Raw genomic sequence first — 72,089 nt, forward strand, 5'->3', positions numbered from 1 at the left:
TTATATTACAGAGAGAGAAAAAAATTTACCATGTTATTCTTATGGAGAATATTGTAAAATGTTGTAGTTGGCTTTTTAATGGATATATTTTTTATCAAACAGGTTTTGCAGTTTTGCTGCAGCGGGGGTATTTTATGTATATACATTTCTGGAAAATAGTGGCAGACACTCATATTTTGTGAAGCGCAGTAACATGAGTTATAAATACGATTAATTATTCAGAAAATTATTGATTACAAAAATTCAAAAGTTTACCAAACTGAGACTTACACCAACCGATACTGTCGTTTTTGGAAAATAAACTAGATATTTATTTAACTAAAATGGTTACTGACGTTTCGACACATAAAAATACTTAAATTTTCAGGCACAGTTTAGTAGAAACTACTCTATCAGCAATGTTGTTGTGGTATTCATGTGTGTGGTCTAGCAACCATAGCATCAAACATCAAAACATTGTAATACACAGATTTTGTTTGCTCAACTGGTTGGCTGGACCACCATTATTTTGTTCATGGAAATATGTTTTATCCTTCTTCATCACTTTGATATCCTGAGATTGTTTTACAATGATGTGAAAATGCCAAGGCTCTTCCGATGAAAGGCTCTTTGAAACTCTTGATATTTCCAGGTTCTCCACTTTGCTTCAATTTTTAAACTAAAGCCTTTCAAGCCTTATCGTTTTGTCATAGCTGTAAAATATTTTGAAAGAATATTTTCAGAACAATACTTTAGAAGAAAACATAAAATGAAGAAGAAGCCATAGTACTTCTGTCAAAAGTGTCTGATCAAAAGCAACATTTCTCAAACCATTTTGCGCAAATTTACCTAGTATAAAATACTGTAAAAGGTAGTTTAATAATAACTTAACTGCGAATATAAAAGTTAGTAACCATACAATTTCATAATGGCTTGTACAGTGTAAGTGTCTGGATATTAAACAAACATTCAATTAATCACCATCCCTATACACCATGACCACTAACACACCGGAATCTACTACGATACATTCGCATATATTCCATAAATACCAAACACAGTTTTAGACACTATAAAGAGAGGTATACATTATACATGTTTTTAATCTTATTTGGTGGTTTAACAAGGAATGATTTTTAAAAGTGCAATTTAACTATAACGTATAATGGTAAGAACTTAGTAAATAATAATTAAAACTAAAAAAAACATTTGTTAAATTAGTCTGTTTGCAGATTCAGAGATAGAGACTTCAGTGTTTTTAGTTAAAACTGCAATTGTAAAATAGCGTATCTAACGTTTTTAACTACGCACTTTGAAAACAAATCTTATGAAATCGAAAATTTGAAATAGAATTACAGGGAATGATTTTAAATAGAACAACATCTTCCTTTAACTCAGTGAATAATTTTAAACCCCTGTCGAAATTCGGATTGAATTTCTGTGACATTTTGTAACAATTACAAGTCAAGACCCTATTGAAATAGATTTACTCTCAGACAAAACAATTATTATAATGAATTGTTGAAAGAGGATTTTTGCTTATGTAGGATATGTAGGTGGGATGAAAACATGTAAATAAAGTATCTAAAATAGTATATTTACTCTGTAAAAAAGAACTGAACTTATGTAATCGTGTTTGAACAATGCATATTTTAGAAATATTGTTAATTAACAATAATTATATAGTATTTATTTTTAATTCGGTTGGATAAAAACATAAATAAACGGTATGCTAATACTGGATGGTCTAAATATCAAGTAATGACTTCTAAATCACGTCAATTAAAAACTGTGAAAGCTTTTATGTATTAAAGAGGAGCTCAAGTAATACTATGGAAAGTATTAATTTTGAAAGTTGTGGTATTAGAGAAGCCTATAAATTATCACCACACCCCTTCCTACATTGTTCCAACCACATACCTTCGAGTTTTATGACCAGTAAAAACTAATCTCGTTCCAGGTATTAATTTTGAAGGTGCCAGTAATATTTCTCCAGCTTGAATAGAAACTATGCAAACATGAAGGGTACTCATAAATTTGTTCGTAGGAAGATTATCGTGGTAGACAAACTTTCGAAATATTGATTTGTTTATGTATTTGTAAACAGTGAAACTTACCTTTCATGACTTTAACCACAGACAAAAGGGAAACAAACTTTTATTTCCTTAGTCAATGCTTTAACGTATTTGAATTTGGGTTCATCAGCACTCGAAAATAAATTGTGAGATAAATTACAAAAGTTTTGTACTTAAAAGAAATGCATTGATCCCTATGATATTTTTAATTTGCACTGATCGGTTGTTGAAATAATATTTAGAAACTATTCTCATGATCGTTATTAACTAATAGCTTAAGCTGTTATATTAAATGAGAAGCAGCCATATACAAATTTCACCTTAAGTTTTTTGTTTATTTAGAGTTGAAGATTTGTTTTGAGGTAATGTGGTTTATACTTTATAAAAATATAATTAGGACTTAAAAAAATTGCCTTTAGTAAAGCGTGGATACCCCATCGTGGAAAGCCTCAGTGGTAGAATTTAAAGACCCAGCCCGAAGTAATGTGCTATGGTCAGTTCCAGGCTGTTGCCCTTAGAAGTTAGAGGGTAATTTTAATCAGTTATTGGTAGTGCTTCAGTGAGTACCACACTCCGACCGCAATAAGCTAAATAAAAATCTATTTCTGTAGTTTTAATAAAATAAGTACTTGCCAATTACCACATAGAAATGGTTGTATGAAATGAGGACAAATATAAAATGAAAACTTAACACTATATTTCATTATTTTTCTGCAAAGTTTCTAAATGTTTTACGAACACGTTAGTTGAATATAATTTGACACAACGCCAGTATAAGAGTCACATAGTGTATTGCACGTTCCGCCCTAGTGTCACGTGACATAAAATGTTGAATTAGAGATCACGTGACTTGAAACATGAAACTCGTGTGAACAAACCTATTGTGTAGAATTAGAGTTTCCACCTCGGATTATCACAGCAATGAAATTATATTATTTAATATGTTCTATGGCTTTGTTATACATTATTATATAGTTGTTTTTAATCCTATCGTCATTGTAGGGTAAATAAATGTAACAAATGCATGGTTTTAAATGATTTATGTTTTCAAAAGTAAAAAATCTAATACAAACTTATATAGCAACTCCAGGCAGATCCTTGTTAATGCCTTATTTAAAAGCACGTACCTTTTTTATGGCTACGCAAAATAATATTGTGACATTCTATGTTATGTGAATGTGTTTTGTTACTGAAAAATGTAATTTCCTCCGAATTAAATATGTTTTTGATTGCAAAACCTTGATGCTGGGAAACCATTAAAACTCAACAAAAACCAAATTATGGATGTTTTGTATTAATTTATGGAAAATAACAGAAATTTGCATTGAAATAGAGTCATACTTATTACATACTTTAAAAAAATAATTTAACTACGAAGCCTGATTCCTTTATTACACATGAGAATTAATGATACAAAAGCTAACATGCGCAATTTATTACTTTACACATGTACAAGCCCATACAAACCAAATCACGAAAAAATATAAAAATGTAGAATCAAGAATGCTTGTAAAGTTATACTGTTATAAAAGGGCGACAATGTTCAACACAAAACAAGGCTCTAGGTATTTAAACGCTCTATTAAGAGTCAAGTACGAGTAACAAAAGCAAGCTTCAGCTGCTTTGAGGACCCTTCAACACCTGTAGGCACTCAACTGACTACCTGGTTGACTTTGGAAGCTGAAAACTGTATCGTGTTAATGTACTTGACATTTTGTATAGACCACTAAAACTCTTTTGAACTACAAACCAAGCTTATGCAATTATTGTGACGAAATATACACACTTAAATATTAAGAATAATCTTAAAATATTTATAAATAAAAATAACACATTTTAAAGAGCAATGGACTTATCACAACAACGAATGCCACAGTTCAAAATAAATAGGATCCTATTATGTTAGGCCATAACATTGTATTTCTGAGATAATCTTAGTAATGGGTGCACATGCACAATATACCAAAGTGATCAATATGTGGTTTGTCCGAGTGTGAAGTCCCAAATATGTTGGAGTTGGGACCTTAAGTGAATCTCGACCAAACATCCTTGGAAATTATTAATAGATTAAAACAAATATTTAGTTGGGCTATGCCATTATATTATGAGTTTAAATGTTTCAATTAAAATTCAAGGAGTTCGTTGACGTCAAGGACTACAATGTTCCGCGCATCGTTTGAAACACATTTATCATTCATTCTTTCATTGTGCTCTTTTTGTTGCAAACACAAAACACAGTTTACCACGAATTGATTGTTTAGTTGTTGTCTCTTGGGTTATGTTAACATTAAACTTTATTTCATAGAAACGTTATATATATAATATCTTCAAGAAGAACTGGTAATATTCAAATGAATACAATTTAAAAATAAAAACATCACCAATATTTCACAAGTTTTTAATTTTATGAGGCCTTTCGCCAGCAGACAGTTTTGGTGAAATAGCTGGCGAAAGGCCTCATTAAATTAAAATTCATGAAATATTGGTAAAGTTTTAATTTTAACTTTCATATATACTAGTTTAATATCACACACTATTCTTTCTTACTTATATGTGAAAAGTTATGAAGTTTTTGTAGTTTGTGACCCAGTAATTCAATTAAAAATAAATACACATTCTAGGAAGCATATACAGGGTTGTCCCGAAACTCTCTGGAATACTTTTGTATATTTCTTCCACAGGTCAATTTATTACTAATATTAAAATCCTCCTCGTATTACTACTTATTTGTATTGAATAAATAATCATTTGCGATCCTATAACAGTGATTATTATAAAAATTAATGATGATTGACGCACACACAGAACTCGGAATGAATTACATCTCTATTGATATTGCTAACGTTTTATTGAAAGCAAGAAATAATGGACTAAGTATGGACTGAATTGATTAAATGTAAACCTAATTATATTATTTGCTGGGTGATTTCTATTTCAAAACTACATAAAATTTAAAATACGACAAATATACTATACAAATGATGTGGGAAAAAGTTTTGATGTTTGTATAAAATATTACATTTCAAATATCATTTGGGATTTTGTATGCTCCACCTTCACATCCTAGAACACTGGGCTCTAACCAGGACCATTTTTATAGATTTTTTCAGCGAGTCCTGAAGGTTGTGACATTATCATACATTTAACATTTTTTGGCGAATGAAAATTGTAATCAAAATCTTTATAAATAAACTTCAGCATTGAATAAATATTTATATGTTTATTAACGAACCAACCTAGCCAATCAAGGGATTTCTTCCTGCCAAATAAGTGGAATCACTGTATTTTTACAAACAAAGAACAGTTTCACCTTTCCCAAGATAACAGCCCAGGGCAAGTGTCCAAAAAAGGTTGTAGGGTCACAGCATTATTTGTATAACATGGACCAAACATGTTGTAGGTCATGAAAAGTGTCGTTAGGAGAAACAGACCGGGTCATAAAACATTTTATATGTCATACGGATACTAAAAAGTGAACGCTGTAATGTATGAATTGAAATTAGTTCATAATTTGTACGGCTTGAGATAAATAATGTGATTGCAGATCTTAAAATTGGAAGAAGAATCTCATCAACCTAGTTTTCCATTTTCCAAAATCTTCGAGTATAATAAGTATACTTAAAATATTCTTTCAACTTTTTAGGCGCATAAATCTGTGTCTATGGACGATCGTCAATTGAAAACATCTCGAAAGCAATCACTGAGAGTGCCCCTGCCTATTATATTACTTTAGGGATTATACTCTCTTGAGTTTGCAGGAGAAAAACTTCCATAATGAATCATCCTACAGACCAAATATCTTCATATCGAAGAGTTGTCAACATGGAGGTCAACTTTTTCAACACACACACAACAGGTGTAAATGTATTGCAACGTTATTTTACTTACAACCGGTTTTTTTTAGTCTCCGTTTCAGTTCAGTTCTTGGAATTGAAAAGTTTCATATAACAGCATTGTTTAATTTCATAACAGCATAGTTTTACTCATAAAAACATGGGTAACGGACCAATGAGGTTCAAGCATTGACAGAGAAGAAGTGAAATTGTAATTATTTGAACTTTAACTAATCAGCTGTTAAGGCAAATTTAATCGTTGAGTGGAGCATTTAGTGATTGGTTCAATGTTTCGTTGCACCACTGTCACTGGCAATTAGAGGTTATAAACGAAAATATAACCTCTCTTAGATGTTATAAGTAGTGATTTTTAGTAACTAAAGCACTGACGTAGGTAAAGTAGTGTACGCAACTCGCGGAAATAGTGTTAACGATACAAGTAGTACGAAAATGTAAGGTACAAGCCTTGGCAAGTGCCTTAAAAACTTCTACGAGTGTTATTTACAGTATTTACGCGAGTTGCGTACACTACTATTACTAAACTGGTAACGTTACTACTATTATTAATGGTAACGTAAAATATACAAATATTTACATCCAATGGTCATCTATTTAATGTTAGGTCACATTTCTCTGTAATAAGGGACTTTCGACCGTAATATTTACCTCTATGTCATCATTTCTGCTTAAGAGCACACGGAAATTGCTTGCAACGCCTCATGTCACCAAAATATATTCTCTGAAAATTAACATTACAACATGAATTTATGTTTGAACATATATTTACTGGTTTTATATTACTGTTTTATTACTAAAGAAAAATCTGGATTCTTTGTTTTCAATCAATGTTAATGTATTAGGTTCCATACTAAATTAAAATTAATTTGAGTACGATCGCATCGTTGATAATATAAGGCAATATTAATTAAACATGTATTTTTCTTACGCCATTAATGTTTTGGTTAAATAACATTTTTTCAATAAGTATGATTAAATAATTATAAAAAATAAAAATAAAGTGATAACAAGCATTCTGATTTGGATGAGTTATTAACAAACTTGTAAAGTAAAAATAACTAGCAGTACCACTTGCACTAAACAAAATTTGTAAATACTTGTTAATTGTGAGACTTTAATATGCTTACTTCAGAAATCTAATAAAAAAATTCTCTCTGGACTAAATAATGATTATGAACTGGGATTAAAAGCTGCTAATTCTGCGTCGATTTTCACTGTATGAGTTTAATACATCAATGATTGATGTACTTTTGTAAATATTAGGTACTTTCACTTTCTTGTATTAAATTATACTCATGAATGGCTTTATGTTTTTTACTAATATAAGAATAAGATTTCTCCATAAAGTAAGTAAATAAAAAAAAAACACAAAAAGGACAACCAACATTACTGAGTCACTTTCAGACTGAAACATAAAAAAATAAAAAATAAACAACAGATAATTTATAATATTATATAAAAAATTATATCAAACTATACAGTTTACATTTATAGTCAAAACAAACATTTCGCTAAACTAATAAAGACAAATTTAAACAAAGAAAAACTAACTATCAACATGCATACCAGTTATAAAGTGTACAATCGAAAAAAGCTTTCCAAAATAATATTTCCAAACAAGAGTTGAAATCTTCAAATCATAAACGAATCCAATTGATGACAAATCTTGGATTACCTAAAATATAGGTATACGAATAAAAAAGTGTACACAAGAAAACATGATGATAGAATAGAATCTATTACGACTCGGCTTGATTTGATCACATTACTTATTTTCAATTTGACTTACTGATTCAATTGAGCACGACTACTCTATCTTAATATTTTTCTCGTGATAAAATTATCTTTAGTTTGTTGGTATTTCCATAATTGAAATTGCCACAAATCCTAAAACACTGTTTTAAAAGGTCCAAAATAAAAACTAAAGTATTTGGAATTAAATTTCTCAAAATCATCCACAAAAGATTTTGCAAATAATTTATATACTTTTTTTTCAAAATTTGCAAGTTTTGTACAGTAATTCAGAATTTTTGTTTGGTGGATCTTCATTAAAAAAGTTAGATCAATATTTTTCACAGATGACATTTAATGTAAATTAGGTATATTTAACAACTATGTGTTGTAAATAAATATTAGGGTGGGTACATGTTATATACAGTAAAATATCATACCACTAGTTTTATATTAATCGTATGCTTTTCATGTTTGTCAATTATGTAAAAGTTTAAACCATGTGTAAATGTGATGATTATAAAGCAAATCTCAAATGGTTTTAAAAACTACGTACACACCTTGAACTAGAAGACACATGATATTTTTAACATAGTGTGATTATAAGAGACGACATATTAATTATTTAACATTTGCCAGGTGACCAAATATTTAATACAATTGTATATTTCCATATATATAACATAACTGTAAGTCGCACTGAAAAATTTGAGATGAATGGTACTAAAATATCTTGTATTTATTCCTAAGATTATTTGTATTTTGCATGGGTTGTTTATGTCACATCAGATAAATTTGTTTTGTTTAGGAGCTATAACTCTCCTAATCTAAGCTGACGGAAGTCATAAACTGGAAAGATGAAGGGAAACAGACAGTGAGATAAACAAAATCAGCTGATGGAAGGATTTCATATGGTTTGTTTTCTGCATGGTGTCAAAAAAATGAAGTTTAAATGTTTATATTTCTTTGATGTAAAGTACATTTTTACGTGTTACTATCGTTATACATTATTTAATTGATGCATTTAAAGGTTAAAATATAGTTTAACCGTGTGTTCTTATAACAATAATCAAATCAATCACTATTTTATACTTGTATACACAACAAATTTAGTTTAGTTAACTACATATAGCAAGTATTTCTGTCTGGTTAATAGTCCATTAATCAGTATGCTGCGTGAACAAAAATATAAATGTAATTTAAAAACAAAACCAGTATCAATTAATGTTTTAGGACGTTTCTTGACAGTATGACAACTAACATTGTATGGTAAGAATGTTTGATAGTTTCTATATGAAAACTATGAAAAAGTCGCAATTTTGTTTAAATTTCAGATCAAACAAGCAGAAATGTCATATTTTATTTCATGAGTACATACAGTTGTTATTAAAAATTTAAAACTATTATAATCGGCTAGCTATGATAACTGGAGGGGTTAATTTATCTTGTTTATCAGTGACGTATTTGAAACGGAAAATATTTTACCTGATTTGAATATTGTAAAGCCATGTGACTTTAGGTAAAGCTAATATTCCGAGTCTTGTTCAATGGGAAAAGGGTTAACAAATAACAAGAAAATATACACTAACATGGTGTGGTAAAAAAAATAATAAAGAAAAAGTAATTAAGTTATAAATAAATAATTTGTTGTGTGTTTCTAGCCTAGTGTTTAGCGTCTCGGTTTCTGGTGCGGAGAAAATGGGTTCAACTTCCAGCACTTCCACAAAATTTTAATGTGTTTAAACCGCTATACCCTATATGCGTTTGAATATACTTGATTATAAAAATGTAACGAGAGTTGTCACAAAAAAGGTACTAAACATGGAACCCGTGGAGACTGCGCACATACACGTCGTATAAAATGAACTGAATGAACGGGAATCACCATTTGAATTTTATGAAAGTAAAACTCGTGCATTCGAGAACAGATTCATACATATTTATGCATATTGCCGAATACGTGGTTAAATTTTGAATAGACCACCTTGCCTGGCCTATAGTCTATTGAAATTGGATCTTTCAGTTGGAAGTCTGAGGCGAAAGTTTAATTAATTTCACTGTCTTTGTCAATTCATACTTATCATCTTAGTTATTTACACAGTGGGTATCGTAAATAGTGGAACTATTACTTATATAACTAATTACGCTTTTACACGTGTAAAAAAACCTAATGATATTTTGTTTACAGTAAATAATATTGTTATTTGGGCTAAGCATATAAATCCCTACATGATAAAAAATATTCAAATATAATTAATACAGCTAATAATGGAACAAATCTTCCTTTTTATCTTAAAAGAGTTATTTTTTTGTTTTTACTTTTAGTTATTTCATAAATAATTTTGCGGAACTATGGTAAGTTTTGGTGAGTTTGTTATTTAGTTGTATAACTTACACATCTCAATCAATTGTAACTTAGCAATGCTACGCTTCAGTAAATCGACAGCATAATTGACAGGTTTAAATTATATCGTTAACTCAATATGATGTAAACGTTTGATACCTGTCTCGTACACTATGTGGTTTTTATTGTTATTTTCAATCTTAACAGAACGATGGAAAGTTGTAATGTGTATTAAGTTCTTTTATATAATCAAACAGAAAATTTTAATATGAAAATCATCATTACATGTGAAAGTATTGATGTTTAAGTTAAAAGATTTTAAATTGTAATTTAATGAATGCTATTTGGTTATATTTGGTCATCCTTTAATCAATTTGTAAACCTTATCAAATAGGCTAGTACATAATTTTATTAGGTCACCTAGATTGAAAATCTTAACTATATATTTTATGAAACCAATTTGGCACTACACTTTTCTTCATCTCCCACACCTTATTTCTCGTAAGAGCGCAAAGTGTACTTGAACTTTCCAATCTAAAATTGGATAAATATTTTGAAAATATATAATAGCCTACATCTTAGAATAAATATTTAAAGCAGTTGAGTCAAATGAGAAACATCTCTTATCAAGAATCAAATATATATTAATAGTTCTTGTTTTTATCTAACATCAGTATCATAATGGATTATCTGTAGAACCGTGCTATTTTCTTCATACAAGTTGGCCCAACATATTTATGTCAGGTGAATGCATTGTAGCTCTTAGTCTTCTAGCAAGATATTATTTTGCGAGTCACTCACGTCAAAAGAAGTGTCAAATGTCAACAAAAAGTTAATTACAGTAGGTTTGATTGTATTTTATTTCTTTAGGTGTTGAAATCAACCTCAGATGACCTCATGAAGTAATATAGATTCAACAGTTTAGTAAAACTAAGATTCTTGAGCATAAACAATGTTATCCAATAGGTTATAAACGAGACAAAGGTTTTAGTGAAGACATTGGAATGGCATTTTTAAATACAAAAGAACTCTGTCTTTTTGTCAATAAACAAGATTATTGAATTTTCATCAAGGATAATAATTTTCTTTGAGATCCAAGTAAGGTAATTTTTAAAACTATGGCTATAATTTATTTTAAGTAACTCATTATGGATAATCTTTTAAAGACTACATAGAATAAAAATAATGTGGAATAGAGATACATCTAAAAACATCTTAAAATGTATCTCATGTGTTCAGCATACAAATCAGGTATTCTAGAGCTGAACAGTTTCCACAATAAATCTCAAGAACTGAATTGATTCTTCTTAACTTTTCTCTTTACTTGAAACACTACTACAGAGCATATAATAATAGCCTCACTGTATACAATTATAGTTGGGCTGTAAAAAAAGTACAAAAAACTGACAAGGGCGAATCACAGAAAATTAATTATTCTCTTTTTATATACGAGAAAACTCCAAGATCAGTTTTAATCACCAGACTCGTTAAAAGTTGAATAACAGTTAGACATTACTTTACAAGTTCTCATTGGTTCATTGATTTTAAAAGGGACAAAGGAAATGTTAAATGAATTACATGAATACAAATAAAAACGGTTTAACAAGAAATTCATAACCAAACACTGTAGTCTATACTTATAAGAAGTTTATCACCGCTCTTTTATTAACTATAATACTTCCTATTGTTTACTACATTATGTGCATCCTAAACAACCAGTAAACAATAGGCATGCCAAATTATAATGATACTCGTGACGGTATAGTATTCAGTTTAGATTTAAACGTAAGACTACTCGATAAAAAATATTTAAAAAGGGTTAAGCAAAATTTTTATCAAGATAGACTCGATTAGTTAAATTGAGTTTTGAATAGCCAGTGACATCTAAATATTTCAAACAGTTTCCTTCTAGTTTTTTATGTGGATGGTTGTGTACATTCACAAAGACTTTTCCTTGACATATCATACCTTTGCAAAACTCTTTGTAGTTTAAATACTCATTTTCATTCATATGGAATGGATACGTTTGCATGCAAGAGGGGTCCTATTATAATTAGTCTTAAGCAAATTAAGCCTATGACATTTTAAAGATGTTATAATAGTATTGTATTGATATACCAAGCCGTTGCATTAACTCAGCTGATGGCTCAGGTATTGTATAAAAAATTTCATGACTGTATTTAAAATTTAGCTGTTATCGTCTACAGGATGAATAGATTAAAGCAGATGATCACAAACCAACTACTTAATTTTATACTTAATTTAATACACCAATCACTTATTTTTTATTAATTCAAACACATTACACCCTTACGAACTTCGTAGGCTATTGCCTACGATAACATTATTGTGACATGGAATTGATTGGTTGTTTTTTTTTTTTTTTTTTTTTTTTTAGTTTAATGTTTTGTCATCTTTGCCTTAAGTTCTCCTAATGTGTTTGAATTTTACATACAGCTATTCAGAAATTTAAAACAATACTAATGTAAGATTTACAAAGGACAAAATATTGAATAAAACACACTGTTAAAAGTAATATGAGGCAATAAAGATAATTGTACACAAATGTTTTATGTGGCTCAAATGATGGAAATTTGAGATAAAAGGTTCAAACAAAAGTAGACATTGTTAAAAAGAGAGAAAGTTTTAAGTAGTGTTTCGCAGTGAATTAAGTTGAGTGAAAAAAAACCGTTTGACTTAAAACAAGAAAACCGCAGGCTATCAAACAAGTTGGCGTCTATGAGTTAACTTTTTTATTTACTTGAGAACTCAAATTCAAGTTGGTTCTTTCCTCTGGACCATCAATCAACTTTCTTTTGTTATATTTATTCTAAAACGTGATATTTATTTTTAATGTATTAAGACAAAATTATTATGTTGGACTTAATATTGGTCAGTGCTACAGTTAAAAGTGTTATATTAAATTGTTGAAACGTTTTGATAAAATTAACAAAATGTTACTCTTCCATCGAGTTCCAAAAAACACAAAAAAAATAATTTTATAGCATCAAAGAATGAACCTGATCAAAAAGTGAATACAACCAATGTAGAATTTGTACGGGTTATAGCTAATCGAAAACCTTTTCCTACAGTTAAGTATTAAATTATTTTAAATTGATTCCTAATGTAATAAATTAAATCTCTTTAAAATGTTAAGCTATTAACAAAAAGAAGGAAATCATTGACTACTATAGCTGAATTACTAAATTCCATTTCCATGTAGTTTCTTGATTGATACTGGCAAAATAAAAATTTAAACTAAAATCAGTCTTAAGGTCATCTATACGGCGTGATGTAACTGTATCTTTTAGGACGAGTGTGTAAATAAAACATGATTTCCAATAAAAGCGATATAATAAATGTTTATATATATAAAATACAGGCATTTTATAATTTATCTTAAAATATGACTTACGATCTTAGAATACGTTATTATAACTCAAAAAACTGTTTAGTACTAAGTTTAGTATTATTAATTATTGTTTAATATTAAGATTATCTGTGAGCAACTGGTACAGCTCCAGACGTCGATAGACAACGTATACGCGCGTGAAGGGTCACGCCCTGACGGCGTGGCGTCGACCCTTCAACGACCTCATCATAAGGGACACTTTAAAATCATATCTCTTCACTCCTGTTAAATGACTATTGTGTATCAATCTATCCTTTTTCATTTTAAATTTTGAGTTAATAATTTCTCTCGATGACCTTTTGGGCAACTGTCTAGTTTCTATACCTAAAAGACGTCTCCTACCGTCTACATCTTAATAACCACCTTGATTATCTCGGACCTGCTTGGGAAATCCCTGGTCAACTGACGGTGGACTAAAACTTCTGTATTATAGGTAGCTTCTAAAACCTCCTTGTTTTATTTTTTTGTATACCTAATTTTAAAAATAATACCTGAACCGCTTACACCTAACACAAATTCTGTAAATTAAGTACATATTTGAGTTTTGATGCTAAAGTTTATGAGCCTACGCCAATAATACGTGAACAAACTGTAAGTTTCTTTTTAGAACGATCTAAGTATCACGTATTTTCAAAGATATTTAAATTGCAATAGTCAATAATTTATAAATAGCTTACTAGTGCAGGAGTTTGCTAAGATGATTAAGTATTAACAATCCTGTACTGACAAGGATGAGGTCACCTAGTGATGAGTCATATGTATCAGTCAACGGAGCCAACATTCATTACCTAATATAATATTTTCTATATTTATCAAAAATTATTTTCGTATACTATAAAGATATATTTAAACATCAAACTACCAAAATTAGAATTACAAAGGAATGTTTTAAATGCAGTACAATATATTCCTGTCAATAATCGGTTTTGACCCTTTATCTTAAAAATGAACAATAAAGAAGGCAGCCAAGTCCAAAAGCAAAAAGCTTTTCCTAAGACAAGAACGTAGCATTAACTAATCCTTCTCGTGTCCGGTTCCATAGGCTAAGCGTATACAAATAGTTTAATTAAAATTACTAGATTCCTCACCAGCTACAAAATCAATTGACTAAGGCATGTAGGTCAAGAGCCACGTTTCAATGACATGGTACAATTTGCATTTCAAAGAGGCAACGTGTTTTACTGGATATGCTTTGACATCTGTTTTTGTATCTCTGTAATAGAATAAGCTTTTAATATCATTCCTATGCTTTGTGAAAACTGCGATGCATTTTTATCACGTAATTTTAAATAATTGGTTCTTGAACTAATTCATTGAAACTTTGCATATTTTTTTAGGGTTTCATAACCCCAGAGGGGAATTAATCTATTTTGTCGTATATTTTCAGAAATTTAATACGTTTAGAATTTATTGTTAAAACAAAAAGACATCCTGTCCTTGACGAAATGTACTCTTCCGATTTTCAGTTGGTGACTAGGTGTACAATGCAGTTATCTGCTTGCAATATTGAGCGGAGCCAGCATATTAATTCAATGTCAATGATATATTCGGTTCGCATAAATGTAATGCCTATTTACAGATTCTAAAGTCAATGGTACGTCCGGTTCACGTAGACGGATTGTTTACTTGTAGTATCCAAACTCAATGGTGCATGTAAATGAATAATCTACTTGCAGTATCCTAAATAAATTGTCCATTTATTTCGTTCATTTAAATAAAATGCCGAATTGCAGTATCCGAAGTCAATGGTTGGCTTAGGCCTACTTCTGCTTCACTTATATGGGATGTCTATGTGCAGTATTCAAAGTACGTCAAATGATACGTCGGGTTCATGTCAAAGAATTGTCTAATTGCAGTATCGAAACTATGAGCAAAGATTACATGCATGAGTATTATATTTGGTTCACCTTAATGGAATTCCTATTTGTAGACTGCAAATAGGAATTGCAGTGCATATTCAAAGTCTACATTAATGGCACGTCTTGCTCACATAAAATACTGAAAAAGTTATTTACAGAATCCAAACGCAATATGGTGCATTTGCCTAATTCTGGCAACCCTTATGGTTATTCATTTTGTAGTAAATTATGCTCAATGCTATTAATCAAAAGCAGGAGTGTATGATAAGAGAAGTTAAAGTCAATGATATAAGAGCTTTGCTACGCTCTGCTCAATAATTTCTATATCCTGCAAATGAATCATGGTAAACCTATGCGATACCTGCATTATTAAAAGGCAATAACGATTATTATTTGAGATCGCAAGTTCGAATTTCCTCTTCGGCCTTAAAATTTTGCTTTTGATTTTGTTATAATATGATTTTCTCTTAACTTCACTGATCAGTTTTTTTTAGACATTTATAACTTAATTTTGTGATAAGAATGCATTTTTTATAAATACATTAACTTTTTGTGGTAGTCATTTCCTAACAGCGAATAATTGAGATAGGCTAATCGATTTTTAAAATTATCAATTCGTTTTTAAGTATAGACATATAACTTAGGTCTAGTTTTATTTTAGCAGTTAAAAGTAAAAAATATATTGTCAACCACTTTCAAATTTTCCCTTTGGTGCAGTAAAATTTATCAATACGACTATAATGTAGACTAAAAAGAATAAGTGAAAACTTTAGGAATTGGTTTACTGGTACGTTCCATTACTTTTATAATAACATCAAAATAAGCAGTTTGCTTATCTTGAAACCTTATTTTTCCTAGTAGCTGGAACCTATATATTTTTCCAACTTAACTTGTTAAAAAGAACATAACGATTATACAATTAAATATAAACGTCATGATTTTAATCACTCAATATAGAACTGATTGTTAATAAATTCGTATTACATGCAATTAACTAATATACTCTTTAGTATTCATCACATATTTTTCTTTTGTACTGTATTTATAATGTGGTAGATGTGTTGACTAACATATGTCGAGGCTCTTGTTTACTTTTTAGTGTTGACTCGCAAATAATGTCATGGCAACCAATTAACCCATAAGGCCCATGTTAAATTTCTAAAAGTTTGCATTCATGTAGGGAAAATTCCTATGATCCGATTTGTACCATTTCAGATTTATACCTTCCCATGGTTGGGTACTATGACTGTGTTAAATTTCGTGAAGATCGCTTCAGCCGTTCAGGAGGAGTATTTGTAAAACAAAAGCAGGAGTGTAGTATAAGAGCTTCGCTCGCTTCGCTCGCTCCGCCCAATGAAATTATTTGATTTGCACTATTACTTTACACTATCAACTCATAGTTTATAAACTGAAAGATGAACTTAGTATCACATTATTAATACAATTAGCATAATTATAACAATTTGTGTTGATTTTAGTAATTGTAAAAATAGACAACTAAGTTTGAATAATTTAATGTCGTTCACGTCAGAGTAAATACTACAATGCCAATTTCGGTGTTAGGCTGTTTTGTTGGGTTGATTTCCACCTTTGTATCTATCGCTGTTTAGGAAGTATTTTATAAATTTAAAAAATTTTTGATCGATTACAAACACAAAGTCAAATTTAAAACTTAGATTGTTAATAGTACTTTCAAATACGTTATATAATTCAGTTACAAAACTAATTAAATACGATGAAACAAAAGTAAACAACATGAAAATAAATATAAACAAGGATAAAAGATAATAAGATAATAACCATGTTCGCGTTTTGGCCAGTTACGGAAATATAACCAATTTGATAATGTTTTAATTTCATCATTTTATTATTTTTCATAAGAGACCAGCTTAAAAGCCTAGCTCAGGACGTCTGTTGTACAATTTAACGAAGTGCTTTAGGCCGTTATGTTTGCTTCGTTTGTTACGAGGACATTTGCGGTAGTTTTCACACTGTGTGGATTTACTATCATCTTATCAACGAAAAGGTGTGTTTTATACAGTTTACTAGTAAGTAACAAGATACCATGACCGAGTTTCAGGTATATAAAATATTTTGTTAAATGTTGAAAGATCAGTTTTAAAACATTACTGATAAATATACTTTGTTAAAACCTATACTACATGAAATTAAGCCACCATATTTGATAGTTTAAAGTGAGTATTAATGTAATGGTAATGTATGTAGTAAACCAAGGAGTAAAAAAGTACAAAACCTATTAAAAATATGTAACGCTGTGAGGCTGGCATTTAGAATACGAAAAAAATATTGGAGGACCAACCACAAGCACATTAATACAACACAACAAAACATCAAGATAAACATTAAATATGGAAATGATTTTTCCCTTTCACCCTGCGTTTTAATATTGCCCATCCCTTATTAATCAATTTTTATTGATAACTTGATTGGCTGAAAAAAAGAAAGATTGCTTGCTATGTAAATTTTGTTTACAAGAAGTATGCACCATAGCTATAAGTAAACACGTGAAACCCAATTGAACAGTTTATTCATGACTTTGTGAAAGTATGTTTAACTATTTTTGAATCTGTAAATTGTGTTTTCACCACACTATGATGTTTTAAGCAGATTTACATACGTTAATTGGTGGCTGAAAGTTGTGTTTTGCTGGCCGTGCCAGCTGATCGTCATTTTGGGCACCGAGCAAGTTTTTACATTCCTAGGGCCACAAAATCAACTGTTCGCTTATTTACTTAAAACAATAATCTATAAGATAAAAACAAAATGTATAAAAGTTATTTGGCTCAGGATACCTTAATGAATCAAATGAACAATACACACGTAAGACAGTAGAATATGTCACATATTTGTTGTGAGACAAATGTTGATCTTGTTGATCTTCAGTCATGTTGTTAGTCAAGTATCTGAACATCACAGCTTTACTTCAACAGCACTCGACACTCAAGAACTTGCCTCTCAAGGGTAACGTCATTCCTAGATATCGATTCAAAAACCATCGCCATATAGTTTTATCCCATCTACAAATCAATCTTTTAATTCTTTAACAGAACCTTTGTTCCATATAGTTATCAAATAACTGCACCAACAGCAAAAAACAATGATGCAGCAACATTAACAAGTAAAATCAAAAACATCTTAGCAAGGAAGCTAAGTAGATAAATAAAATCAAAGCAACAGTAACAATTAATAATCATAATCTATTTATATACTTAAAAAAATTCCTTTTTTTAGCGATTCTGCTTAACCGGTTTCTATTGTTTTAGGCACCATTTAAAGGTCATGATCTAGCGCAGGGACGAATATTATAGAAAAAGTAATCCCGTTGGGGTACTTCGTCACCCTAGTATTTGGGTTCTTTCTAGAGGGCGACAAAGGTCCAGTGCTGTTTAATAGCTTTACCCTTGTTGAGGATTCTAATCATAAGTACAAAGCTTGCCTTCTGTTGAATTAATAACCACATTTAGCTTGTAAACAACAGAAAAAACTGTTTATGTAAATGGTCTATATGCTTCTTTAATTCCTTATTGTAATCAGACTGAGTTTGTAGTTTCAATTAATCCAATAATTGTCCAAACAAAAAATACATGGATTAAATATGACGATATTCTTTAAAATGTTCTATTTCAACTACGAAGTAATATTTTAAAATTATTGGATATTCAATTTTGCATCAACACTTATTTAGAAACTTTTTAATGCACATTTTGTTTAAGAACCTCTAGTTGGTGGTTAATTTTTCATAAACATTTAAAACGTAATTACACTAATTGATAGATGTACCACATCAAAAAACCATATCAATCTGTAACAGTTAACAGAGGAAAAAAAAAACAAAACGTCAAATCGTTTCAGACCATAACATAAGTATCATAAATTTCTGAATAAATTAACATAAACTAAATAAAAATTTTTGAGCCTTTAGATAGAAACGAACGTAGTAAAAGAATAACCAAACTATGTGCCAAACAAAACGAAAGTAATAATAGTAATGGTAATATAAAATGTGCGTTATGATTTTGAAAATGTTTACATTTTATTGAAAATTTCATAAGTCTAATGGTATAATAAATACTATGGCAATTGACTGCTAAATCTACAACTGCAGAAAAAAGTCTACCAAAAAAGAGTGACGAAAACTTATAGAATAACTAGAATCATTAAGGAGAACATTTATTCAAAACAGCTCACAAGGCTGAAAATTTTAATTAACCTACTTCTTTGATGATTCAATTAATTACGTCTGTTATATATATGGCTACGCAAAGACGAAGTTTACTTATTCAAATTCATTTATTTATGTTTTAAAGATGATTTGGAATAATGAAATTACAATAAACAAGTTTTGAATACCTTAGTAAATGAAAACAAAGAATTAAACACATTTTTAAGCAATAACAGTAGCTTGTTTCTGAACCTAATGTAACGATTTTGTATTCTATTAAGGATTTAAATAATATTTATTCACAGTTTTAAACCCGTACATTCCGGATGTGTAATGTTCGGTGACAAAGCACCACTACCTGAAAGATAAGCAAAGAAATTAAAGGATGGAAATATAATTATCAAGAAAATTATTTTTCACAAACATTAGGTATTTGTATATTTTGTTCAAGTATTTAGGGCAAATAAAAGTCTCTTATTATGGCTATAAATAAACAATCTTAAAAGCGATCCAAGTTAAATAATAAAAAAATAAAGCTCAATATAAGAAATACCTCAATCTTGGTCCGACAGAGAAACTGAGGGAATAAGAAATCCTTTGATGGTCTCTGTGGAATTGAGTTTACTTTCCATTTTGTATTCAAATTATTAAGTGTAAAGTGAAAATACTCTCATGTGTTCATGGGACTCCTTTTACTAACAAAATATAGTGACAAATTCAACCTATTTGATATTTAATAGAGATTATCGTAATTTTTTGGTGTAACAGATTGTTATTTTATACTGATTGTGAAATGTAATTAATTATTGTAGGATTATATGTCAACAAGGCTTCTGTAAACTATTTATTATTAAGTTACGGTAGTGTTTAAAGCATGTGATTTTATTTTATTTACTGTACTTCATTACGTAAATTTAAGTGGATTCCTTCAAGTGGAGTCATGCAACCAAAGTTTTGTCACCAACCGTGGTAAATATAATAAATTTCTTTAGACTTTATAGCATTTATGAAAGTTGCAATTTGTTCGCAATTAGAGAAACATTGTGTATAAGATAGACTAACAAAGTGTATACGTTTTATCATACAGTATATTGTGCTGATGATTACAAACAACACAATATACTTATACCTATATAGTATTGCCTATATAGTATATTGCCTCGTAATTCTCTAAAATACTGTAAAGTTTTTTTTAGGAAAGATAAAAATCATATCGTTGCAAAACAAACATATATAGAAGAGGTAGCATAACGAAAGCATCCATGAATGAGAATTTATGTTAAGAAATATAATTAAAACATGTCTATCTGGAACATTTTGTATCATAGAGTTTTTGAACGGCGCTATGTTGTAGTTATTGAAAAACATCACCTTCATTTTAATTTACCTAGGTCTATTCACTGATACTCTATTTTATTTTATCTTATAAACAATTTTATAAAGATTGGAAACCTACCAAAAATATCTTCACAGTGTTTATTCTACTCACGTGATGGACTGAATTGTGGCCATATAACACAGTTACCTTGGTCTATATACGTCCATTTATATCCATTCAAGTGACAAGTGGCGGCCTGCTCAATGTACTAAAGGATAAATTAAGTTAAGCTTAAAGTTTGATAAATTTTACTTAATCAAATTTGTAGTAAATACATTAAATCCTTTAAAGTTATTTGTATCGTATAGTTTTTCTAGTTTTAGACAGCAAATACATTACCGGATTTTATATTAATTATTTAAATAACCAACCTATCCTTGTGGTACAAGTGTTAATAAAATAAATAAAATTAAATACAATTGTAAGACATGTTAAACTTAGTAAAAATGGGAATAGAAAATTACAATGTTTTAGAGCACAAAATTATTTTATACCTCTTTTCAAAGTAATTTTACATTGTTCGTTACACTATACATATTCAAATTCACTTTCAAGTTTTAATCATGCGTCTAATCTATTCTTTTAAACTAATAATTTTGCTTGAAAAACGTTTTACTGTAGTTTTTACATTAAATGCGTACACTGTATTAAGATATAAATATTTTATATCAATTCAAAAGTACTGTAGCTTATGAGAAAACGATAAAGATCCTGCAAAGTTGCTGCAACCCGAGGTGTTTTCCTATTTTTATTTTATGAAATCATTTTATTTTATTAATTAATTAATTTATTTATTTTATCTCTTTTATTTTTATATCTTATTTGTTTATTTTATATTTTATTTATTTATTTATAAAGAGCCCGATGAATATAAATCCTGAAAGGAAAGCTGAACTCAATATCAGAAACATTTCAGACTTGGTCCATGAAAGAAAAGAGTAAACCTTTGATGATCGTCTGTTTGATTCAATATTCTTCCCAATTTATATAACATTATATAAGTCCAAATGAAGTTAGAGAAAAATGAATTAGTTTTTTTTCAACCTCTTACTAATAGGTGTTATAGTTGTACACTTTTATTAAAACGCTCAATGTTTGTAATTCCTTTAAATACATAGGCTTTGCTAAGACAGTTTCAATATAAATGTCAATCAACTTGAATTTTCTTTATAATCAACTACGACTTTAACAATTTATAATTTGAAACAAAGAAAATAATTATGAGGGTACTAATAATATTATTTAAATCTGGTTTTTGTATAGGTTTAATCAAATTGGGTCCTACACCTTCGAATCACGCACCTTTCACAAGTAATTAACGATCACTTACTCAGTCCTTCATTGGGTAATACGCCAAGCAACGTCGGTTCGAAACCAGTTGTTTGCGATATCTTTAAATTATGTTCCAATGATTATAGTACTGATTTGAAGTTTGACTTTGATTACCACGCAGACCCCGGTCAAAGGTTTTTCGGGGCTGAAAAAATTATTTTTGTTGTAATTACGTAATAAATTAGTACTAAAAGATTATACGTATATTGTTTTTATTTCCGTAATATCAGAAACGACAAATCATCATCTTAAAATAAATTGTGTTGGCAAAGTTTACCTAGTAAAATCTATAGTTAATATGCTATTGTTATTTTTCAAAAAACACACAGGGACATTATGAACACAAAACACACTTAATATAGAAGCAACTATGCAGCGAAAACCATCTATTTGCAAAATATGATTCATATTAAAAATTACGGATTTATGCACTTAGTTTCGTATGTTGGGAAGCATTTTTCCTTATTATAATTATTATGGTAACAGATAAATTTATATATATTTCCAAGAACCTCTGAATATTATTAGTCTGTTAATACATTCTACTATAATTACAATACATGGACCCTGGGATGACTTATGTGTCTGGATGTACAACAAACATGCGATATATCACCGTGGCTATTCACAAAGGAACCATCGACTATGATACATTCACATGTCCACAATGTAAACTAGAAACTCTTTGATGAAATATGAATTATACCATTTTTATTCTTTTACTTTACTATTTAGTAGTTTCTCTAGGAACGATTTTGTCAGTGTAGTGAAAATTTCATCACATAATAGTAAGAAGTTTTTGGGTGGCAATTGCAACATAATAACCTCATTACTTTTTACATCAGTATGAAGATAGAAAAATAGCTGATTGGAAAACTCCTGGCAAATTGAATTGGAACTAAGAAAGAGATTTTCAATATGGCCTAGTAAATTGACCTTTCTTTCCCTAAACAAATAAAACATACCTGACCAGATTTAAAAACCAATCTTCACTGTAAACAATATTCCTTGATAATGAAATTCTGGGTACCTTGGTTTTACACCGACCACACCGAATATAACCTAACCTAAGAGTTAACACAGGTTAACCTATGTTTTTATATAAGGCTAGGTTAGGTTAGGAAGGTTGTGTTATTTAAACTAATTAAAATCTTTTTTGAAGTCGATTAATCGGTGTGGTCGGTATAATACCAAATCATCACACTCGGTTGAAATCTAACTGGAAGAATAATTTTAAATCCAAACTAGAAGAATGTTGTAAATCAACATTTTTCAATAGTATCTTTAGCCTCTTTGATTTATAAAATGAATTTAAACAGCTGCATTCGTGCTTTAAACAATTATCAACCGATCTATAGTCATGAATCAAATTAGATGGTAACATTAGTAAATTGTATACAACTATTATAGTTGTATAAATGTATATATTTAGACTATAATAGTCTAAATAGAACGTCCATGAAATACATCTTTATATGACAAACAAATATTTGAAGGCAATACACTGAAGCTAAAATAATTCCATTTAATTTTAAAAGTTACGGTATTAGAGAAACCTATAAATTATCACCCTTCTCACATTGTTCCAACCACATACCTTCAAGTTTTATGACCAGCGAAAAAGTAATCTCGTTCCAGGTATTAATTTTGAAGATGCCAGTAATATCTCTTAGGCATTAATAGCAACTGTTCAAACATGAAAAGCAGTTATAATTTTTTTTGTGTAAAGAACACTATGTAAATAATTTCCACTAGTAGTTTTTACAGAAATAATTGCTAGATCAGCCCAGAGCCAAACCAATAATTTTATTTAGATTATTACTTTAATTAAAATAAATTGGTCATATTACTACTTTTGCCGTAATTCTCTCAAGTTCAAAGGCATTTCACACTGTTAAAAACAAATTATAACTACACAAAAATACTGGTGTTCTTGTATGTGCTTTAGTAACAGGGTATAAATAATTGATTAATTAAAGATTATTGGGCTCAGTAAAAAAGAGCTAAAGTAGTTACATTAATTAATATAAATAGCTAAGCGTTTAGTCATGCGCATCTGAAATTTGTAATACAATGGCAGAATTTCTACTTAAAAATTGTTGATTTTTTATTAAATATTTCTGAGATAAATATTCTGCAAATATTTTCCACAAAACAATTTTTCGATAGGAAATTTTTAGGCTGAAAATATTATTTATGAAATAAACTATTGAAAAATGTTTTAATTGTTGAAAAGTCATTGTAAAGATTGAAACCTTATTGTATAACTAATCTTACATATTAAATTAAGAAAATGCATATTTCATAGTCCGTTTTTACCGTTTCTAAATACAAAACATCAAATTACTATAATTATTTGCCTATTTACTCTACTGGAGGTGCAAATGGGATCCTAAATCGAGATAAGGATCTAAGAACACTACGTCGATAATTGTGGGCGGAGAGGAAGCATAGGAAGTTCAATTACTTATTGGGTAATTCTTCAAGTCATAGGTCAATCCAAGAATTTACATACACATGAATATAAGGAATGTCAATGCCCGGTCTTTATCTAATGACCTGACATAGTAGGACAAGCTTTGGTGGCCCACCTACTGGTGACTATGGAATACCATTACACAACTTTAGAATATCTTTCATTCATATCAAGACCGGCGTTGTCTTCACGTCGTAGAACACAGTCATAGCGATGTTTCAAGGAGAGCACACCTGGAACTGTATCCAGTCAATAAGATGAAGACCTTGCCAGGAGTAATATACTGAGTAGCTCTAGACTATTGCCCAAGGAGAAAGGTGTGTTTGGTGTGTAGAGCTTTGGAGAGTCCCACACTTCTTAGGTAGAAGGATTTGCACCTCACACATAATAAAAATAGAATAAATGCTATCACTAAACTACACATACTTTCTAATGGTGACTTAAATAGAACATATAACTAGTTTAATTAAAGAAATTTAAACAATAATACTGGGTATCTAACTAAAAACAAGAATCGAAAAGATTACTCGAAATGATAAATAAAAAAATAGAACTGATAAAAGGAATAGTCTTATATACTGTATTTTATTATTCTTGATTTTTTATTAGAAGTCTAGGTTGTATTTCGTCTAGAATAGTTAATCTGTGAGACGGTCTATTCAAAAAGCAAGTACTTATATATAGAAGGTGTAAGTAAAATAAAATATATACCTTTGCCTTCTTACCAATGCAAAATAATTCTATTGAATTAAAAAGATTCATGTGGAAGTTAAATGTAGGCAATCATATTACACTATCTATTGACATGTTCTTTAATGTTTTACGAACACATTAGTTGAATATAATTTGACACAACGCCAGTATAAGAGTCACATAGTGTATTGCACGTTCCGCCCTAGTGTCACGTGACACAAAATGATGAATTAGAGATCACGTGACTTGAAACATGATGAAACATGAACTCGTGTGAACAAACCTATTGTGTAGAATTAGAGTTTCCACCTCGGATTATCACAGCAATGAAACTATAGTGATAAGTTCTCTGATTCAAATGTTGAAACTGTGTTTTCTCGGCATAGGTATTTTTCTCATTTGTTATTTTCTGAAGGTCATATTTTTGTTAATGATTGTATGTAAGAATCATGTACAAAAGCATACACAGATACGTAATGGTGTATATGTTAAATTCAAATGGAAAAAAAAATAAAACAGCCAAATACTTTGGTAAAACTAAACCCTTACAAAAAGGTGACGATTTTTTTAAAGGCTCTAGGCATTAAACTATTCTATTCAACCCATAAGGCCTATGTAAAATTTCTAAGAGTAAAAATTAACAAAATTTGAATATTTTTGTTACAAATATGAAGCTCATTATACCACCAAGCGAATAAGAAAATTTCTAAAAGCAATATAATAAAGCAGGGTGGTAGTGCAAATTTCCAGCTCAATAGGCAAAATGGTTGATAGGCCTACATTATCAATAAGAAACAAACGTTGTTTCAGGAGATTACATCATAATGCATTACGCTTTTATATGATTAAATGAAAGTTCAAAGGGATTTGTTGACATCAAGGAATGCATTGTTTGGCATTGTTAAAAATACATTAATCATACATTATTATTTTGTGCTCCATTTGTTATTTAACATAGAAAAATGTGTTAAAAACCATTGCTAACTGATAATGTATTTACCTATTGTGTTTCGGGTAAATATTAAAAGATGGAGTTTACATATTAAAGATATAACCTTATCCTATTCACTCACGTTAAAGCCTGGAGCCGTTTATGCATTTGTTTTTCTTTTACTAAGTTGGTTTCGTGTTCTCCAATCCCTTTGAGAAAGGAACATAAGAAACAGACTGTGAATTTACCTCAGACTCAGAGTATTTATAGCCTAGGTAAAAAGAAATAGTAGCTACAATTTCTCTGCAAAATATCTACATACATCTATTTCAACGAAATTTAATCTCAACGTTACGTCGGAATAAATTTTAATACAAATTCTATAAAAAAAATTATTCAGGTATCGGAGCATTGTTACATTATTTTTCCTAGAGTTTATAAATTCTATTTTCAGAGAAATCATCACCACCGTTATATGGGATTGAGAGTAACTAAAGCTACAGCGGCTTAAGAAAATTACTCTCTGGAGCTTAAATAATAAAATGACACTTTAAGGGTGCGTAACTCTAAATTTAAATTGTTAAATAAGTTTACACATGCAGTTAAGGGATTTAAATAGTAGTCCACATGCAAATTACGTTTTACTAACCAACCAAATTTACAATATCTTGTTGTTAAAATGAAGTGTATCAAAGAGTAATCCAACAGAACTTATACGCTTATTAAAGTCTATATAATAGACTTATCACGTAAACTTAAGAGTTTATAAATTGCGGATGGCTGCAAACCTTTAGACTTACAATGAAAGGATTTTTCCAGCTACTTAATTTTGCAACACTTTCCAGTTATATTCATTTTTCCCCAATATACTGAATAGTAATATATTCAAAAGTTTGCAAAAATGTACGGTGGCATCGGGTGTTCCGCATACTTCACCTCTTACATTGCCTTCTATTTCTTACAATAAAAGGTCTCGGGCTAGAAAATTGTAATCTAAATCTAAAGCAAAATCTTAATGATTCGCTTATAAAATACCTCTTTGATCTATCAGTTATAAAATTACATCATTTGCTGAAACTATAGTTTACATTGGTCCACAACAGGAAATTGGCTCGAAAATAGCTAGTCATTCATTTTACACTACCCAAGGGACCCGTTTACCTTAAGGACCTTTTGATACAGGTGCGAACAAATTCGTCCCACGATAACACTTTAGTGCACCCTTTCAAGCACTAAAAACCATCAAGAATCTTTCATGGTTAGTTACAGAATGATTATTTATAAAATGACATTTCAATTGTTTGTTATAAACCGATGTCTGCATGTTATGATAACATTAAAGACTTTTTTCCATAAATACAGTACAATAACATTACCCGGTGACCGTGAATACGGATGATTGATGATTGAATGGCTCTTTTTTAGATTGACACGAATACTATTGTTAGCTACAACTTATTTATATTTTGATAAAAAAAAACGCTATATAAAATTTGTTTATCGTCCTTTACAAATTACAGTATAATTATTTCAATTCTGAAAACTTAAGGTATTAAACCTTTGTATAGTGAACACAGTACTGATATTAGCAACATAAATATTTAAAACGTCACAACAACTCGAACTGACAGTTAACTGTTCTCGTAGTTACAGTTACATCTCTATTGAAATTGCTAAGCTTTATTGCAAGCAGAGTTTATAGCCACGTATGGACTGTAACGATAAAGTGTAACCCAATTTATGTTGTTTGAAGAGTTGTATACATTTCCAACACTACAGACAAGTTAAAATGAGTTAAGTTAAACTAAAATACTATACAAGTACTGTGGGACAACGTTTTGGCATTAGTGAGAAATAGCTGACTGTAATAGTTTAATTTATTTAGATGTTAAACTAACAATATTAATACGACGCAACTAGTTATTTTTATGGGTGTATACACATTAGATATACATGTTCAGATGTTTGTAACATCCCGGGTCAAAAAAATGGTAGTTCAATACCACTCGGTGACTCGGTATCCATGGGAAAAAAACAATTTGTTATCTAGAATACTCAGGAGATGGACTATTTCTTGTGTTCTATGATAATAGATTGTAGGCATATATTGTTTTAGAAGCTGTAGTGTGTTTTTTGAATCACTAAGAATGCAAATGTTCTCACTCTCTAAACATATGCAGTGGGCAGCTGCTGCATTTATGGCAAGAAGCGTTTCGGTGCTTGAGCATGCATTTGGTGGAACAAAAAAGAGGGGTTGGAGTGTTCTGCGAAATAGCCGGCTCCAGATTTTGGTTCCGTGGGGTCTAAAGACCCATCAGTGTAGAGCTTGTAACTGTTGTTGTAGTTTGTGTTTGATTATTTCTAAGGCCGCAGCTCTTTGTATATCTGCAGGGTCTTTTTTTGACGTGGATCCTGGAAGGTCTAGTTCAATTTTCGAGGGTTGAAAGCAACAAGGTGGGATTCTGTTGATTGTTGGGTATGGCATTGGATGAATGTTTGGTGTATTTTGTTTTAAAGACAAAATATGACTTGTGATAAGTCTCTTGCGGGCTTTGTCTTAGAGCTGGATTTGATGAGGGGTCTGCAGAAATACTGAGGGACTGTGTGCTTTTTGTATGCGTATGTCATACACCTCTGTTGAATGTCATACAAACAGTACCTCAATAGTGCAAATAATACCCTAAGGAGAATAATGTAATCAAGTAAAATATAAAGAACCATTCAAATATAATAATAAAACTATGTGACTCAATGCTCTTTAATTGTATTGTTTTAAATCACTTTTTTTCTTCACATTTTTCCAAAGTAAACCTAAAATTTAAACCTGGATACGATTGATGTTCACAGACTATTGCTTTGTTGAGTTATATATAATGATTTTAATGTATTTTAATTCAAGTTTGTGTACTGAAACTGTGCACACGAAAAACTGTACCCATACATGTATATAATACACATTTCAAGTATATGATTATAACACCCTAACTGATACACCACAAACGGTTACCTTACCCATTTAATCATCATTTCATTCTTTGGTTTCTTCACATATACATTTTCATTTAATTACGATTTTGTTCATGTAAAACAAACGTTTATGTTGCTAAACAGCAGCCAATGATGTGAGCGATTGCCTATGAATAATTCATGAACCCTGATTCCCCAATGTCTGCCTGATTGAATGTGGATCCCTTAATGAAGTCAATACAACTTTGCTTGGATAAACCTGAGAAATTGGTTGATAAGGATTACCATTAAACGAAGCTGAAATAATATTTGATTCAATAACAATAATTTTCAAAAAATTAGTGAGAATATATTAATTGATAAATCTATCGTGATTGGTATACATTTAATCATCTTTTAATCTACTACGTATTTTTAATTTAAACACGAAATATTTAAAGTTGTGTAGATAGGGTGGTTTTTATATTGCGTAAATTAATCTGATATAGAGTATTTACATACATTTATTTTAATTTTAACTTTCTTTTACGGACAATCTTCAACTGAAATCATTTGGAGGTCAATTACCAAGATTTATTGCATTACTTTTGGGATTACTACATTTTAAAAGTCTCCATAAGGAACAAAATACTAGATTATTAAAATATATTCTGCATCCTTTTATGGATAAACTGTCTATTTGATATTACCATTGACTATATATACCTATATATATATATAGTCAATGATATTACGTTAATCGTTTATCTACAGTTAAACATTTAAAGGTAATTCAACAAATAACTACTTGCAGCGAAGGTACTTTTAGTGTTCTGTGTCACATTTTTCTGTAACGAAGGACTTTTAATATCATATTTGTCTTCATACTAATATCCATGGGTAGGTGCACACGGATATTACTTTCAACCCCTAATGTCCCCTAAATATTGTCCTTGTGATGTGCATAACATGCCTACCAAAAATATTATTATACTATTATTTTCTAAATAATGTTAATTCTTAATTTGAAATAACTGGAAATGTATACAAGTAAACAATTAATTAAAAGTTAAAGAAAAACTATACGATTCCATCATTGCTAATTGTGGCGATACAGTAATGTATTGATGATATTGTATTTTGAACCTGTAAAACTGTAATTGCATCTACACATTTTGTCTTATGTATTTGTCTATAGGTTAAATATATATTTTTGGGTTCACATAAAACTGACTTGTAATTGAGTGGAAGCTAATTGACCAGCCAAATGGTTCAAGAAATTGAATAACTCTCGTGTTAATAGACAACATCTTTTTTGGATGTAGTTAGGTTTGTTTCCTACAAAGTTACACTAAAAATATACACCATTGATGCACTCTTACAGATACCCCGTCCTAAATGATTAGCTAAAGGCAGTTTATAAGGTATGGTTTTTTAATTTATTTAGGGGGAATATTTTCTTACCATACGTTTCTTGAAGGTCAATGAGCTTAAAAACTATAACTGAGTAAACTCAGTAATAGCACGAGGAGTCTTCTTGCAAATATCGAAGTATTAATTCAGTATGGACAGATCTAAAGGTTTCTGGCATTTTTTAAATTTAAATCTAACACTATAACTTTTTACCGTCGTAAATCTTTAAACAAAGTTCGGTTGATAAGTGGGCAGGAACAGAAACTAAGTCCGTTTATCACAGCATAATCTGATGGTAAACACGATTTACATGAAAAGCCGATTCGGAGGTGGATTTTACATCCACAGAGTTTCATTATTGACCTTTGTATTTGGTCATGCATATATGTTTCTTTTAGTTTGTATAAATAAATAAAGGCTTTGGTTGGAATTGTGCCACTTATAGTTAAATGGTTCCAAATTCACAATTCTTCATGACTAAATGATCAATTCATTATAAACCTTTTTATTTTGTAAATATCTTGTTTATTATAAGTTTTGGATCGCAGTACTCATAGAAGAGTAATTATACTTCTCTGTGCAGTACTTTTAAATTTAATCAGAAAATAATCGTAAGTAACACAAGCTATCTTTATTGATGTGGAATATACGGTAGAATGTTAAACTACACACAATAATATTTAAATAAATATGAGCGTTAGTTTTTACATTTTTACCATACATTTAATAAGTGTTGCTGAAAGATTTTGTTTCAACCTTCAAGAAGACATCAAATAGAACATTATCAACGAACTTGTAAAAAGTGGGTGTTGACACCAATTTCTAAATATTTTAATACTGTTTTATTAAGACTTACGCTATTATTTGAATGGACGTAAAACCGTTTAAGTTTAAGATTCTGCTGCACATAAAATCACTATTGAATACCTAGATGTATTTAATACATTACCTATATACACCATTATGATATTATGTTTATATGCTCTTTCCATCTTTCTTTTTATTTTGGTTCACACATTGCTAAGTAATACATTTCTTCTTTTTCAAAAAATCTTCAGCGGGATTGTAATTTGTAGTTTAAACAATCCTAAGATTAACAAGTAATTTAATCTATGTTAGATTATGGTGCCAAGGAAAGAGGTTGGTTTATATAGATGCTTTATCAAGTTAGTTTTCACTTTTAGTAGTAGGAGTTTATTTTACTATTATGAGGTTCAGATAAACGTCACAAGCTGTTAGTTTTCCTTCTTGAACTCCCTGTAGAGACGTTTCTCTGAAGTACAGGACACCCCCCAGTCGCCTACACCGTAGGGTCTGTGAGCCAGAGTACGCAGATGGTAGAGTCCTTCTATCTTCCTGAAACAAGAGATCGTATTTCACATAAATAACATTGTAGACTAAGAATGTAGTGCTTGAACATACACTAGTATACACATTAGTATGAATGGACTGTTACATCCACTATCACCACGAATGGTGAACACAGACCATACTATTCTGAGGTATAGTGAAACTTGGTTTTCCCTTTAGATTATTACAAAACATTTTACATAGATATGTTTATATTGGAGATAAGCTGGAAAAATCCATAGTATCTCACAAACCTTAAGCATACACACACACACACACACACACACACACACACACACTCTTCCTAATTAAGAAATGTGCTGAATCAACTTTGCACGCCTCTAATTTGACAAGTAAGTATTGGTATCAAAATCAATACATGAAATGATTTTCTAGTAAGAAAGATTATGTAAGAGTGAATTTAATAATAGCACATGTCTGATTTAACTTTTAAGGATGAAAACCTTTACCTAATAAACCCGCAATACACTTACAGGTCCTGGACCAACGGGTATCTTATAACTGTCTTGTCATTCCCATCGCACAAACAGTCCTTCATGCTGTTCCATGCTGAACATTTAAGTCCGACGAATTTTGATGGGTACAAAATGACGTACCAGAACCTCTGGACTACTTTCAAGTGGCTACAAACGTGGGCTAAAACAAAAGATCATAGTGAAGATATTGTAGGTAAATGTACATGTAACGTTTTTTATTTATCATAACTTATTCATATTGAACTGTACTGATCTATGTGATATGCTTAATGTGGGGACGAATAAAAAATTATTAAACTAGATGGGTTTTCAAATAAAGAAAATTTATTTCTCGATCCCTGGCTGATATGGGGCCGTATAAAATAAGTTATTGATATTCCTGGAAATGAAATAAGAATGAATGTGTCGTGCAGATGCTCAAGTAGTCACAACGTATGACATCCTTCTTTGAGACATCAGCTCAAATCTCGCTGATCACCAATAGCCTAGATATTATTTTTAACACTATTATTTTGTGGCGTGGTTCTTTATAACGTTCCATTTTCCTTCCAAGAAAACATAAAATTAGAATGAATGTGTCGTGCAGATGCTCTAGTAGTCACAACGTATGACATCCTTCTTTGAGACATCAGCTCAAATCTCGCTGATCACCAATAGCCTAGATATTATTTTTAACACAATTATTTTGTGGCGTGGTTATTTATAACGTTCCATTTTCCTTCTAAGAAAACATAAAATTAGAATGAATGTGTCGTGCAGATGCTCTAGTAGTCACAACGTATGACATCCTTCTTTGAGACATCAGCTCAAATCTCGCTGATCACCAATAGCCTAGATATTATTTTTAACACTATTATTTTGTGGCGTGGTTCTTTATAACGTTCCATTTTCCTTCCAAGAAAACATAATATTAGAATGAATGTGTCGTGCAGATGCTCTAGTAGTCACAACGTATGACATCCTTCTTTGAGACATCAGCTCAAATCTAGCTGATCACCAATAACCTATATATTATTTTTAACACAATTATTTTGTGGCGTGGTTATTTATAACGTTCCATTTTCCTTCTAAGAAAACATAAAATTAGAATGAATGTGTCGTGCAGATGCTCTAGTAGTCACAACGTATGACATCCTTCTTTGAGACATCAGCTCAAATCTAGCTGATCACCAATAACCTAGATATTATTTTTAACACTATTATTTTGTGGCGTGGTTATTTATAACGTTCCATTTTCCTTCTAAGAAAACATAAAATTAGAATGAATGTGTCTCGTGCAGATGCTCTAGTAGTCACAACGTATCCTTCTTTGAGACATCAGCTCAAATCTAGCTGATCACCAATAACCTAGATATTATTTTTAACACTATTATTTTGTGGCGTGGTTATTTATAAGGTTCCATTTTCCTTCCAAGAAAACATAAAATTAGAATGAATGTGTCGTGCAGATGCTCTAGTAGTCACAACGTATGACATCCTTCTTTGAGACGTCAGCTCAAATCTAGCTGATCACCAATAACCTATATATTATTTTTAACACTATTATTTTGTGGCGTGGTTCTTTATAACGTTCCATTTTCCTTCCAAGAAAACATAAAATTAGAATGAATGTGTCGTGCAGATGCTCTAGTAGTCATAGCGTGCGACATCCTTCTTTGAGACATCAGCTCAAATCTCGCTGATCACCAATAACCTAGATATTATTTTTTACACAATTATTTTGTGGCGTGGTTCTTTAAAACGTTCCATCATTTTCCTTCCAAGAAAATATAGAATTGGGCCTCCACCCAAGAAGGAATCAAATGTATCACAAATTTGCCTAAATTATCCTGATTTGGAACGGTAAACCGATCACACTTAGCACTTATTTACTGCAGAATAATAAATAATTCTTAAATTGAACAAAACATTACAATACTTAATTGTAATTTTCTACTGTACATCCTTGATTAATCATAAACAAGTAACTAATAAAAAAAAAATCTTTAACACGTATTTATCTATATCTATACTTAAAAATATTATGTACACAGCTGATATTCCTAACGTTCTTTGATACCGTTTTCCAATACACCTGGAGAGCGGCATTCTGGTTGTATTATTCCATTGTTGAAGACAAAGTCAGCTGTTCCAAGTCTCCGTCTTGTCCCCGCCTTTTGAGAATTCGTATGGAAGATATGGACCAAGTGAGCATCATTCTGCGATACGTGGATCATATCTTTGTCAGACTCCGAGTAGAATGGATCAAGGGCTGCCAAGGTCAAAAATATTACTCATCAAGTAAATCAATTGAAATATATGCAAGTAAGCCGAGTTTATTATTTTAAAATAGTACAGTTTTTCCATACATCAAATAACTACTTGCGAGCCACTTTTTATGATATCCCTAAAAGAAGATTGCAAAAAGTACAATTGAAGATAGCAGAAAACAAGTATTTAAATACAGTATAGTTCATAACTAATCTTTCAAATAAATATGGATTATTATGGTGTATTCAAAGTCGATTTGATCATAATTACAGACATTCTATAAAACAAATGATTTTAAAGAGGTTTGTGGCTTTGTTTAAACTTACATTCTGCCATTTACATTGGTCTCCGACCCCTACATGGAACGCAATAACCAGAGCTTAGGGTGAGTTGGTATAGAGCCAGAGTTAACTGTACTGATCAAAGTTGCAGGTCCCAGGATTCGAACCCAAAACATCACTGCCATGAGTCAACAATATGTGAATTACCCATAGAGCAACTGATTCGCTTACTGATCTACATACTACAGGTATTACACTTAAAACTAAATGATCAAAGAGTACAGTGTAATTGAGTTTTATAATTAGAATAAATAGAATTATGTAAAAAGTCCTCAGAATTTCTATGTTTTTCTCCCATGAGAATAGTAGAAATAAAACCTCACAAATGATCTGAGAAACTGTTTGGAAAATATTTTTTTATAAGAACTTCAATCGATAATAAAAACAAAAAAGGGAATAGATATTGATTACATTTAAAGTACAAAAGGACTTACAAACAACAGAATTGATTTTCTTGCTGTATTTGTTGTTGAGGTGCCGAGCCATGTATCCTACCAGTTGACCGGAGTAACTCCAGCCTAGTAGATTTATCTGTTCTGGTCTGATGTATCCTTTATCCACACCGTCTACTAGAAACCTTGCCACTGCCTTTCCCATTGGCTAGGGTGAAAAAAGGTTGTCATTATAATACAGTATATCAATATAGTTTTTTATATCCCACCTTCACATCCTAGGACGCTAGGTTCTAGCCCGGGATACATTACTATAGTTTTACACATTATTAACAAATTACTTTTACACATTGCTAGTAATACAGGGTTGCGCCATTATTACATAGATAAGCGGAATTATCCCTTGGTAATTGGCAGTATTTGAACCCGGGAGCTCGGGCTCCGAAGCCACGCTCTCCCACTAGACTTCGCTCTCTAATACCAATATAGTAAGAAATATTCACTTACGAATTTGCAAGGTTTTCAAACGACATCTCTTTGCATCAATAAATTACACTTCCTGTCCAGTTATAAAGTCTTTCTTATAAATAATTCAAAAACTTTGTAGACCTACCTCGAAATGTGCCCGCTTGCCAATAGAGCTCAAGAATACAGAAAACATCATGTGAGGATTGTTCCAGGGCATGTCGGTAGCGAAGATGTTGTACTTCTTGTGTAGGTTCCGCATAGCCAGGGCTGGAAAATTAAAGTAAACAACAGTAAAACTTGTTCACTAGCCTTAATAAGTTTAGTAAACCCGTATGGATAAACCTTAGATTCACGTGAGTACGTAATATACAACTGAAAATACAATTCAATGAAACATTAAACACCCAAATCCTCGTGATGTGATCTTAATATGTTAATATGTTAGTATGTTTATAGATTTACTCTCGTACAGTTTAAACATATATCAATTGCATTGGTCAGTAACAACTGAAGGCCTTGAAAACACACAAATACCTGCAGTAATTTGTCTTCTCACCGGTAACTGTAGTCTTGACAAAATTCGTGTCAGCTGAGGAGAAGATTGGGTGAACTATGACGATTGACTCCTGATCTTTCTTGAAGTGATCACTTTTGAACAGCGATTCTGCATCGGTGACTTTGGCACTCTCGTATGTCCATGAGGACTTGAACAAAGCATTGAATGCTGTGTCGACGTCCCAGCGATATTCATCCATGGCATCTTCGGTGGCTGCCGAGGGACCAAGAGGCTTCCAGTCCCTCCTATCAAAATAAATTAATTCGGACTCATTTGTACAAAATAACAGTTTATACCTGCATTCTAAGCATACTATTCACTCTTAAACACTTAATGGTAAATTGACGAGAACTTATAATACTTACTTCAATAGTCTAATAGAAATATTCTTTACTAGTTTTTGTTCCTTGTATAATCTTTCTGAACTAAATAATGAAGTACTGGGGCTGACTACTGCCAAACCTGTGAATACAATACATTTAGGGTTAATACTACAATATAATTGAACTCACAAACTATTAACTATACAATATTTGAGTAGTTTTTTATAAAGCTTACCGTCAAGTGATTTTCCTATGGAATACACAAAAAAGTAAATTCAATCATTGAGCGACTTAATTGAAATACAAACTTCGATTGATAATTGAATTAATATTTACATTCATATCATATCATGATTGTCATTTAATCCTTATATTACTCAATATAACGGTTAGTCAAGTTTGTTCATCAGCTCCTTAAATAAATAAAAATTTTACTAGTGATAGGTTTTTTTATTGTAACTTATTCAAAAGCATTTAGAATACATTTTCAAAATTATATGTGTATTTTGCATTAATTTCTTTTTAAATTATTACCGATTTTTAAGTACATCCCTTCTTTTTAGTAAGCTAAAATAAAACGAGTGTTTTTCCTAGGTAAGTTGAAATGTATACCTACAGCAGAGCAAAAGCGTCGAGAGCGTAGTCCGCATCACTGAACATACGGTAATGTGGTAATAGCTTTAATTATCATCGATTTGCAATTGAAAATGACACCGGCAGACACGAAATGGCTTCTGTGTAGTATTTCTACATCATTGGTGTAGAAATATTTTGTAGAAATTTACTAAGCTTTTTTTAAAACAAATATTTTAAATATTTAGGCGTTATCGGTTCTTAAGCTAATATTAGCTGCCTGTATTCAATGTCTTATAAAAATTATTAGTTTTAATAGTTTGTAGGGTACCAAAAGAATACAACAGATAGCAAAAGTAGTTTAACCTAGAAATAATTTAATGTAAATTTTTTGGTAGCAAGTAAATTGCATATTCATACACATAGATCAATACGTTACTTATTTTAAACCAATCAAAAGAAATATACGTGTTGTTGCAACTTGATGTTGTAATCATGCCATTTTTCAGCAAAATTAGAAAAGGGTCGTTACACTCAGACTATTGTTCCTCACGTTATATAGCCACATTAAAATTTTATCTTAGAAATTCTAGTTATAGGTAAGCTTTAAGCAGAACAAGGTATTTTTTGGCCTTAAAAACTATTGTGTCCCATTTGCATTATTTAAACAAGCTGAAAAATAAATACGTCACAGATTTTAAATCCATAGAAAATTAAGTTTTTATTAGTAAATGATTGTTTCAAACCCCATCTTAATACATATCCTATAATTTTTAATTAATTAATTACTGTAACAAGCTAGCATACTTTGTGCTCAACCATATTTTTTTAAGTATTTATTCAGCTGAGTAAGTCATATCCAAAAAAGATAAAATAAGAATGTATTTTCTCACACACAACAATTAATGCTACTAAAAAAAACTGTCGTATACAATGGCATTTGTTGGGATAACCGATCATTTTATCAAGTTTTCTACTCTATCGGGACCATACTTATTCCGAGCCACTACACCCATATTATAAACTAAAAAAAATATGTCTAGTACTTTAACCAAAGTTTATGGTAGTTATCTTACTGGTTATCTTGCAGCTATCTTACTGAGTTCCTTAATCCCCAAGCCTTTAATTTTGAAAATCTTTCCTAAAAATAATATATTTTTATCAAATAGCAAAAACATGTTTCAGTGAGCTGCTTGTGCGTATCCTGAGGTAAAAGAGGTTAATTAAAGGATACAAGCCTTTTTAATTATAAGCCAAGTAGAGGAGTAGCCAACTCCCTTTGCCAACTAATTTGAACCTTATTTTCCCTCTCCCTAGCTTGTGGGTACCGTAACTTAAATCATACAAAGAAAAGTGAAAAATTAGTGGTAATAAAGGATTTTATAAAGACAATTTCTACCTTAATAATCGAATTCCAATAAAGACTATAACGTCCTCCAAAATTAATTAAAATAATACTTTTTAACAGAGTCTAGGATAATATAGACAGCTTATAAGCCTGTTTTCCCTAACGCTGATTCTATAAAGGTCAGAAACAAAATAGCTACCTCTATTTTAAAATTGCCATGATTTCTTTTAGCATTTTTCGTATTTTACTCTAATTTTAACCTCAGTTGTAGTGATTTTAATTTTAAAATGAATATTGTTGTTTATCTGTTTATTCTTTTATAGAGCGAAATAGATCGATGACAAACAGTTAGATAATTGATTTTCGGATCTATTGATGGCATTCGCCTGATCAAATCACCTTGGATAAACGATTTTTTGGCGTAGAACCGCCCAGTACATCCTTCTACCAAGATTCTGAAACAAAGCACTTTTGTTAAATCATTCATGTTAAAGAAACAATCCATTTTACGATGGTATTGTAGTTATTAAACAAGTAAGAATTTGTTAAACCAAAATAGCTGTTGTATTAATTACATTTTATATGTAACTGATATAACTATTTACGTGTTAACATAATAATTTAGATGGATTTATTATAAACATTTCAAGAAATAGACAGAACGGTTTAAGATTTAATTGACTATTGTTTTTAAGCTTAACTTCATTATTATATTATTTTGAAAACTGGACATTATTATGATAAACTTTTCCTATTAGACACAGTAAAAAAAAAAAAAAAAAACTTAAATGTATGATATGATTAACTTAGATTAATAACATAGTCTATATAAATGATTTTGAATGATTTTACATGATCCTTTTAACACTTTTATGACTATTTCATTTTTTACTTTTGATGGAAGATTATTTTTTTTTATTCGTCAAATATTTTGTAATAGTCCCTCTTGCACCAATCATTATGCCAATTACTGATATAGAATTTAGATTATATTTGTTTCTTAAATAAGTTTCTATATAAAAGTAAGTTAAAAATTAAAATAATAATACATTTTTTTCTATATCAAAATAAATTAATATTTCTTGATTACTTCAAGCAAGACCCAACACAAAGTTAATGGAAACATAAATATTCAAAATGTGTAGGCGTTCCATTTTATATTTCCCGAGACGCAACTAAATGAGCAAGGTAGGCGTTGATTAATGAATTTAAAGTTTTAATCTAAAGGCTTAAGACGAGGGCTATAATTGATTTGAAGATTTTCCACGCAAATAAAAAGAATTAAAAGTCTTAAAGCCCAACACGAAAAACAAATAAATTACACTAACTGAATTGTTTTAACGCACGTCCTTCAATATAACGTTATTACATCATTTATAATTAATAAAAATGTATATAAGGAGCAAATATTACATTAGTTTAAAATTACGTAACCGTAAAAAATTGATGATAATATTGGTTAGTCATGTTGATATTTCGTTAATAATATTGTGATAAATGGTTTGTGGAAAATAATTAAATGTTTAATAATATTATAAGTGTAATTCAAGTTTTTATGTCAGATTTCATTTATTATTCATTCATTATTTTTATACAGTTATAGTTTTATACAAACATTAAAAGCTATTATATCTTACGATTTTTAGACTTACTTAAACTTTAAACTTCATTCAATGCTGACATTGTACAGCAGAATTTGTTTGTTGTTTGATCAACAGATGACGTATATGACATAGAAGTTTCATTAAAGGATCTAAAAAAAAGCGATTGAAGATTAGAGGATTCGTGGGAATTTAAGCTAAATTCTCGTATAGTGAATGAACTAATATGAATCTAGAGGTTAAAATACATTTAATTCGTCAATGCGATCAAATGTCACCGATGAGCTGCGACCGGTTTCAGCCCAGCTGTGGGGCCATCTTCAGGCGATGAAGGAACATAAATATAATTCCGAAGAGGTCGTTCATCGCCACAGCTAGGCTGAAACCGGTCGCCGCTCATCGGTGACATTTGATCACATTGACGGATCAAATGTATTTTAACCTCTAGATTAATTTAAATTTGTGATCAGGAGGCAAAAACAACAGAAATGAAGAACTAATATTGTACATTATTACCATTATTTGACATAATGTTTAGTAAGGTTTTATTGAAAGATCTCATATTGCATTCAGTTGCAAAACTTACAGTTAGTGTATTACAAAACTTATAATATGATAGGAAATGTCATTAATGCATTGAACTGTTTGATGAACAGCTATCTACAAGTAGAGTAGTTTGGTAGAAATTTATTCTTTTTATATTTTAAGGCAAAGTAATTTGTTACTCTATATTATAAATGCAAATGGCGCAAAAATAACTTGTGTTTATTTTAAGATTGTTTATATGTCGTACTCTTTGTGATCAATCTTACGTAAAATAAGATGAATTTTTTTTTTTTGCTCAGGAGCTATAACTCTCCTAATCCAAGCTGACAGAAGTCATAAACTGTACAGATAGAGGAAGACTGAAACTGAGATAAACAACATCAGCTGATTGAAGGATTTCGGATATTTTCTTATCTACTATACAACGTTGCAATAATATACTAAGCAAACAAAGCCCATGTTTGCCTATATGTATAGGTACATATGTAACATGTACTGTATATGTATACATATGTATAATATGTATACATAAAATACCTTTTTGCTGTACCTAGCTAATATCTCTTAGTGTAAAATAAATTTGTAAAGAGCCATATCTATTTTGGTTTATAAAATATAAGGTAAAAGTTCAAGTGAACGGTAGGTTGCTATGATTATCAACATACATACTATTAATAACATGATTAATTAATATGAAAGGATTTTACTCTCATAAAATAAGATGAACAGTTGTGGACTAAATTAAAATTTGTCTACTGTATTAGAATGCTATTAATTCCTACAATATAGCTTACAACAACAGTTTATATCAGAAAGAGGAGAAACTAGAAGTCTTTCTCTCAATACCCCAAAAGTGACGACCAATGATCAATATAAAAACTTAATTAATAAGAGTCATAGTTTAATAAACAAATGCATAAAGTTGTTTACAATGACTTGTTCTGATAAAGTAGTATGTTTTTTTTGTTTTTTTTTTATACTTGCCCAAATTATTACATTTCAATACAAAAAATATTTGCATAAAAAGGAAAAGTAAATAGGCCTGCACTTAAAAATCATAATAAACACTTTTTTGAAATAAGTTGTCATTTTCCAACATACAGGTACGTTAATATTTTGAAACCAAATTAAGATATCACGTGGTCTTGACGGGTGTCAAAAGTTTGGGTTGTTGAGTAAATTATATATCATTTAAACCTGTCAATCAATTTACGGAAGCGTTGTGAGGCTACAATTGATAGTAGTGAAAATAATATTAAAGAAAATACTTTGTTAATAAATAACTAATGTTTGAATAAATTAAATAATACATTCTAGTTCTATGAATACGGTTATAACTCTACATATAATACAAATGGTGTAGTATAATAATATTCTATTTATTTTCTAAAGATGCGAAGTAATCGTATCCCTCTCACTGACAACCTCATCACAAAATAATATTATCTAACACACAAAGGAGGGAGATTACAGATTAATCAGCCCGCAAGGCAGAGTATGAACATTCTCAAAGGTCTGATTTAGTCACTACACAATAGTGTGGGTCGGATGTAATTTAGAGTCAGTTAAAAAAAATTAAAAAAAACATGATCGGTTAGCCTGTGTAAATGATTTGTATTTAACCACAATTTATACCAAAACACTGTTTAAAGTTGATATTTAACATTACATTTTGCATTTTAGAGTTTACATTCACATTAAAAAGAAGCTTAAATGATACACTAGTTTACGATTTATATCAATACATTACATTTACTTGAAATGTAAATAAATGTCACCATGAACCATGTAAGTTATTCTTCTTATAACATAAAATGTCTAACCATAAACTAGAATACAGTTAACTCCTTGGAGCATAAAATAATTTAAAGGTCTATCTTGCAGTTATGAGTTGGTAATTAGTTGTCAGAGATAGCGCAGAAATTCCCGAACTGTTGAAGGAGTAATTTGTTTAAACAATTACGGAACAACTGACTTCCATTGTCGACACTATGTTTGAAGTCTTGAAGCTAATCTGCTTACAAAACTTACTCATTAGTTTTAAACTCTTTTAGAATGATTGATTACACAATTTAGACACAAAGTCTCTACTTTACTCTCACATTTATTTATTTTTATTATTTTTATTATATTTGTTTTCTAATTATTACTCTAATTTGAACTCTAAGAGCATTTTTGAAGAACTCGGGATCTTAATATTATTCAAAAGATATGCAACGTCAGAGATTTGTTGTGATTGAAACTCGTCTACGTTACTAAAAAATATCCGTTTCATATTTTTTATGTTTTGTTAAGCCCTTGAAAAATATCTTATTTAATTTAGTTGTTTAAATTCTGTTTATAGTGCCAACGCACTTAACTCTGCGATTTAAATATGTGTATACATGTATACATCTAACAATGTTTGTTATGAATTATTTCCACATTAGTCAAGCTATTTTAGAAACTTGAGTATGCAAGTACTTGTTTGAATTTTTAACATATCCCATTATAGTTTATTCTTTATTGGTATGCCAGATTAAGCGACATCCTTCTTGAAACTATGGTATATGTTTAAATTACGTCCAAAATTATTTTCTTCTTTAAAAGACATAACAAATCGTATTACATTCATAAACTTTTTTTTATATTAATGTGAAAGAGCTATACATACATTCAATACAAAATATATAGTAACTCACATAACCATGAATATAAGTACAACATAGCTCTGCCATTAGTCCCACAGATGTTTCCTAACCTACTTACTTATAATATGGTGCTACCATTGGAGTGTCATAAATACTACAATCGCTGCCAAATATCTATTCACATTTATGACATATATCTCATTTTTGTTGCAATAAGTATATTCAAGGAAAAACGTGTTCAAGATAACAAAAACTATTTACAGCCTTCTCTGGATTGAGGATTTTGAGTTTAATTAAACTTTTAATTAAAGAAAGTCGAAACAAAGCTCAGATTCACTTTCTAAGGTGATACCCAGTGAGACGAAATGTTGAAGATGCTTTAATGTACCAGATGCTGCTAATATTAACTAATTAGAAATAAGATAAACTGTTGAAAAAAGTACGGTATTTATTTTAGGTTAGAGATATTTTCTCACAGTTGTGCTTTAGGTGATGTATTTACCGTTAAATCTTCCTCTCTTTCTCTTTCAACATGACCATCGTCATTCTTGGCGATTGAACGAACATCTCACTCAACAAAGTCTCACATATTGGTTCATGATAAACGTTAAAACCCTGTATTTGGATCTAAATAAACCATAATCTTTTCCTCTCAAAACTAGAACGATATTTGAGGATTTATGGCACTTTTTTTAGGTAATATTTCGCTACGCTCTGAGATTATTCCGTAAAAATTCGACGTGGAATGAGGTGTTGGTTTGACAAAGATTATTTCAAACTTACTTGGTATGAATTACAAATGAAATCAACAATGTGGGCAAACATTAAATCAGTTTAAATACGATGGAATGTGTAAATAAATAGTAGCTTAGATTACATTTAGCTAAATGAAACATAAAATATATTATGGTATATGGCGAGAAAGTAAAAAGTACGATGTTTATGAACTGTTTACAAGCTACATTATTACAACATCAAAGATTTACAGTGCAACATAGATAAAAAAGAAAACCTACTTCATGGAATAATTTGTTTCATGTTTCTACCTTATAACAGCGAATTCTCAAAAGTCACGTTTATAAGTTTCTCAAATGTAATTTCACAGCAAACTCGGTGTTAACCATAAAGAAACAAACTCTATACTTTCAAATTTATTTTGAACATTTCAAACTGTACCAACAATAGTGTGTGGTACAGCTATGATTATTGTAATTTTAAAATCTTTTACATCCCTAATTCCACTCCTAAGCCAATGGAATTTTATGTTTTTTCTCATAAACACAATTAAAAGATTTTCTAAAAACATCAATGAGGCCTACGTAGTTACTACAAACTTAAGTGACTATGCTAGAAACACATCTAAATATAAATTCAAATTATTTTTATACTATGGACCACAAAATATGATTAAGTTATGCTTTAGCGTATGTAATTCTAGTTTGAACCCTCCAGAGCAAACTTAGCCAATTTGACTCACAAATCATGTTTCTACTGGTAATGCAGTTAGTCACTTACTGCAAGGGTGAAACATATGGAAATTAGTCAAACTTAGACTTGTTCTCTTGACTCAAGATACATGTGAGATGTATCTCAAGATGCATATCAACATTGCGTGTTGATATGCTATCTGTATAAGGCAAACATATCATATAATCTTGTAAATAATTATTTGTAATAGCTCCGTCTAATAACTATTTAATGGATATAAAACTATAAATAGAACACATTTCCATTTTAAAAGTGTTTTTCTCGATGTGATATAGATATTACGTTCAAGCAGTAAATTTTCAGATTAAGTTTGGTGTTACCTTACCTCCGTCAAAATAGTCTACGACTTAAGCTTGTAATAAGCTTGTTTGTTTTAGTTGTGGAGACAGCATTTTCAAGGCTTACACGACATGAAAAAACTGAAACCCTCAACGAAAGCATGAACTTCTTTTTCAAAAGAGGAACATTAGGCTGATCCAATAACTTAGTAGTTGTATTAGAGTTAAAATAAACCCTGTTTTCTTATTGTCCAGGAGCCAGAAACATTAACTTAGGTAATACATTTGGCCCTAAATCTAATATCTGCCTCTTTAAATTTGCAATGTGTATTATTTTTTATATTTAAACTGAAAACTATTCTAGTAGACCTATTAGAAAATTAAAGGAAATGTTTCAATATAATACCAGCTTAGGAGGATAGTTTAAAGAAGCCATGCATTAAAATATTGGGTATATTTAAAAAAGAGATCTTTATGGAATAGTATGCAGAAATATATAAGATGTTGTGTATAATAGAGATTGGTCGATGTATGAAAGCAGAGTGAAAACAAGGTTATTCGCTAATTAAATAACAAGAAAGCGATTACTGATATGCCAAAGGCAGGCTTAGGTTAATCAGGTTTCACATGTTACGTTGATAATATGGTTAGAAATATATTATAACCAAACGGGAAGAAAAGAAGAAAAACTAAAATATTGGTGCTAGATAGTTTTATGCCAACACTAAATGGTTGTGTTCTATCATCGGTGATATTGATTATTTTGCACAAAGATTGAGAAGAAAAGTTGAAATATGATTTATATACCGAAATATGGTTTAAATAATAAATTGAACAATTATTGATTTATCTAGTTTATGGGTCAACAATTGTTTCTATTGTAATTTTAAGAAATTAATGTTTTTGTAAACTTCACCTTTATTTTAAACACTCGATACAGTAGGCTACATTTGTAGCAGATCAAATAAATAAATGTTTTTATGTACTTTTGGACTTATAAATGATTTTAAATTCATGTTTTATTACGTACATTAAAAATATCAATTACAATTTTAGATATTTTTACCCTCGATGTACAATTAGAAGTTTTTATAAGTGGCTATTAAAACAAGAGCTCATAGCAATTACAAACTTGAAACATTTGAATAAGATTGATTGTATGGATAGGCTCTGGTAATATAAATACACAGTATTATTACAGCTATGGCCTAATAAAACAAAATATAGATTTTGATAGTTTTGGATTTCATTTCTATAAAGTATTATGGCATTTACATTAAGAGATATTGTGTAGGTCCTGAGCAACGACGTAATGACTAATTTAATTATTTTCTCTAATCCAATCAGCACCAAACATCTTTCATCAACTAGCTAATAAACTGGTGTTTTTTGCATATTTTATTTAAACAAAGAAATTGTTATAGAAAAAACGTGATAGTATAAATGTTAAATGGGAAACGTAAAACCTCATTTATAAATGGTAGAGCCGTGCGACTAAAGGAAATCTTAAAACACCTGTTTTACTATAATACTAATTTACTATAACAGGACAATTTATTGTTACTTATCCAATAATGCATTTCATTTATAGGAAGTCATAAATAATCATTTCACAAGAACTAAAATCAAGTTAAAACTGTGCACGTATACGTTGCAAATAATCAGCCGAATGGATAGGCATCATTTTGCAGATCATTTGAATGTTACAAAAGTAAAACTCATGCATTCGAGAACAGATTCATACATATTTATGCATATTGCCGAGAACGTGGTTAAGTTTTGAATAGACCACCTTGCCTGGCTTAGAGTCTATTGAAATTGGATCTTTCAGTTGCAAGCCGAAGGTGAAAGTTTAATGAAATTACTTTCACAGTCTTTGCTGTTGCATATTTATAGTTCCTTGTATAGCGGGTATTGTTATGTCGTCAATAGTTGAAATATTTTGTAAGGCAACTTTGTACGTCTTACACAATCGGTGTAGAGTCAAAGGTATTATGGCCAAACATGTAAGTGTATAAACTGTTTTCGACAATATTGACATAAGAATAACACCACTAATTTAAGGAACCAAAAAGTCTTTTCATCATAACAAATTATTTTTACAGTTACTTAAAAGTAGGTATATATAATAAAGGTAATTATATAATAGAGTAATTATATAATTAAAGTAATGAATAATGATTAAACATTTTAATTAGCGACCAAGCCACGTATTCTGTGTTCTTTTTCCTGCACCTCTCAGGAAACCAATTTCGCACTTCACTTTACGTAAGTGTGCTTCAATTTTCCACTTTAAGGTAAGTATTCAAGAAAGAGTACTCGTTATGAAATTAGCTTTATTGTGATATGCTACAAGTAAAGTTTTCTTGAAATAATAAAAATTCCCACACATTTCATTTTAGAAAATTTGAAAATGCCCATTTAAAAAATATTCAAATTGCAACATATGTCAAGTGGCACATCATTTTATGTGGGTTTTTAAAATTCTTAACCACTTTATAATTTACACTTACTTCGTATCTCTTTTAGTTTTTATGTAAACAACAAAAATCATAATTTTCATATATTAAATGCATGTTATGTGGGTTTAACACTAAAAGAAATGGAGCCATTAGTATTATACCACGTTAAATCCAAATAACGTGCATTTGATATAGGAAAATTTAGTTTTTTGTTGTAATTTAAACATAAAAAATGGGCATTTTTAAATTTTCTAGAGAATGAAATTTTTGGGAAGTTTTATTATTTTAAAAAGACTTTACTTGTAGCGTATTACAGTAACGCCAATTTCATGACGAGTAATAAAACTCAACCGGAGAAGGACTAAGTGCATTGGAATAAGAAACACAGAGTATTAAAAAAAATATAGATTTTTTCCAAAAAACTTGCCATCATTTGTTAAACGGAAAAAGGTAATTGATTTCTGTTTTCACCGAAATGTGTGTATACTAAATACTCTTAAATTGATGTATAACATGACACATGTTTACATTTGAAAATTCTGAGATATGAACTAGTGATCCCCAGTTTTTGGCACACCCTGTATCGGAAAAAGTTAAACATCTTTTTAAGGTAATTCTTTAAGTCGATTTAGTTGAAAACAATTTTATTTCATCCTTGCACGTTATGCTGTTTTCCGTAGTCAATTTGAGACACCTTACGTGGGACACTCTTTTTAAATATTTTAAGTATTTTTTAAGTATTTTAAATTAACAAATGAAATTTCATGTCCTTAAATGAAATTATATATGAAACTAATTACTTCTACATGAACATTTGTTAATTTAAAATACTTTGGAGTATGTAGTTGCCTGACATTCTTGTTGTACTATTTTATGATACAAATTTTCAATCCTTATAGTTTGAGTCATAGATGAAAATGAATTATATCCATTTAATGTAGGCTACGATGAAAATTAAAATTTACAATTTATTCCTCAGGGTTATACAAGGTTGAACAACAGTTTGTGAATTATTTTACAAAAATGTATTGTTTGCCCTGTGATTTCGAAAGGGAATTTTTGTATTGAAATATATACGCAGGTAAAAGGTGATTTATTAACTCGAAATTTTAAGCACATGAATTACGTTTACAACCAGTCATTAGTATAACCGTTGGCCATTAAGAAAATTAAAATGTCTTACATTAATTTTAAGTTAAATCTGTTATACGATGACCATGCTAAACATTTCACTTTTGATTTAACTTTTTTAGGCATCCATGATTTTTATATTTAAAAAAGCGACATTTTACCAGGCTGGGCTTAAAGTGAGGAAATCAACTTTTAATAAAGTTTTGGCAGTGGCGTCAACATTTGCCTAACAGTTTCTTTCTGGTTTTAATCAGGTTGCCTTGTAAATCAGACGTAGTTTCGAAATTGCTGACTTTTTGTATTACCAAGAGAAAGAAAAGCAAATAAACCTTCATTGGAGCCAAACAATGCTGTATAGGAAAGGTGTTTCTCGAGTAAACAAACTCGAGAAATCTCTTTAAATGTCTAAAGATTTAACTCACTGAAATGGAAAAACATACATTTTCTCTTCAATATAACGGATTAAAGACAAAAGATTTCTGCAAAACGAATCCCATAATACAAGAAACTATGCTCATGTATGTACAATGCAGTTTTTGAGCTAACATATGAATTTAGCAAGCTTATGAAATCAATCTTAAAAATTAGTAATAGGTTTGCATTATGTCAACATAATTATTATTCTACTCTGCAGTATTCCCACATGCACCATTAAAGTAATTTATGGTCTCACCTGATAACTATAAAAGTAAAACTTTAAAGTTTGGATTTCATCTAGAAGAGAAGGTTTGTTTAATTAAAATGTAATTAGATTTTTTGCATTAACCCCCAAACAAATCAAAATAATACAAATATTTTAAGATGAAAATAAATGTTAAAACAGTGTTTACATTGTTTCAACCTCACTATTCAGGGTTAACGTTTAATGACACCGAAAGTGGACAATATTCAAGAGGGTAAACAGCAGTGACCACATCACATAAACCACACACCACATTCCCTAACTACCTGTGGAGAGAGGATGAGCATTAGGGATGGGAGCGGAGAGGGCATAACACCTTTTATGACTTGTACTGTAAAATATATTTATAATTAAGAGCTACGACTGTTTGTTATTGTTAAAGTTGTTGATTGGTCACGATGACAATAAAACGTAAACCTGTTTTTATTTGGAATATTTTAATGTGGGTTTTTTTATAAGGTGGGATTTGAACCCGGGACCCTTGGTTCCCAAGCACTAGCTGCACTCCATTATTTAAACAGCATACCTCCAAACATTGGCTATGTAATGAAAATCATACTAATACTGTTACTGTTTATATTTTCTGTTAATATAACACTGTTATCTAGTAGATTAACCTGAAAAATACTCTTTTAAATTATAAATACCGTAGCATTAAATTAATTAACAATGAAAATATTAAAATATTAAGAAAAAAAGTAGGGGAAGAAGTAATATTTAGATACACGACGGACGGCAGAGTAAATCACAACACAGATGCCTGTACAGTAAGTCCTGACAATGTCTAGTTCCGTCAGATGGATACATTCTCACGGGCTTTACTTGATATACCTTACGTTTGCGAATCCTCCACTCTCTGACAGCTTTCTTTTATCTACTATGGAATAAATACCATATGCAAGTAAGAATGTTATCATATTATGTACCAAGCTCACAAAGAAAATTACATTATAATCGGTAAATTAAGAAAAAAAGTATTTTTGGTGTATGCTACAGTATTTTGATGCCCAAATTTTATGGAATGTATTTTTAACAGCACAATTATAGAGGTTTGATAAGTTATCCTAACATTTCAAGACCTTTGTAAGCTAAAAGCTGTTTGGTATGGTAGAAAGAACCCATCTCCAGCAGACATAGCTTGGAATGCACTTTGTAGTTGCTCTAGTCCACTACTCTTTTCCCATTAACACAGTATTTCCTCCAAATCCACGATCCTACCACCTATTAGTGCAGGCTGATCTGATGTCTCAAATGCACACTGGTCGTCATCAAGTAATAACAGCCTTACCTGGATACACGAGGCTTTTCTTGGATAGGTTTCATTTTCCCTTGCTTCTCAAAGAATCGAAATTTCTATTTGATATAGATATTGTAGGGCTATGCGAACTGCAGAATGAACTCTTCATAAGAAATGTAAAGATATCTTTTATTCGCCTTGTCTACATATTTGGTAAGTTTTTCTTTGCATTATTCCCTAACTTGTTATTTATAGTTTTTTAGGACATCATAATATAAAACATATAGTTATGGTGGGATGTTTGATCAGGAGTAAAAGTCAACAACTAAACATAAATTTTGGTATAACTATTGTTATCAAAGAAGAAGCACTCAGTTATAAGTAATAAAAAATATCGAATAACTACTTTATTTTACTAACAGTTAGGGAGATATGTTTATTTATGCGTTAAATATACAGCAAAGATACGGCAGTAAAACAGATACCACTCTTATAACTGTTAAGTGATGAGAAAAATCAATAAATTGGGTCCAATTACGAGATACTTTATTGAAATGCATTAGGCCTGAAAGTAAAACCCACTCATCCAGCATAACAATCAATTACTATACGATTGGGAATCTTCTCCACCTGAGAAAATATAAACTAACGAAACATAATAATATTGGTATGTCTTAATTTGAAATAAATTCTTATCGACGATACACATTTTAAACGGTTTCGGTGATATTATTCTTTAAGAACTATTTATTGCTTACATCTATGCATTACTGAAGTTCATCGTTTGTACATTTTTTACATTGTTGGTATATTAATTGGAACTAGTACAGGTAATAAGATTTTGAAAATAGTCTTTATTATGTAATGGACTAATTTTTCTTAGGTACCTTGCTTATATCTTCCATAATATACTATGATACCACTGGAGGAATCTATATTGTGCTTCAAATTGATAATGAAATAGACCAACAAAATAATTTTCATCACAACTTCGAAACAAGTGAGATCAATATATTTAAAATACAATAAATTTTAAACGTCTGTTTTGTAACGTCTTTAATATGAATTATTATTCAACTTTTGGCCTTAAACCAAAAGGTGCAAATCTTTCAAAATAATGCGGCAAGTATCACAAATTGATATTTATTTCATCCCGTGTTTGTTTTAAACCAAACAAAACAAAAGCTCTGAAATAGGATTCTGTGGTTTATTCAGGCTACTAAAGCATAGATGCAGACGACAATGGAGTAGTTACTAACGTTTCGGATACGAAATAACAGTCCGATCTCAACCCCTCTTTGCTCTTAAGGAGTGTTAGTGCATTGAGAATGGATTGCTGGGCTGCAAAAACTAACCAAACTTGAAACTGTTGTTTACTCAACACCTAATTCGATACTTATACTGTTTATAATAGATTTTATAGTAGACTAAAATTGTTTTATCAAGGATCTCAGGTGGTTTAGACCTTTTAGACTTTCTTAGGGTTATTTAATCAATAAAATATGTTATTTTTGTATTTGTAAGCATTTATGAGTAATAGTAATGCAATGAATAATAGTGAGGTAATTTGGGACGTAATTGAGCCCATATTAAAGGTAAATAATCATATAAGAGCTAATCTATAATAATCTTGGTATATCCTCTATGTATTATTGACTGATGTGACAACAGTGTATAAAATTTCCTTACAATTTATATAAAATATTTTAGTATGTAATTTGGCACAGTCTGTCGGATGGCCTTTATACAAGTATCAACAATTTTTGCTAAAATACGTCCCTTGCATTGTTCTTTGGTGTGTAGACGTTGCTAAACCATACAAAAATGTTTTGAATTTCCTTTATAATTTAATTAATTTTCTACAATATTTATAATAACAATAATGTTTAATAACAATAATATTTTATAATAGCAGGTCCACTAGTAGCAAATTCAAGGATTGTTACTTGAACTAAGCATTGTGTCCATCTATTGCAGCTGAAGCTCATGTTATTAAATGTAAGAACGGAAACAGCTTTATATAAGTTTGCGTGAAAACTTTTCCAATAAATGTAAAATTTCAAAAATACATTTATCCTGTACCTGTTAGGATTGTAAACAATTAAAAGAGATATAAATATATAAATATATCATTATATTATTATATTATTATCATGTACTTATTATTGCAATATTGAGTAAATATGTATTATAAACTTTCTGTAAAAACGTCAATGATATTTATTATATTAAAAAACCCTCTTCCTTAAACATAGACATTACTTTTACGAAATCTTTTAATTTTGAAAAAAATATTAACCAATATCCAAAGCTGTATAGTTAAATAATAAATACTCCTTTACTATATATTGATCTTTAAGCTTAGTTAGTCTTCAGTCCTATAAACCTATGAATTATTTGTTTCCTGCAGAAAACATTGCTTATTCCCGTTGTTACCAACCCCGCGCCGCGTCGGCCTAAATCAGTATTACTATGCAGTATCTTAATGATTATGTATTCGTACCATTTTAATTTTTTTTATGTTTGTGTCGTCCGTGTTTTAATTCTGTTTTTGACGAGTTGCAAGCTTTGAAACTGTTGAAGCTGATGAGCAATATTAATAGTTGGACTAATAGACGCAATTATGTAAAACCTATTAATGTCTTATTCTATTTTATTCTGTTGTTTAGACAATCTATTACTCTTTCTTAGCGTAATTATTATTTTGCTTTGCAAACCATAACATGTTTAAAAGTTAGATCCTCGGAACAAGATTCTATTTAATCTTGCAAAAATAACCACTTTATATAAAATAAATATTACATTTATCTTTACTTTGAATTGCCGTATAACTTTACTACCGTTTTTACGCCGATATCCTATAGATTTTATATAATCTTATATAATCTTCATAATGTATATGTATCCTATAATGTATGCATGTATAATGTGCATACTGTATTGTACAACCCAGCGCGTCGATTCCTAGAAGTGGAGTGTGACAACTGCTATTTATTCTAGCCAATTGCACCTTGCTCAATTGTAAAACACATTTGTAAAGGCTGATTCAGTTTTTCCATATAACCTCTTGTTAACACTGAACGGAGACTTTTTACACTGGTTCAAAATAAACATTATTAACTCTTTGGCAAGTTTTTCTGTGCAACAAAGATTTTACGGATAATTTGTTCAAATAGACTGACAGTTTTGCAATAGTTCGTATTCAAGTGCCTTTAAGTTTTAGAAACTTACAAATGTATTGAACCAAGTTTTGTGAATTTCTTTTGGAAACTCTTGAATCAAATAAAAAACTGAATTTGTTTAATGTAGACCCCATTAATAACTGCGTATAAATAAGTGAATTTTTTTTGTTTGTTTTTAGTGAAATCACCAATATCTTACAACAATTCAGTTCGTTAAAATAACTAACTATTTGTAGTATTTGGTTATTTGAGATAAATAAATCATGTATCAATGGTGACTAAATCGATTCATTAAAACTTGTAATCCTATATTTGTTACCAGTAATACCCAATTTTTAAGCGTATTTACAACGTTTAAGGCTTTATGATTTCGATAATTGATTACCTTACTCAAAGCCAAGCAGAATCAGTTAAACTTTAACTGTGTTCTGTTGAAGCTTTAAGCTTTATTTTGCTTCACATTTATGTTTGAATATTGAATAGGCATCTCGATATTCCAATCACTGATCACCACGTTCACCAAGTCTGTTTATATTTCACTATCGGTTCTCTTGATTATAGAACCTTTGTGAAATGAGAAATCGTTAAGTGATATTTGTTCTTCAAAATTCATCGTTATGTCAGCCTATATCTATTTATTGTTTCCTTCATGGTTTTCTATCTTCTACTTGAGACTCGTTTTAAGCTATTTGTTTTAATGCGGTTTGTAGAACTTCCGATAAGTTAAGGTAAGTAATTTCTTTGTGAGTAGAATTCTAGTATCATTATAAACTATTCATTCTCCCTACAATATACTTCTTGTAAGCGTTCTTATAGCTATGTTTAAAAGTTTTATTAGGTACCAAGCTAGGCTAAGGAGCCTTTAAAACATTATAATATATGTTTTACGATTCTTCTGTATTTAGAGTGGTCGTTATTATTGGGCTTGTGATGAAATGTTCTCCGATCTTTATGTTTCCTGCTAAATAAAGGCATAAATGGGCAACGACGATACTCTAGTGTAAGCGATTCTTCCATGTATTTTTATGTGAACGTTGTAAAAGTGGCAATTCTGAAAGATATTAGGTTTCGCAGGCAGACTAATGCTTAATAAAGCTTTATGGTAGCTATTTAGATATGCGATCAATGTTTTGTTAAGTGTATTGTGAACTGTAACCAATCCCATACTCCACTGATTAAAGGGCGAAGCACTTGGAAGCGCACAATTGGAAGCACGTTCGCTGCTGCAATAGTAAAAAGAATTTAATTCATATGGACCAGCGACGGCTGGTTTCTACCCATGGACTGCCGTCGCATATATGCGTAGTAAATGATCAATGCTTAGAAGGTTTTTCCCGTGGTCTGATTGTACTTTTAACCAAGTGTTGTGTACTCTGGTAGGCTATTATTATAAGGTAAAAAGTACACGGGAGCCAATGTCGATACCCTGTGGGACCCCTACCACTATTTTACTTAAGGATGATTTAATATTTCCAATCGTTTTGTTCCAAGATGTAATTGTCCCAAAAAATGTTTTTATTTGTTGTTGAGACCCTCTTCAGTTCCCCAGGCATAATGTGGTCCATATTGAGTCGAAGAATCTTTAGATAGTGGTTATACTTTTCATCTATAGACCTTGATGTGTAAACAGGTGCCCAGTCGACTGTACTTGGTTTTTATTTTAGCTCCTTCAAATAGCCTTGGAATAATTTCTTGAGTATTTATGGGTAGCTGGCTGGTGTTTATTCTTATTTTTCACTTTACAGATTAAGTAATGGTGGTCCGATAAACTGGTTAGGTGTGCTTGCACAGAGATTGCATCTGGTTGTATGTTGGTGTAACAGCCGTCTATGCTTAAGAGAGTTGTTGGATTTTTTCTCGTCACAGGAATATCATATGCATAACATCCGTATTTAGCTAACAAGCATAGGAGATTTTTTTACACCCCGATTGTTAGGCTTCAAAATGTCAAAATTGGCATCGCCTAGGATCATGCAGTAGTTATGTTTCCTGGTGTAACTCTGCAAGCCCTATCCCAGTTTTGTTATAAAATCCTCTTTAGTGGTATTGTCGGATGATCTTTCTGTACTAATCAGTATTATACTATAGGATTTGTATTTTAACTTGATTGCAATAGTCCCAAACTAATCTTTATATAGTTTGTCAATATTTATGTAGCTTCCAATATTGTATTGTGTAATTTTACACACAATAGATCAATTGTCCTCGTTTGTTACGGTATTATCTCACCTCTTTAACTTTAAGAACCAAGCCATATGAAATAATAGTATTGGCCGGTAGAGAAATCGACTACAACATTTATATATAAGTTTATATTGGAATTTAAACCACATTATAACTAGGTTGGAGTGAACTCTCTGGAGTAGAAAATTGTCTGAAGCTTATCTTGCACAAGTTATGAGTTGGTAATTAGTTGTCAGAGATAACGCAGAAATTTGAGAACTGACGGAGGAGTAATTTGTTTAAACTATTAACATACAACTGCCTTCCAATGTCGTCACTGAGTTTAAGGTTTAAACACAATAACTTTCTAAAATATTTACACCTTATAACAAACAGAAAAATAATTCAAACAACCAAGAAACAATAGCCTCTATAATTTCGTCAAACGTTTTGAACAACTGTTTAACCAACGTCAAAATGCAATGCTAACCCATAAATGTAAAGTTTTATAACTCTGCCATTGTGACCAATCAATATTTTCTTTTAAATAAACTCTGAACTTATGGCGTAGCCCGAGAAAAATGTAGGGGAGTGAATATACCTGAGACAAGCCCTTGGTATAAAGGTCATGTTTGTGCAAAAAGTGGGCAATATTGATCAAGTGTTTGGTAATTAATTTAATAGCCGTAAATGCCTGGCAGGCTGACAGAGAAGTAAACAGATAAACAACAGCCCTATTCCGTCATAGTAATAATTTAACTCCTTTTCAATGCAGTGTTTATTCTGATTAAACATAGTGGCACTACAGGTACATAATTTTACTGAGTAAACATAGTACGGAAAGTAAATAAAATATACGTCTAATAACACTTAAAACGTATATTTACGGTTATTTTGTCAAAAGACAGTAAATATACATAAAAGATTGTTAGTGGTGATCGACTTCGATTGAACACTCCAATCATCGTCAGACCCAATAGGCAAATGGCAAGAAACAAAATTGCGTCCCTACTTATATCCTATTGGCCAACGGAAGCAACGACCAATACATTTACAACTGGAGTCATATTTACCTGTTCATTAATCAGCTTATATCTATATTAAATTTTTTCTTACGAATATACAATTATTCCCTAACATTCATTACCGGTACGATTAACTAGGTCGTTTGGAGTTAAAATGGGTCCAAGATATCTTGAGGCCCCTGTTGCTGACTTAATGAAACACTTTGACCTTCTACCTCTGGAAGTTCGTTTCGACTATGTTGACTTGATTTTCCTCTTTAGGCTTCCCAATGGTTCGATTGACTGTCCGAATATTCTGAGTAAAATCAACCCCAGAACACCAGGTCACACGAGATTTACTAAACTCTTCCATCGAGGTTACTACAGGACTAACTACCTGATGTCGGGCCCAATTGCAAGATTCCATAGCCTGGGTAACTCCGTCTCTGCTGGGGATGACCACGGTAGTCTTCTTTGCTTCAAAAAGAAAGTTAAATAAACTTTAGCAAATCACAGATTTTTGTCTTCCGTCTAGTCATATTTGTATACACAACTACCTTTCATATCACTGTTAGTTTATAGTTTACCGTTGTTGAGTCACACTATTATCTATGTTTGTTGTATTCGCTGTTATACTACCAGCTGTTCATAGTTTATACAGTTGTTAAGTAGCATAAGTTGTCAGTATTGTTATTTTTATTTAATTAGTTTATCTGTCCTTGTTAACTCTTCATTGTAAATTTTCGTAACTACTATGTCAAGTCTTTTGTCTCCACACCTGAATTTAGCCATTCGTTATTATATTGATTTTTGTCAATAGTACATCTTGACTGTTAGTTATACTTACCACCTTGTATACAATAAATTGTATATTATTGGCATTACCGTTGATAAATAAATAAATAAATAATTATATTCAAAATGGTACTAGCTTTGATAATGGAAAACCTAATTGTGAAGAGTCAAATAATATAAGTTGTACAATTAAGCTTGCAAAACAAATGCTTCCCTACATATATAATCTTAATAATCAGTTATGATTATATAAAGGCAATCTCTTTCTAGGCAGTGTGATGTGTAATATCCTTCTTATTTTGTCAGGAAGATAAATATTAACGTTCTCGTGTGGAATATCTTGCGAAGATAAATTTTTGATCGGTTTACTGACAGTACTGACAGAACGCCTATATTACAAATAGTTAATTCTATAAAATTGTTTTACTGATATAACAGCGTTCTTACAGGGTATCAAATACCATGAGGTTATTAATGTCTCTGGTTGAAGTCGTTTGATTTAATTAAACTTTTAATTAACGGAAACAGAATAAATGCTGAGATTCTGCCCCCTAGGTGATCACTGTAATGAGATGTAGTTTTAAATGGTATTTTTTCTTATTCGACATTCAATACAGGTTATACAGTGCAAAACTTGTTTTTGATGGACAACTATTTTTCCGTCCCAATTTGTGATGAATTTAGTAAAAATAATATACTATAATACCTAATTTTCATTTTCATTGTTGTTTTATTTTGACAGTTAGAAGGTAGCCCACTCCGTTGCTACAAGGAATTTTCATTTTAGGACAGTGACGGACGGAAGTAACAGACAATACTTTATTCCATTTTTGAAAATGATAGACATTAGACCAAAAATCATTAGGGTACAGTTAAATCAAACCTTACAGATGCAATTTTTTTGTACTTTCATGACAATTTTTTGAGTTGTATCTTAAGACGGTTTTAGAAGGAAGTATACCAAACATAAAACTGCAGCATTTAAGGTTAACCAATAATTTATAGTAAGTCATAAAACTGCTGACAAAGAAACATTATATCGTGCAGCCGTTGTCCTGTACTAAATTTATGTCTTTGTCGTTGATTTATACGTTAGCTTTTTTCTCTTTGATGTCTCCAATAACGTTAGATATTTGCGAATACTAAGATTATTTTTACGAATTTTATTGAGTAATTGTTTTAAATGAGAATTAGTTTCTTTCTGTACGAAGCGCGTAGTTAAACATTTGGGACCACACACGAAAGTTGATAATTCAGCATGGTGTAAGGTGTTAATACAGTGTCTTGGACTTGCCATAGAGGGAATACTTGAATTGTCTTAAGATTCTGTCCGTTAGAATTGTTGTTGAGGATAAAGAAAAAAGAATTCAATTTTATAGTGTTGACGACATGTTTAATGCACATTCAATTACGATTTAACTGATAGGACAAATAAAAATGGCGTAATCTACCAAATATTTGCAGCCAATTTATTTACCAAGCTCAAAATATTAAACCCAAAAAGTAAATATTTCCTCACCAACATAATCAGAGGCAAGTCACGTATTCTGAGATTTATATGCACTTGCGACCTACCAGAAGCTTAAACTTCGTCCTACTTTTCTATTTGAACCGCAGACATTCATAATCACACCATTGAGTATACACGTAACGGTATATATATACACGTTACGTGTATACTCAATCATCATACGTCTAAATGGGAAATATACCTACTAATATTTACCTATTGTGTTATTGTGTATTATATACACATTTACAAACATTCAATATTGTTATATTTTATGAAAACTTATTTACATTGACTCAAAGAATGAATAATTTTACACATAGGAAGAAATGCCAAAAATATTTTAATACTTACTTACTTTTATTACTTATCAAGGAACTATTCCAAATCTTTCTCTCGCCATGAAAATCTATATTTTTTCAAAACTCTACACTAAAGATGATTCTTAATCAAATAGTTAAATATCAACATAAATTTAATCTAAGCAATAGAATCACAAAAATTGGTAAGAATTATATACGGTAGTTAGTACACGTTAAAACAAGTTTGCAGCGATAGTTTTGCAGCCTTTTTTATTAATAAAAAGGTTAAATACCCGTTGTACCTTTAACCTGTTAACCTCATACCTGTGTAAGCCTTTTATATTCCACGTCCACTTACGAGAAAATTGAAGTACAGTATGATTTTAGGATATTAAAATGAAACCGAATAATTTTTTTGCACGATCATACAGGAAGATTCACATTTGTCTTGCCATTATGTTAGCAATATAGTTCCAAGTAACACGAACAACATCCATACCATAAAACACAGCACACTCACTGGTTTAGAATGAATATTCTACTATAGTTGTCTCAAAGTAGTGAAGATAATAAAACGATTTACATTCTTACATGGTGAATAATAAAAAATAAGAGGTATTTAACTACAGCTCTAAACTCAAACTGTAAACATAAACATTTATCATATGGTATTTTTAAACGTGAAAATAAAATAGACACTTTACAAATATATATATTTATCACTTTATTTAGGTTTTTATGCTGTAACTTTTATTGTCACCCAGAACTTTCAGTAGTCTCCCAATGTTCTCCTTAGATAAAAAGTAGCAGCGTTATTCGACCATTAATCGAGAATACCGCTGCTACTTTATATCTAAGAATAAGAATAAGAATAAGAAAGTTTATTGCCATTGACCAAGTTGTACATAGGAATAGGCATTGTCAAATACATTAAATAAAATATCACTAAACATGTTCATATCTATAGATAACAAAGATTAAGAATAACGATTGAGAGTTTTTGATTTACAGTATGAAAGATTCGGCTTTAATTTTATAATTCATGAAGTCCTTAACTGAGTAAAATTGGTTAGCTATGAGCCAGTTATGAATTTTTGACTTAAAAAGAGGAAACGAAAGGCTGTCTGCCTGAAGAGGCTCAGGCAGCTTATTATAAAATTTCACACAATTAAGTTTAAAAGAATTACCTGTGATGGCCAGCCTGTGATGTGGTATATCCAGTTGTTCCTTGTTTCGTGTATGGTGGAAATGGTAATTCTGCCTGGTGGAAAACTCATTGCGATTAGCTTTAGTGTATATAAGTATATTGTAGATGTATAAGTTAATGATTGTGCAAATGTTTAGTCTGACAAAAAGTGGCTTGCAGTGCTCCGCAGGGCCAGCCCCCGACATAGTGCGGATGACTTCTTTTTGTATTAGTAGAAGCTCATGAACATGGGGGGAATGGCCCAAAAGTTGGATTCTATATTGAATGTGGGATTGAAACAGTCCAAAGTAGGCTAGTTTGAGATATTCAATGTCAACAAAAGACTTGAGTTTCCAGAATAGACATGAAACTCTCAATAGTTTTTTGCTTAAATTTGTGATGTGAATTTTCCAATTTAATTTACTATCAAGGTGAATGCCAAGAAGTTTGACTGAATTGTCTAATTTGTTTGAAGAGAGTGAAAATTCTATTTTCTGGGTTTTGGATTGGTTACAGATGAGTTTATTTGTAGAAAACCAGTTTAAAACACTGTTTTCTGCATTAGAAAGTGTTTCTGAGAGCTTTACAAGATCTTTATCAGAAGTAAAAATTGTGGTGTCGTCTGCATATATAACACTGTCAATAGGGATGTTCTCTTCCTAAGGAGAACATTGGGAGACTACTGGAAATTCTGGGTGGTGTGTTTCTTTTTCCTTTGACAAGAAATTCTTAACAAGAAGGAATCTATTTATATTTAATTAGACTTCTAACTGTACAATATAGGCGCGTAGTTGACCAGCCATCCTCTTAACCATTCCACTCTTTTTTGCATCCGTTATCCATACCCTAGAGGAGGTAAGACTATTACACCTGGTCTTTTGACATGATAAAACATTTTTAGTTTCTTATTATATATAGTCTTCCACTTGAAACCTTTGCAGATTTTTTCAGAAACCTTTAAAAAATTATCCACTGAGGAGACATTCGAGATCAGTGTCCGTCCATATAGCGCTTTATCCGATCATAAACCTGATTCTAGTAGAGTCTTCCTGTAAAAAATAGTGACATTATGCTTCACATGATGAGTTTTTACTAAGAATTATGTTTTTACTCAACCCACTGTATTTTTAGCTTCTTGGGAATTGACCATTTGCCACTGCTGTAAAGCCATAGTCTAGGGCAAACTGGATAAATTCTGCATAAAAATGCATACTAAGATACTCAGATTGTTACTGAATGAGCGGAACTAAGAACCTCCGTTTATTATTTTTCCATTCGTTCATTTATTAATTTATAAATATATTCATCGGTGATAATTGCAAGATAAAATTGCCACTTCCAATATATCTCTTCCATGTCCACTCTAGACACAACCAAGTAAAATGCCAAATAACCGGACAATCCAACTATCTTTGGTGACCTGTGCATAGTACGAGTGCATCACTTATAAAGTGCAACAACATTATAAACCAACACAATTGTATTGGAAAGAATTATTGAATCATACTGCTGCTTGTTTGTACTGTATTACAAAACATTAAAAAAAACTAGCAGAAACTAGTAGAAAGTCATTTTTAGAGATAATCTTTACATTAGATTTAGTTTTATTACCTGTTGTAAAAATGATTGTTCCAATATGACGCAAAATATAGCTTTTCAAATAAGTGATATCTAGACGTGGATGACGTAAAGCGAGATTGCTAATGTGCAATCCTTGATTTCGTTTGAAAATATTTGCTGGGGAGTATTCCACCTCAATATATATAGGCCTAATCCATAAACTAGTTTAGAAAATTGCTTTTAGAAATATTATAGGTAGTCCACTGACGATCTATTCCATGAGATTGGAATGTTACCCGGTCATACATCTTTTCATTCAGTTTCTTAATCATACATTCAAAAGCTCGAATACCATTCTTACAGCAATCACACCACAGCACAACACAATACAGTATATTCAAACAATGTTGGAATATTTTTTCCTCAGTAGAATAAATCGTCCTGCCCACAATGTAATCTTTTTGAAGATTACAAACTATGTTGCTGAGACTTTTCATTAGAAATTAATTCAAAAATATAATATTCAACACGTTTTTAGTTTACCCTCAATACAAATTCTGAAATGAGAAAAAACATTTTAACCCTTGCCATTTTTTTTAAACTAAGGCTAATTTACTGGGAAAATTTTAAGCGTTTAGTAATGACCGATATAATCCGTAACAAATCACAGTTGTTTTTCTTTCCACACCATATAAATTGCATTCATGAAATATAACCAAGATGTTTCTGTGGTCGCACATCTGAAGACTGGAAAGTATGTAAAAAAACGAGAACATAGGATTGACTTTTTAATTAAAAGCAAAGCAACACAAAATGTGTTGTTTTCCTCTACCTCTTACTGAACCAATTTAGCCTTTCTTAACTAAACACATTTTTCTCAATTTTCCTTCCCTTTCTTAATAGATAAAAGGTGTACTTTTACATTCCACTTAAAAGTACTGTAGTATAGAGGAATAGGAATCAAAATTGATTTTTATTTTAAATATTATTTTGTAAATTTAATTTGACTCAGACGAGCATTCAATTGTGTTTTATAGATTGAACCAAATCGGTTTATTTGGAACCTTTTTATCTGTCAAAGCCAGCACTCGTAGAGACAAGACACATTCGGTAGAAAACTCTATTTCCGTTTTCTAAACCCGAATTGATGTTATAATTTAATAAATTTCACCAAAGGATCCGCTTTTCCAATCTTTTGTAGGCCAATACCAGATTTATGAAGGACTTTTCACATGTTAACTAATGACACTTGGGTATATTCTTAAAGCAAAAGTCAAATATGTCTTACATTATCATGTGTGACATATTGTGAAGAGGCACAGAGTAACAAAACGGTGTTTTAATCAATACACCAGCCACACACCTTTTTTAAATCCAATAATATTCTAGATAAGTACATTTTTGAGCAAATAAAGTAATGAGCTTTATTATAATTCCAAAAATAATATGAATGTTTTATATGTTTAAAATATCTTCCGTAAATGCCTTCTATAATCTATACATGCCTTAAGAATTAAAATTTTCGTTAGCGAAGCTATTACGGGGTTGATAATCATAAATAAATGGTTATACATTTGTTTTACATGGCAAATATGTAAAGTTCATTTTTTTTTTTTGGTACATTTCCTGGTACAATTCCCAAATTTTTTCTGGTGATTCTTAATTTGTTACCCATCAAACATTTTACCTTAAAAAGTAAAAAAAAAAAATTACGTCTAATGAACAAGAGAAAGTTTTAAATCAATCATAGATTTTTTAGTATGTTACATGGAAAACCATCTTGCAGATTCATAATTCAAGGCGTGATTATGGGTGGACAATATTCAGGAAGGGTTACAGTAGTAAAACCACATCACATAAACCACACATGACCACATCCCCTAACTACCTGTAGAAGGGGAGGGTAAATACATTCGGGAGAGGAGAGTACATAACACGTTTCCCTCATTTTAAGGACATTTATCATGTGTGTTGTGGCATATGGGTAATGAAAATCAATTGTAATAATTACGCATGTGGGATCAGATTATGCATACCCTCATGATATTGGTCATTACTATTTTTGGAAACCCATAAGGCAGTTTTAAAAAAAATAATACAATTTAATTTGTATTTTTTAACGAAAAACAACTATTCCCAGAACAAATCCCAGCTTGAATATTTTGAAGGGCTAAAACTAGGATATTCTAACAATTTTGGGGAAACCGTTGGAGCCGTTTTTGGGATCAATGTGTGCGTAAATCTTAAACGTATTTAATATAGAATGAACTCAGTTGCCATATTGAATTCCTTCAGATATAAGTTTTATCTTTGTATGATTGTCTGAGAACTAAGTTTTACTTACTCGTTATGTATCAAGAAACATTTTGATGAAGTTTTTAGGCGTACTCTTAGTCATTCCTGTTGAAGACTACGATCTTGAATATATGATAAAGAATGGTTAACATTTTAATTTATTCAGTGACAAAAATATTTTCGCCTAACGAAAAATTAACTCCAAATTTGTGTAAAATTAATACAATTTGTTCAACTAATACGTGATAATAACTACGTTATAAGAGCTTTAAGTAATCAAAAACCTTTTATCGTAAATTGTAGCGATGAGCACAATATGTTACAATGTCCAAGGGTCTAAAGGCTTAAGAGTCATTGGAGTCTAACGGCCATCTTGGATTTGACCACATTGAGCGTAATGTTAGTATTAACAGCTGCTAAATCATTATTAGCCACCCAAAATAGCAAAATCCTTTTTTTAATGCCAAATTGATTGCGATTTTAATATGATAATTATTATTTAGGATACTTTAAGATAAGAAATTATGTTTGTACTTTAATTGTTTTACTATTATGGCTAGGATTCAAGGAATCTTTAAAAATTCTTCTAAAGCCAGATGAAAAAAATTTCAAAGAAATAAATTATGCCTGAGTTAGTAGATCGGAGCAAAAGTAGTTTTATAAAGGTGCTGCCAAATCACTACAAAGAAGATAGTCGTCCACGAGAGTTGAAAAGAATGTTGTCGCGATGGTGGAAATTGAAGCTGGATTTAATAGCTTAATAAATGAATTTGTAATGCATATCAACACATTATTTTTTATAGAAAAAGCTTTTTGGGATGGGTGAAATATAATCATTTAGGCAGCCGTTCTAAGACTTTGTATGTTGTAACAATGTAATTACACAAGGGGGTTGTACAGAAAATTTCTTTCTTTTCAAAGTGAAACTGTATTGAACAACGAAGAACATTTTCTGGTGCCCAGCTTAGTCTTTAATTAATGGAAATCGAAGCAAACTTGATAATTTACCGAGAAAAGGTCATTATGAAGCTGAATTATTAATGATACTCATTTGTTTATTGAAATGTCATTTAATTATTTACAAATGACTTGATGCACCTAAGTAATTTTAAATTGAAATAAACCACAATTAACGGTGATGTTGTTGAGCTTAAAACAATATTTATTCTCATATAAATGTCATTTGCTCTCTTTCTAACTATTGATGAAAACTGTCAAAAGTTTTAACATGTAATAGTTGTTTATTCACGAGACAATGACGAACCACGTGTCTGACTGTGGCTTCAACAAACGTAGAGTTTCATCTAAAGTAGCTTGTATGTAATATCTCTCTAAGATGCAAGACGTGTAATTTAACCACTAAAAAGCTCACTGTGGGGTAAGTTGGGGTTTGATTAGTGTAATGGATTTCTGTTTATTTACCAGTTGGTCTACCAAGTAACTGATTTTTTTTTGTTAAAATTTATACTTCTGATTCGAGAGTTTATATTTTACATAAATGATGAAAAAGAATTCAATTTGAATTATCAAAAGTGAATGAAAGTTATCGTTGGATTAGTCATAACCCTTGAAGTAAATGTACCGGTAGCAAATATTCTCATAAATCATGTTTTATTTTTTGTGTGGTTGGACACTTAGGTAATATCTATAAATATAATAATAATAGCATACAGTATAGAAATTAGTCTATTTTCTATATTTCACTATCAAGATGTTACATACATTGAAACAGTTTGTCAACCATAGAGGTTTAGCAAACGTTCTTAATGTGAACTGAAACAATTCATTATCTGTCAGTAACCGATAATTACTTTCAATATAGTTTAATTGGTAGCTGTCCAAAATATTTAATACTTATATTTTTACCTCGCCTTTAATAAAGCATAATATGTGCGTAATATGTGGGCCTTGGGCCTGTTTATACACCATTTACTTCATGGCAAGGTGTACGCCTGTACAGCACTTGAGTGAAACTTTACTGGTAAATTGTAGTGGCAGATGCCAGGATCCAAACCCACAACATCACTGCTACAAATCCAAAGTATGTCACACTACCAACTTACCTAATTTAAGGCTTATTTATACATAAAACTACCGTTTATTTCTAAACAGTTAAAAATTCATAATTTTTCAATGTTATAAAATAGGTCTTATCTAAACTATAAACTACAGTTTATTTTTCTAAATGGTACAAGACTATTATTAGAGAACCTTGGATTTACAGGACCACCTAATAGTACTAATGGCCCGATGGATGGGAATTCTAAAATAATAAAACGAATCAAATACAATGACTTCCAAAATTCTTTAACAAAATGTATCTACAATAATTTCTTACGCTTTACAAAGTATACAAATACTTTTTTCAATTATATACAAAATCTCAACATTTAATTTAGTAACAAAACACTTGACATTATTTTACGTGCAATAGCTTTGAAACAACAAGGCATCCAATGCAGGTTTATTATGTTGAGGTACATGAGAGGAATTCATTACCTTCGTTAAGGCAAGACAAGAGATATGAACGTTATACCCACCATGTTTAGATGCTTACGACGCATCGTACTATACAATACTGTTTAAAGTTTAGGTATTACAAAAACATTTTGTAGGGTTAGGATCATTATGCGGTGAAATTATGAGTACCTTTTTTGGGTCACCCTTTATACTTTCTTGTGATAAAGGAATCGTTGTAATGACAGGTTGAAGCTGTACAAATGTATAAAAATGCAAAAAAAAAACAATTTATGTCATGATCTAATATCTTTTAGTATGGTTTGAATTAGGGATGGACGAGATTGGATTTTTAGTTCGAGACGAGACGAGACGAGATTTTTTATTTCTCATAAAATTTCGAGACGAGATCGAGACGAGATTTCTCTTCTCATACACAACGGGAAATGCACGTTCGAAATTTTTACCTGATTTTGTAACATTGTTAGATGACTGTTTAAATACAAAAATAATGATAATAGGCAAGAATATTTACAATCTTTCATTAAATAACATCAGCATAACATTTTTTTATTAATCACGCCTAACTTATTAAAAATGCCTACGATTAGGAAACATGGTGATATCAGTTAGGATAGAGTTCAACTTATCCTAAAATAAAATAAATCATAAAATAAAAGCAATATTAATTTTTATAAAATAGTTACTTGTTTTGACTTTTTTTATAGTAATAAAACATTCCTCACACTGCTTACACTTAACAAAACTTCTCAAATGTTATTAAAGTAATATTATTAAAATAATGAAAGTAATATTTACATTAAAAGAATTAATTAAATAAGAACGCCTTCGAAAAGGAAACGCAACTACAACACGCTCCTGTATTGCGGGTATTGCATTGACTTTCTGCAGGCGTTTTTAATTTTTTTTTTTTTTTTTTTTTTTATTCTCGTCTCGATAAAAATCTCGGCCAAAAAGTAATCTCGTCTCGTGTAACGAGATTGAAAATTTCCCGAAAATTTCCCGAAATTTCGAGACTTGACCATCCCTAGTTTGAATATATGAAAAAGATTACTTCCCAGTAGTATAATTTTGCCACATTTATTAATGAAATATGACAATTATAACTAAGCATAATTTGAATTTTCATTTATTAAAACAAATTAATCATGTATTTTCATATCCTTCCATAGACTTAAATGTAAGTGACAAACCGTTATAAAAAATATATCATTTTGAAACGCATTAAGCTTTGCAGGTAGTTTACTTATGTATTTTTTATGATTTTTGTTTTGAATACATTATTTAATGTTATTCGCAATTAATTTTAATACTATTCTTTTTACTTTACTTTTGTATGATTTATGTAATATTGTTAAAACTAGAAAAGCTTGTATTATAAAACGCAAGAACGTAAACGGCTTATACAAGTTTGTGTCTGAACCAGTCAGCAGCTAACAATTGAAACTTTTCCCATAAATATGAAACTTTCAAAAATACTTTAACCCTTCTTTGCTGTTATCACGTTACGCAAACATTAAAGAAAATATTTTATTTATTTGCCTCTAAATGGATAATACAAGAGATGAACCGGGGTGGTCAATAATACTTGATTAGATTTAAGTTACTTGTCAAAACTAAAAATACACTTTTTAAGTTCGATGTGAATGAAATTACAATCGAAAAAATAAGACTTTACTCGGTCACGTTCGATCTATGTAAATGTAGCCTATCTTCAGTAAATCTATGTTATCGTGTCTCGTTTATGTTACACTAGCAGAGAACCCGTCCTTCGTACGGGGTTGGCATCAAGTATAAAATGCTTATAGCAGTTATACTCAAGTTTTGCGTTTGCAATGAGGGAGGACAAAGTTTGATAAAATTTGCTTCTTTAAATTTACGGTATACTATAGTATTACACATCTACATACTCATAATGTAGCCTATGTTCATAACGTAGCCATAATGTTCTACGACTTCTCCTAAACAATATAGAAAAAAAATTCTAAAACATCCGCAAAATATCACAAATCATTCATGAAATTAAAAACATAAACATTAAACATGCCTGTAAACAATCCTACTTTGACAGTTCTCATTGCGTATCACAGTTTTTGTTGCTGCTTTGTTCAAATTACCTGTTTTCATAAATGAAAAAAATAATAGGGCTGCACCCTGTTGGTAAATCTGATAAGTTTTTAATGCTTTTACATATCATAGAACCAATCTTTTTAGTTGAAACAGCTGACTAAATTCTTTAATTCCCATTAAATATGAATACTCATAAGGTTAACATGGGAAACTACAGAGCCACTGGGACGGAGCCCGAAAGGATTTTTGAGATAAGAATATGCCTATTTGTTAATCGGGAATGTGAGCTATCATCATGTTAAAATTCAGCCAAATCCGTCCAGTAGTTAAAGCGTGATTGAACTTCAAACATACAAACACACAAACTTTCACATTTATAATATTAGTAAGATAAGATTTTTTGGGCTCTGTTAACGACCTTCAAACGAAGTGATTGCCAGACACCTTGAGGCCTGATGGTGGTTCAGAATAACTGAAATTAGTTGCCAAAACAGCAACAAAGGATTACTATATGCAGGTATTGGAAACCATTTTAAAGCAAAAAAAGGTTTTGTATTCTTAATAACAAAAATAAAAAATAAAATTATGATCATTTAAAAATAACTATTTAGAAAAATCAAAACGATTGTTCATTGGGAAGGTTCATGAAGGTGGTGGTCTAGGGCCGTTATCTATAGCTTATTGTAAAACAACTAAAATAAACAATTGTAACATGTATAAAACATTAAACCAATCAAATCGCTAAATAAAATTAATTATCTTTTCAAATCACCTCCAACCTATAACCTAACATAATTTAATTTAGTTTAATGCAAACTTGCATTTCCTTTACAATGTATAGTAAAAAGCATATTTAATTTGTATTCTTAGGTACAAATATGTTTTATTGTGAATATAAATACAATTATTTTAAATAATATGTACTTAGTATTTTCGCTTTTTACAATAATAGCATTTGGAACACGTTGAAAGTAATGAATGTTTAATATTCTACCTTTTAACTAATAATAGCACCAGCAATGTTTCTTAACTGTTCTACAATTTACAGAGCCAAGTCAAGAGTGTTTCCATTGACCTAATTAAAAGACCAAAGTGGAAAACATAGGGACGATTTAACCTTACCTTGATTCATCATGCTTTTATATTTAAGCAAAATAATCAAAACATTGTTTTATGATTTGTGAAATTAAATCACCATTAACTTTAGCAGATTTACGCAGATTAAATGTATAGATATAATAAAAACTAACTATTTAGTTTGGCTCTGCAGGTTAAATATTTACTGCGGTGGCTGATAAGAGATGATTGTTGCAAGAAAAGAGCAAATTATAAACCCAATGGATGCTATTTAAAGTACAACAAATGTTTAACATTCTGGGGATTATTTCAACCAACGATGTCAAACTAAGTACATAATTTGCTCATTTTTAGTTTCATACGATGAATTTTAGTTGGTGTGTTTTAATTTTATAATCTTTTTAGATGCATACAGACATTCTATATAGTAACAATGTGAGTAAAACCTCCTAACAACGATGTGTTTTACTTCGCTCACTCTCCTTTGTCAAAGGATTTGTCACCACTGTCAATATCACCCCATTAATAGTACGAAAATAGACCTACTTTATGCCAAACAAGTTCAGTAGTTGAACTTTACAGAAATTGTATTTAAATTTACTAAACCACGTGAATTTAATTGAAACTAAAATTGTTTGTGTGATGATTTGCATCGTGATAAAAAGTATCATTTACTACTTGTCACAAAAGACCCATATTCTGGGTTAATGGTCGTCACTCTCGGAACTAGCTGTGAAATATACAGTTACTGTAATTAAATAAATCGCAAATACTTCTATGCAACGAGGCTTTACGGAAGTAGAAAAACTAAATGATTTGTTCCGAAAATTTGAGCCTCTGTTATTAGCCGTGGAGGCAACTAGTTTTAAATCTTCATCTTTAGGTGGCACAAGGACATATTTTTACATGTAGATATTCAAATATGAACAACAGTGAACATACAGTTACGTTAACCCGGTGGATTGTCTCGTTTTAACAGGTTCAACCAAGTTCAGACCTAGCTAACAAACTAGCTAATTCTGCACCTTAACTCCACCGGATTAGTTCGGTTCATCATGAAGTGATGGCTTACCATAAATATCTATCGTGGATATGTTGCACATTTGCAACAAAAGCAGGATCATGACAGCTCTGGATCGTTTCGAAATTTACAAAGCCGCAAAAAACGATTCCTAGAACATACTAAATGACAAAAGTACTGTGTGAACAAATTTGAATCACTTATCAAGTTGGGCAAGAACCGTGATAAAGGCGGCCGGAGTACAAAGTTCAGCTCTTGAACCAGTCGAGACTCAGCACCCTTCATGTGTACACCAGTGCTTGTAAGCTACAGTTTTTGCCCCCCTTTTTCAAATTTTTTTATGTTTCATGTAATTTTTGTGAACTTTGACGCGACCAATTCAAGAATGGTTAAGTTTGATTGATTTTGTGACCTAATGTTGATGCTTATGCATTGAAACGCGTAGTCCAGTATAGGATCAGAAGGATCACGAGGCAGTTACAGGTATTTTAACCTTTTTACAATATTAGTGTACATGTTGGCCTAGTTTAGAAATACATAATTTTGTATGTTTTAAATTTGGCGTTATAGCCTACACGTGAAGTATTGAAAACGCTATTGCGCCACCTGATGATGGAACCATTTAGAATCCAAAACTAGTTGTTCTACAATTTAATACATTTCCTAATATGATGTATTCCAATGCGTTTA

At 30.5% G+C, this 72,089-nt stretch overlaps 1 protein-coding gene across 1 annotated transcript; it reads right to left on the reverse strand.

The window, feature by feature from the left end:
* Positions 1-31,766: 31,766 nt before the first annotated feature.
* On the reverse strand, positions 31,767-37,492 carry LOC128992338 (phospholipase A1 1-like). The gene is made up of 8 exons (XM_054415875.1): positions 37,397-37,492; positions 36,823-36,919; positions 36,458-36,702; positions 36,047-36,168; positions 35,476-35,641; positions 34,510-34,701; positions 32,448-32,610; positions 31,767-31,959 (listed from the first exon to the last, which is right to left on the reverse strand). Exons 1-8 carry the CDS (start codon positions 37,428-37,430, stop codon positions 31,839-31,841), a joined length of 1,140 nt encoding a protein of 379 aa, XP_054271850.1. The 5' UTR covers positions 37,431-37,492; the 3' UTR covers positions 31,767-31,838.
* Between the last annotated feature and the right edge of the window lie 34,597 nt (positions 37,493-72,089).

Source organism: Macrosteles quadrilineatus, unplaced genomic scaffold, assembly GCF_028750875.1.
Source record: "Macrosteles quadrilineatus isolate MER2022 unplaced genomic scaffold, UCM_ALF_1.0 Scaffold_4__1_contigs__length_99947679, whole genome shotgun sequence".
In the NCBI taxonomy this organism is placed as follows: domain Eukaryota; kingdom Metazoa; phylum Arthropoda; class Insecta; order Hemiptera; family Cicadellidae; genus Macrosteles; species Macrosteles quadrilineatus.

What these genes read in the sequence shown, in the direction of transcription:
- LOC128992338 (XM_054415875.1), bottom strand. Translation starts at nt 37,430, where the DNA reads ATGCGGACTACGCTCTCGACGCTTTTGCTCTGCT. An exon ending in TCCAGGTGTATTGGAAAACG is followed by an intron (nt 32,611 to 34,509) that starts GTATCAAAGAAC and finishes CTTTTGTTTTAG; the next exon opens with CCCACGTTTGTAGCCACTTG. An exon ending in TACCCGTTGGTCCAGGACCT is followed by an intron (nt 31,960 to 32,447) that starts GTAAGTGTATTG and finishes CTCTTGTTTCAG; the next exon opens with GAAGATAGAAGGACTCTACC.